Genomic DNA, 72,089 nt, shown 5'->3' with positions numbered 1-72,089 from the left:
TAATTTTTGGCTGTGTTGGGTCTTCGTTTCTGTGCGAGGGCTTTCTCTAGTTGCAGCAAGCGGGGGCCGCTCTTCATCGCGGTGCGCGGGCCTCTCACTATCACGGCTTCTCGTTGCGGAGCACAAGCTCCAGACGCGCAGGCTCAGTAGTTGTGGCTCACGGACCTAGTTGCTCCGCGGCATGTGGGATCTTCCCAAACCAGGGCTCGATCCTGTGTCCCCTGCATTGGCAGGCAGATTCTCAACCACTGCGCCATCAGGGAAGCCCAGGCCTTTGGTTTCTTGTTCAATATATTCTGACATTAAGATCATGAAAATAGACTCACATATTATTGCATAGTATATAAATTATTCTCATATGTAATTTTCCTTTCAAAGACTTATAATCTACCTATTCATCCTTCCTTCTCCCCTAATCCCTGGTAATCATGGATCCTTTTACAATATCCAGAGTTTTGTCTTTTTAAGAATATCATATAATTGGAATCATAATACATAGCCTTTTTAGATTGACTTTTTTCACTTAGTAATATGCATTAAGCTTCCTCCATATTTTTCATGCTTTGATAGTTCATTTCTTTTTAGTGTTGAGTAATAGCCCATTGTGGATGCACCACAATTTATTTCTCCATTCACCTACTGAAGATGTGGCATCTTGGTTGCTTCCAAGTTTTGGCAATTATGAATATGGCTGCTATAAATATCCATGTGCAGATTTTTGAGTGGATGTAAGTTTTCAGCTCTTTCAGGTAAATACCAAGGATGCATTTGGTGAATCATATAGTAGGAGTACATTTAGTTTTCTAAGAAACTTCCAAATTGTCTTTCAAAGTCGTTGTTACATTTTGCATTGCTACCAGCAAAGAATGAGCGTTTCTGTTGCTTCACATCCTGACCAACTTTTGATGTGTCACCGTTTTGGATGTTGGGTGTTCTAGTTATTATGTAATCTTACCTCACTATTGTTTTACTTTTCAATTTCCTAATGACATATGATGTTGAACACTTCTTCATATGCTTGTTTGCCAAATGTATATCTTCTTTGGTGAGCTGTTGATTCAGATCTTTTGCTCATTTTTTAATTGGGTAGTTCATTTTCATTGACCTTTAAGAATTCTTTATGTTTTTTAAATTAATTTTTATTGGAGTAGAGTTGATTTATAATGTTGTGTTAGTTTCTGCTGTACAGCAAATGAATCAGTTATACATACATACACATATATCCACTCCTTTTTAGATTCTTTTCCCATATAGGTCATTACAGAGTACTGAGTAGAGTTCCTTGTGCTATACAGTAGATTCTTATTAGTTATCTATTTTATATATAGTAGTGTGCATATGTCAATCCCAATCTCCCAATTTATACCTCTCCCCACCTTCCCCCCTTAGTAACCGTAAGTTTGATTTCTACATCTGTGACTTTCTGTTTTGTAAATAAGTTCACTTGTACCATTTTTTTTAGATTCTGCATATAAGCAATATCATATATTTGTCTTATGCAATCCCACTCCTGGGCATATATCCAGAGAAAACTCTAATTCGAAAATATACATGCACCCCAGTGTTCATTACAACACTATTTACAATAGCTAAGACATGGAAACAACCTAAATGTCCATCAACAGATGAATGGATAAAGAAGATGTAGTACATATATACAATGGAATACTACTCAGCCATAAAAAAGAATGAAATAATGCCATTTGCAGCAACATGGATGGACCTAGAGATTATCATACTAAATGAAGTCAGAAAGAGAAAGACAAATACCATACGATATCACTTATATGTGGAATCTCAAATATGACACAAATGAACTTATCTAAGAAACAGAAACAGACTCTCAGACATAGAGAACAGACTGTGGTTGCCAAAGGGGATGGGGGTTGAGAGAGGGATGGACTGGGAGTTTGGGATTAGCAGATGCAAAGTATTTTATACATAGACTGGATAAACAACAAGGTCATACTGTAGAGCACAGGGAACTATATTCAATATTCTTTGATAAACCATAATGGAAAAGAATATGAAAAAGACTGTATTTATATATATATATGTATAATGAATCACTTTGCTGTACAGTAGAAATTAAAACAACATTGTAAATCAACTATACTTCAATAAAATAAATTAGAAAAGAATCCTTTATATGTTTTAGATAAGTTTTTTTTTTATCAGGTATGTCTTTTGCAAATATTTTTTATCAATCTGTAGCATGTCTTCTCTTTCTCTCTACATTGCCTTTTGCATAATAGAAGTTTTTAATTTTAGTGAAATCTAGCTCATCAATTATTTCTCCCATGGATTGTGCCTCTGGTGTTGTATCTAACAAGTCATCACTATACACAGGTCACCTAGATTTTCTCCTATGTTATCTTCTAGGAATTTTATAGTTTTGCATTTTACATTTTGGTTTATGATCCATTTTACTAAGTTTTTGTGAAGGATGTAAGGTCTGTGTCTAGATTCATTTTTTTTGCACATGGATGTCCAGTTGTTCTAGGACCATGTGTTGAAAAGACTATCTTTTCTTCATTGTATTGCCTTTGCTCTTTTTTCAAAGTTCAGTTGACTTTATTTGTGTGAGTCTATGTCTAGACTCTGTATTCTGTTCCATTTATCTCTTTGACTAGTCTCTCACCAATATCACAGTCTTGATTAGTGTGGCTTTATAGTAATTCTAGAAGTCAGGTAGTGTCAATTCTTTGACTTTGTTCTTTTGCTTCAATATTATTTGGCTATTCTGGGCCTTCTGTCTCTCCACATAAACTTTAGAATTAGCTTGTCAATATCCATAAAATAACTTCCCTGGGATTTTAATGGAGATTTCATTAAATCTGTACATCAAGTCAGGAATAACTGACATCTTGACAATATTAGCTCTTGCTATTCCTGAACATAGATTAGCTCTTCATTAATTCCATCCTTTGCTTTATTTCATCAAAGTTTGTAATTTTCCTTATATAGATCTTGTAAATATTTTAATAGATTTATACCTTAGTGTTTTGGGTTTGGGGGGGGCGTAATGCGAACAGTGGTATTGCGTTTTTAATTTCAAATTCCACATGTTCATTACTGGATTCTGCACTTTTTACTTCTAGTATTTTCATATGTTTCTTCATTTTCAAAATACCCAATAATATAATTACTTTAAAGGTGTCTGAAAACTCCTTTATCTAAACCCTTTTTTGAATCTATTTTAATATGTGTTGATCTCCACATTTAATATGTGTTGACGCCTTTAGTCAAGTGTCCTTATTTTCTCTGATATCTGGCGATTTTTAAAGATTCTATATGCTGTATATGAAAAATCTGAGCAAGAATGACAGTAACTTTCTTCAGATACAATGTAATTTTGCCTCTCACAAGTTGTCGGAGGTAGAAGCAATCCAAGATCGCCTTAACCCAGTTTTGATTATGGAGATAATTTTAAGATGTGCATCATTTCTTATGAAAGCTGTACTCCTTCTGATTTACCATAACCCCAAAATTGTAGCACGCTCTTGTCCTAATCTAGACTCTATTTTGTTCACTAGCTTCCATTCAAGTTTCAGTTTTCACTCCTCAGTTTGTCAGCCTTTCAGCAACCTTTGCAAAATTACCAGATACTCCAAGGGGAAGAATGGTCCTAATTGCAACATAATTCTTCACTGCTTTGTCATCTCTTGAATTTGTTCATGTAGATTTATTTTTAAAGGCATTTGTTCATCTTTTATAGTTGTCCTTGTGGAGAAGATTGGTATGAATTACCTAGAAAACCATTACTGTCAGTAGAAACAGGTAATTTTTTCTTTATTTTTTTATCCATCAGCCTGTGATATCTCAAAGAAGAATTCTTTATATCATATTTCTCTTTATGTATTTTTATATTGTAATTTCTATACCATTCTCTTGAATGCTGTGAACACAAATGATAAGCTCTCTGCAAATGACTGAAAGAATAAAATATTTAAAACACACACAATTTCATTTGCTATTCCCACATGTTTTGAAAATAACATATGATGATTTTCACTTCTTTACAGAAGTGTATATCAGTTATAGGGAGGACACAAATATTGGCAAAAGTAGATGTTCTCCAATTGTTCCTTTTCCTCTAAAATAATATAACCAGATTTTTAAAAAATCAACTTTAGTAAATATGTTCTATGGTTTTTTCAAATGTTATTGGAAAAAGAACATTCTTTTCTGAAGGATAAAGGAAAACAGCATATTTTGGCTATGAATGATTATCTTTTATATATTTGTGTGGTTATGCCTTATTTCACTTATGTTTTAAACCTCAAGTCCCACACCAAAAATAAATGTAAAGCCATTTAATTTAACTTAAATCAAATTAATCAGTCTAAAATATTCTTAAGGAAATTGAGGTACAAGGAAAGTATATGAAAATTATATTAAAGCCACCAGAGTTTTAGGATTTAAATTCTAATAGGTTAGGCAGCAGGTTTTACTTGTGTTTGATAAATCACAACACATATCATTAGGAGAAGGTGAATAAAACACCTGGATTCATGAAAATACCTGTTTATGTGTTTGAAAGTGTACTTAGATAATATCCACATTTTTTAGCCTCCAGTACACTACAGTGGAACTAAACAAAAAAGATGAAATATCTCTTCATTCAGAAAAAAAAAATAAACAAAAACAGACTATAACTTACTTAAAACTTACTTATAACTCCATGAGTGCTGGCTGGATATCTGCTGTATCTATTTTCACACTATGACTTTTCAGCCAATTCAAAATTTATATGAGAATAATGTCTACTTATTAATAACTGATTGAATTTTGCAATTTTATTTCTGCTTATTGACTATAACGTATTCAAAAAAAGATTTAAGTGTTGAGTTTTAAGATACTGAAACATCTTCACACATGCCTGCTTAATTTGTAAGTTTCAAATTAAATAAGAAATAAGAGACATCAAGTTAAGTTGGTATATAAGATTTCACTTTAAAATATCTCATCTTTTTAAAAAAAGATACTGTGTTGGATCCAAATTTTAAAGAGATTACCCAACTGAATATACATCTCAATGTCCACTAAAAAACAAAAACTCAGACTGAAGAATGGAACTGAACTCTAGTCTGGCAGTAGTTGAGTAGTGGTGGGTTTGTTGTGGTATATGGCTCACCTCTGAAAAACAATAATTGATGTGAGGTTAAGCCTTCCCTCTCACAAAGTAAAAGAAAACATCTGTTCAACAGCTGGATGTCTGGGAATTATGGCTTTGTAAAGTAGGAAGAAAAAGACACAAGGACATAGTGTGGTAGATAGGAACTAAGTTACACCTATACCTGGCTACACAAATAAAGGGATAAGTTATCTAATATTGCTGAGGAGTAAGAATCATAAAGCATTATTATAAGATCAGTGTCTGGACTGGGTGTGAGGGAGAACTAAGGGAGGCAAATAATCTAACTACTAAACATAAAGAAAAAATAAGAGAAAATAAAATTTCAAGTCATATACATAAGCTCTAGACAAACAAACACACACATATCAGAGAATAGGATATTCCTATCTACAGCATTAGATATGATAGGATCACTTACATTTTTATGCAAATATCTGGTATTGCAATCAGTATCGCTGAGCAAGGCAAAAAAAGAAAAAAAATATGTCTGAATGCTCAGAGCAAAACTGATAGTAGAAGCAGACCATGGATGATCCAGATATTAGTTAAAAGGATTTAAAACAACTACAATTAATATGTTCAAGAAAATAGAGAAAAGATGGACAAAGATAATGGAATGGATAACATCAACCAAGAATTAGACTGGAAAAAGAATCAAGTTCATTCTAGAAATGAAAATAAATATATTAACTAAAATTAAGATTTTGATACATGAGTTTAACAGTAGATTCCCTATAGTACAAGATAGGAAAGTTGAACAGGAAGACAAACTAAAAGCAGAGTAGAAAAAGTAATTTAAAAAAATGTAGAACAGAGCATAAGAGACCTAGGAGATGCCAAGCAGTGAAGCAATCTCTAGGCAACAGTGACTACTTGGCTGCTAGGCTGGTTTGTCACACTTCCATAGATTCAGCCACTAAGGAAACAATAAGCCCATATGTATTTATACAGTTAATTACTTAAAGAGATAGCATACAAAATATCAGCATGTTATCTGCTCCTTATGTCCCTTGTTCCATTAAATGACTCTGAAGTGAGGGAGCCAGATGACAGATGGCACAAACAATGGGTTGCCCTGTAACAGAGAATACTTTCTAAGCTGCAGGTAAGTGGCTTTATAGTCCCCAGCTATAACCAAATGGGTACAAAATGTGAAAATCCAACTGGAACCATGAAGGTAGATGATTAGCTGCCTTGTGGCAGCCTCCTGAAAGATAGGGAGCCATCTAAAAATTAATAAGGTAGTTGAGAAGTGGCCTTGTGACAGCTCCTCACAAGACTGCCTGTCTTTCTGTATTCCAGGAGAGGATCACGTGGTGTTCTGTCAAGATAGGTCAGACTGTGGTTGAGCCTTCCTTCTGTAGCTAGTGTGGAACATGCAAAATTTCCAGAAAGCCATGATGCAGCTGTTCCTCCTCACAGCACACAAGGAAAAGTTCTTACATACATGCAAATGAAGAAATATGGTATATGTTATTAATTGAGAATTTCCCAAAACTATTGTAAGTCATCAATCAATGTCAGAAGAAACTCTATGAATTACAAACAGGAAAGGAAACATAGGAAAGCACAACTAAGCTTATTAGAGTTAAATTGATACAAACCAAGTATGAAGAGAAAATACTGATAGCAACCAGAGGAAGAGACATGTTTCCTTCAGAAAGCACCAATAAAACTGACAGCCAACATCATAAAACAATGCAAGTCAGAAGACAATTGAATGCCATAGTGTTAAAAGATAATAACTGCCAAGGCAGAATTCTATTCCAGATTTTTAAAAAAGTGATACAATTATTTAATAAAATAAATATACAAAGAATTTATGACTGCACATCTGCAATAAAATTTTTATTTGAAACCTAATGGGCATATTTTATGTAGTATAGTGTATAATACCACAAAGCAACATTGAAATAAAGGAAGGAACAAAAAGCAATTAAAAGGGTAAGTACATGGGCCATAATGTTGGGTATACATTACACTATACTTTATGTTGGCTATCATGTAATACATGTAGAATCAAAATGTAATAAGACAACAGGCCATCAAAGATTCTAGTATTTTCAAGAATGCAGCAAAGTATTTATACTATCGTAATATGTCAAAATTATATTACATGCATGTTAATCAACAAAATTATAGTAAAAATGTGAAATTAAGATAGTATTAAGATGTAATAACAAAAATGAGTAGGTAATTATACATCAGGACCTATAAAAGAGAAAATAAACGATCTGGCATAACCGAATTACAGGAAAAACATTCAATTATAAATGCTGGAAATAAAAGTAATAAATATTGAAATAAAAATGACTCAGTTGAGAGCATAAATCCTTTAGTGGACAGTGAAAAAGAGTTGTGAAATGGAAGATAGTTTCCAAAACACTGCACTGAGAAATAATGAGTAAGTGAAATAGATGAAAAAATGACTTGATAGAACATATAGCAGTTGCAAAATACTAAAATGAAGGAATTGGCAAAGAAATATTTGATTACTCAATATTTAAAAATTATTCAAAACTGAAATAATTATGCACATATATATGTAAACATATATATGTATACATATATTTGTATATATATGAATGTGTGTGTATGCCTGCTATGCTAAGAAGTATCAATAAATATGAACCTTCTGTGGACAGGTAATAATTGAAACTTTACCATATGAATTATAAAGTAAAACATAACCTTTACCAGAGAGAAAAGAGATTGATTAAAATGAATGAATAAAGTATCTTATAAACATAAATAAAAACTAGTAGAATAAAATAAATGATACTGAACATGAAGATAAAATAACGTACTCATATTATTTACCATAATAAAAGAAAACAAAATATTGCCATTTGTTGTTTTAAGATGCCAATGACTGTAATTTCACAGACATTAAATATATAAAAGTATGTTAGAATAAACTGAATACAATATTCAAAATGTATATATTATATATAATTCTATAGTATATATACTATATATATAGTATAAATTTTTATGAATAGTAGTATAAAAACATGCACATGAATGGTACCTGTCAACTCGAAATTTTTTCAAATTTCTTTTCTCCATCTACTACTCCTAATAGATGGAGAAAAGAAACTTGAAATATGTCAGACATACAGAGAGAAACATTCAAATTTACCTTTTGTTTTTGTTACATGAAAATAAAACAAAATATTAGTATTGGGCATTTCTTACCCCTGATCTTTTCTTTATGCTATAAATAGTTCATAAAAATATTTTAAAATAAATGATATTTCCATAGAATTTATTTTTTTCCTATGGATTGTAAAGTATATCATCAATTAGTAACATGAAATGGAAAGACTCTATATTAAATATGCACACTGAATGATATTCCAATTTCAGAAAGATTGAAATATGAAAAAATAAATACGCTTAGAATCTTAGAAACATAACAGTTCACTAATTTGACTGCATTTGCAACAGTCTCAATGAATAAGGTCTTTTTTGCTTAATAGGGATTAAAGAATAATGTATTGCCTTTCACATGAAGGTGTTTTCTATTGAGGAATATTTATTTGTTTCACTCTTATGTCAGTTGTCTCAGCAGAAATACTTCTATCTGATCTCCCAATAATAGCTTATATTTGCACAATGTAATCAACATCCTACTTCCTCATTTTGTAATATGAATCAAAAAGCTTTGCATTCTCAATTCAATTCTGGAATTTGCTTATCTTAGCAAAAAAAAATCAATCATTGAGCAACTCCTTGCAGTCACCTATGGTTTTACAGGTAAACATTAACGAAGAAAGAATTCCAGGAGTGTACCAACAGACAGGGCGAGTCCTTGACCTGTTAAACTTAGCTATGGGATTCCTCAGATAATGTATTCTACTGGTAGCAGCCCCAGGTAAATTCAAGAGACTAATTTGGTTCCTTTTCAAATTGCATTCAATCAATGACTCAGTCCATTTGGAAAATCAATATCCACAACTATCACCTTTGAAGAACCACATTATTCAGTAAAACCTAATTATCATAAATACTTGCTCTATTACAACAGCTCTCCACTATTGTGTTAAAATTATGAAATAAGATTGTCCTGACATTTTTAGTGAGTGAATCTGTAACAGCAACAGGAAATTAGCTTTCTGTACTATAATATGCTATTACTTTTTTGTATTGTGATTCTTTTTCTAGTTTGGAAATTTGTTCAAAATTAGTCTGGAACTGTACTAATCATCAACTCTGTTAACTTTCTGAATTCATAAAAAAATGATCGAAAAAGGACTGAAAATCTCCTCACTGGTCTTGAAAACTACTGAGAAACAGCTACAAATTAAAAAGTAATTTAAAGCAAAATTACATATGCAGCTATTTATAAGATAAGTACTTTCAAATCCAAATGGAATAAGTTAACATCGAAGAACTGAATAAACTAGAAAACAGAACATATATGAAATAAAAAAGAATCAATTACTATTGTAAATAATCCTCCAACTGTATTTTCAGCTGTGAACATTTCAACAGCCTGTGTGATACCCCTTATTTGAGTAACTATGCCCAGGGTGGATCAAAGGAACCCTAGGTTCTCTGAAGCACAGAGGAGTTATTGTCTGACAATGACTTTGCTTCAGTATAGTCAGTGTAGTATAGAGATTGATTCAGAATTTAGGAAACTGCCCTGGAGATTGCTAGTGATGTAACACACCCTGACTGGAGAGTTCAGTATATTTTACATAAGAAGCATAACAGAGAAATGAGATAGTAGCTGAAGACTGACACCTGGATCAAAGAGAATTTGCATTATTTCTGCTGCTTTTTAATTTGATATTTATATATCTTATATGACATATTAATATGCTCATGGAAATGATCCCAAAACACAGAAGAAATTGATGATTCTGGGGAGAAAAACTGTGTAGTAAAAGATTAACTTTGACCATAGAATGATTTGGCCCTTTGCCCCCACTTCCTGGAAGGGAACCTTTCAGCCCATGGAATGTCCTGTCCAATAGGAGTGTTTTTGCTTACCTGGAGATTTGGGGCCATACCAGGTAATTTATGTTAGCAATGCAATTTATGTGTGGGAGCTTGGGACACATGATACCAGCATGACCACTGTAGGGGCTGGAGAGTAGGATCAACCATGTGGCTGTTTAGCCATGTCTGTGTGACCAACTCCCAATACAAACTCTGAACACAAGACTCTGGTGAGATTCCCTCATTGGCAGTACTCTGTGTGTTATTATTACACATCATTACTGAGAGAAATAGCACTGTCCACAGAAGTCCACTGGGACAACTGGAAGCTTTGCAACTGATCTTTTCTGTACCCTGCTGTATGTACCTCTTCCCTTTGTTGATTTTCATCTGTATCCCTTCACTGTAATAAACCATAACCATGAGTATAACAACTTTTCTGAGTTCTAAGAATTGTTCTAGATTATTATTGAGTCTGAGGGCAGTCTTGAGGACCTCCAGAATGAGCAGTCCAGCTCCTGGTCAAAAATCCTTGTGTGATTTTTCAGGCTCAACCATAGGCAAGTACAAAGGCTTTACCTGGCAGGCCTCATAGCGGAAAACTGCTGTCTCTTCACCGGACTTGATGCATAGCCAATGCATTGTGCTCTCTGAAGGAGTTACAGTCAGGGACTCAAGACCCTCTGGCTGGCATCCTCTTTTGTATATTTGCATTCCCAGCCCAGGCACTTGCATTTGGAAGTTTCCTTATAGGGAAATCTTGAAGACACCTTTCCCTACTCTGACACAGTACCTAGTTCTTTTCTACTCCTAGCCCTCCCCCTTTTGCCTTCTGCTAGCGCCCCGGTTATTAAAATTCCAAGAGTCTTTATTTCAGGGCTCCCTCAGCATTGATATGACCACCACACCTGTGCTGATCCAACCCCTGATTGGTACTCCATTCCAAGGGTTAAATCGGAAAAGGAGGGAGTTGATGCTGGCTCTAGTTTTAGCCTTTTACTTATACTAGCAGAGTAAGTGATTAAGGCTTGATGATTACTTCCATTTTGGCACATTGCTTAAATTGGCTACTCTGACACCTGGCAGCTCTCTTCAGCTCTACTGAGCTCTTGACCCTAGTCAGTTCACAGAACTCTGAAGGCTACAGAGAGAGAACTGGGTTGGCTGAAACTAACCCAGTGGTGGGAGATTAGGACATCTTGGAGCTCACTGTGATTAAACACTATGAGGTGGCTGCTCTTTTCAGAAACTGGAGATAATATAGCTAATTCTGTGTTAGTTCTTACTTTCTAAATGTTATCACCCTTATTCTTTTTTCCCCCTATCTCATCTTCTAGGACTTCCAGTTCCATGTTAAGTGAAACATAGCAGAAACGTTTTAATAAGAATACTTCTAAAATTTCACCAATAAGTGTTGGCTATTACAGGTTTTTGATAGATTCTCCATATTGGACTAGGATGTTTCTTTTACTGCCAGCTTCCTGAGGGATTTTTTTAGAGGGAAATGTTTGAATTTTATCTAATGACCTTTTAGCCTTTATTAATAGATCCCATCATTTATATTCTTTACTTACAAAGTAAATTTATTAACACATTTTCTAATTTTGAATCCTGCTTTCATTCTGGAGTAACAATGCATTTTTCCTTCACTGCTAGATTTTCTTTGCTAATAATTTAGTATTTCTTTTGTACATTCATATTTAGTTTGTTCTGTAGTTTTATTTTTCTGTTATTTTTGCCATGATTTTGTGTCAGAATTAGACTAACCCCACAAAATTAATATGAAAGCTTTCCTATTGTTCCCATTCTCCAGCAGAATTTACATAACATTGAAAGTATCTGTTATTAATGGTTTGTTATGTCACCTGAAAATTCAAGACCTAACGACTATTTTAGGAATAAAAATTTAAATATGTAGTTTCGTTTGATATTGTCTTTGTATATTCTTTTGACTCAATTCATTGACAATATTATTTTAGGACATGATCCTTTACCTCTAGTTATTTTTCAAAATTGTTGTCATAAAACTGAGCATAATGGGCCCATCATTTTTTTCAGGCTAAATAAATTGAATTATTTCACATTTGTCCATTTTATACAAAAATGGATAAAACAATTAGGAAAAGAGAAAAGGAGACATCTTTAGTCCAACATCTTCTCCCACCATTTTCATCTTTGTTAACTGTGAGTTTAGTACAATAATCAAATATCTAGCTATTTGTGGAAACTTTGGAAAAAAAAGCTTCTTCCACGTAAAATGCATGTCAGGCCTTATTTTATGACTATTACTTCAGTGATACTACAGCCTTTAAAAAATTGAAATTACATAAAAGTTACAATCAAAGAAAATCATCAATAAATCTTAGATACAATACCCATGCTCAAAACATTTTAAATGTGGTGATTTTGGAAAGTTTCTGCATTCTCCCTTATCCACTATGTCATGAAGAACTATTGAACCATCTTTTGCTAAGTCTGCAATGCTTCTCTGTGGGTGGAGTAACAACATTCCAGCACTTTGTTAGTCATTCTGTTTTTCTGGTAGTTAATACAGTTAGCAGGTGGTGATAATTAAAATGCAGAAGTAAGCAGATGAATATCTCTACTGAGTCCAAGTCAAGAAGATAATGAAAGATTAAGAAAAGATTTCTTGTCACTATCTGAATTATCTCCACTTCAACTGAAGTCATTTTTATCTTTTGTGTCTTGAGCTATACTGACAAAAAAACCAACAAAATTTTAAGAATACATTAAAATTATTTCTTCTTCTTCTTAAATCTTCATATAAAAAATTTCCCTAAGGTAACCAATTCCAGTTTCTTTATTCTTCAAAGAAAAGGAAATATTGTATAAGCAAAAAAGACACACCTGGGATGCAGAAGACATAGTTTTTTGTTTTGTTGTTGTTGTTTTTATCCTGGTTCTTTATAAAAGCTGTGTATCTTAGGGTAAGTCACATAATTTTTCTGAGACTTACCTCCTTTAAAAATTGAGAACATTAACACAACTCACAACGTTGTGCCTAACTCACAATGTTGTAGGATCTAGTTAGGTAACTTCAACCCATTCATTTAACAGATGCTGTTCTGAGTGCCTACTGTACATTACTTTAGATTCTGGGTGAATAGGACACATTCCCTGCTATCATGGAAAATACTTTCAATTGGGAAGATATAGTAAATAAATGATAGCCTAGCTCCTACAGTTAGAAGCTTTATAAATCTGTAATATATATATTTTTAAAAAGGCTCAATTAAGGACTGAACTGAAAATAACTCATCCTTCTTATGTTGTAGAATGTATCTCTGCCTTTGATTTTGTGACTGGTAGAATTTTCTCTTCCCTTATTCATAAAATATGATAAGCATTTAAAACATAAACATATTTTGTCTCATAATGTCATACTAAATTTCACCAGTTGGCTATGTAGCATCAAATAAAGTGCACATAGAATGTACAACTACTTTTAATGGGTTATCTAACTCAGAAAAATTAATATACTTACCTTCCAAAAGTACTGAAGGTTTTTTTATAGTCAGATTAGAGGGTTAATTTAGGTCCAGAAGCAGAATTATCAGCTCTCATGAATGACATAGTAATGAGATGTATGCTGAGTGGTTTGGCAATGTGTAAATCTCACTTGTTTAGTCTTAAATCACTGAGTTGTCTGTACGTACACCCAATAATTAACAAGCTTATTTTTCCTGTGGAATATGTATGAATTATGGAAATAAAGACTAAAAACGAATAAAGAAAACAGCTGAAGATAACCATTTCACTCACCCCAAAATCGCTAAACTACTTACATATCAATAAAGGAAACTGACAAAGTATAGAGGCTATAAAGAGGGATAGAGAATGAGTGAAACACAATTCCCCAGTATTCTTCTTAAGGTGGGGTCAGAAGTGAACAAAATACGTAGGCTAGATCAGGGGTCAGCAAACAACTTTGTGAAAAAAAAAAGAGTGAATATTTTTAGGCTTTGAGGGTCATCCAAGCTCTGTTGCAACTACTCAACAGTACTAGCCTTTGTAGGGAGGATGTAGCCAAAAACTATAAGTAAAAGAATGAGTATGACTGTGTTCTAACACACCTTTATTTACAAAAAAAAAAAGCAGCAGACTCTTGGGTGATAGTCTGTTGAGCTCTGATCTTGGTGATATATAACTTGAAATACTGAAAATAATTTTTATATTGTGAATGTTAGTTTTTATATTTTTCAGCATTAGTTTTAACTCTGTTTAAATTAGGATCTACCAAATATAAGTTTTTGGCAATAATAGATTCCAGAAGGCAGTAATAGTTAACATATTTTAAATTATCTTAAATTATCAAAATTTGCATTTAGAGTTTTAAAATGTTAGGGAAGAGTATTTTTTTTTTTTTTTATTTTCCAGTTTTACAGAGATATAATCGACATCTAACATTGTATTATTTTAAGAGTATAACATAATAATTTTTTACATGTACAGATTGTGAAATGATTACCACAAGTTTAGTTAACATCTTTCACCTCACGTAGTTACAAATTTTTTCTTGTGATGAGAACTTCTAAGTTCTACTCTCTTAGCAACTTGCAAATATTCAACACAGTATTGTTAACACAGTCAGCCTGTTGTATATTACATCCCCAAAACTTATTTATCTTACACCTGGAAGTTTGTAGCTTTTTACCCATTTCTTCCATTCCCCATCCCCCATCCCCCAACTCTGGCAACCGTCAATCTGTTCTCTGTTTTTAAGAATTCAAGTTTATTTTAGATTCCACGTATAAAGGAGATGATACAGTGTTTGTATTTCTCTGACTTATTTCACTTAGCTTAATGCCTTCGAGGTCTATCCATGTTGTCAAAATGGCAGTATTTCCTTCTTTTCAATGGCTGAATAATGTTCTATTTTATATATATACCACATTTTTTATATTCATTCATCCATCCATAGACATTTAGGTTGTTTCTATGTTTTGGCTATTGTTAATAATGCTGCAGTGAACATGAGGGTACAGATGTCTCTTTGAGATTGATGTTGTTTCCTAAAGATATATGACCATAGTCTTAAATTGACTGTATATTATTAGGTAATATTTTACATGATATTTTTGAAAGGATTTTTATTTTGTCAATAATTTAACATATGGGGCGCAGTGGTTAAGAATCCGCCTGCCAATGCAGGGGACACGGGTTCAAGCCCTGATCCAGGAAGATCCCACATGCTGCAGAGCAGCTAAGCCCGGGCGCCACAACTACTGAGCCTGCGCTCTAGAGCCTGCGAGCCACAACTACTGAACCTGCGCGCCACAACTACTGAAGCCCACGTGCCTAGAGGCCGTGCTCTGCAACAAGAGAAGCCACTGCAATGAAAAGCCCATGCATTACAACGAAGAGTAGCCCCCGCTCACTGCAACTAGAGGAAGCCCGCACGCAGCAACAAAGACCCAACGCAGCCAAAAATAAATAAATAAATAAATAAAAATTTTAAAAAAATTATAATAATTTAACATATGAAACTTTCAGCTTTTTTTCTTCAAATACCTCAAAGCCTAAGACTTAAAGTCAGTTACATTTTTAAAATCATTTTTGGACTCCCATCACAGATTCAGATATATGACCATTCAACTTCAAGTCAGAGTATGTCAGTTGACAGAAGACTGACCATTCAAAAGGAGCACTGGCCTTCTGTTGTTTCTTGACATATATATATATACACACACACACACATATATGTTATATCTTGACATATATATATATATATGGATTAAACTAGCAAAAATATGGCAAAGAAGAATTTAAATGAGGTCAGGTTGACTTTTCTAAATACTCATTTGCAGGTTTAATTTAAAATTACAAAATTAAAAAAAGGAAAGATGATTTGGAATAAGATATAAAAATTTTTAATAAGATACTTTATACTTATAATTTTCCATTGTATTTAACTTCATATTTTATGTCATGAAGGGTGAACAGAACGAATTAGCAGGTAAGGAATTGGAAAGAATATCTTCAAGGAAGAAGTCAGAATATAAACAAAGGTAGCATATAGCTCAGTATGGAGTGAGCTGTGTGCAGTGTGTTAAGCTTCAAAATAGAGACATGGAGAGATGACAGATGAGATTTGCCATGGAAGGGCAAGGAACTTATCCTGAAGTCAAAATTTAAGGAAAGTGACACAATCTGATTTACATTATACAAAGATCCCCCAGGCAGGAAATGAAGTGTGAATTTTAATTGAACAAGTCTGGAGACAGGTAGACTAGAAAAGAAAACGGATTTAGAGGAAAGATAATGCAGATCTGAACTAGGATAACAGAGGAAGGAATGACTAAGAGAATACAGAATCAATGAATAATTAGGACACATAACTCACAAACCATGCATGGACAGTGGGAAGCTGGGATAAAGAAGGACATCCTGGATTCTAAAACTAGACCAAAAGAAACAAGAGCAAATCATTGTCAGTAAATGTATTCTGAATACAGTATTAGGGAATGCTATCTAAGTAATATGAGTATAATTACCTAGAACAATTGAAAAAAGTATTTGATATCAACCACACCAGTTAAGTTGGGTTATATGGTTACATTTATCACCATTTCAGGATAATTTTAGTAACTACCCAATATCCCTTACAATTTGATATCCCTGATTTCATTTTAACTATTTAACTAAAACATACAGACTGCTTTAAATTTCGGTATCATAAATAAGGCTATGATAAATTTTCATATATGCAAAGCTTTTAAATTGTTTCCATTATTTCTCTAGGAAAAAGGCACATTTGTAGCATTGCCATGACAGAAATATGAATGTGTTTAAAGCTATCACTTCATAATGGGAGATTGCTTTCTAGTTTCTATTGGCACTAACAATATATCACAGTGTCCATTTCTTTACACTATTTCTTATAACTGAAAAAAAATACAAGAATTTCTTGTTGAAAAGCTAATATGTCTATCAGTTTAAGGTATTATTTTGTATTTTATGATGAAAAATTTAAATATACTTATTTTAAAATTCTGATTATGTGAATTACTAGAGCATGTTCTTTAATATTTAATTGTTAGGCATTATTATTTTCTTGCTTGTAGGAATTCTTTTTTTTAAATTTAATTTTTTATAAATTTTAAAGTTTATTTTAGAAAATCTGAAAAATACAGAAAATTATTAAGTAAAATATAAAAAATCATCAATAATTCTACTACCCAGAGATAAACTGTTAAACTGTGGATGTATTTTCTTTCTATGCCTATAGTGTGCATATATATATGTAAAATAATTTTTAATAGAATTATGCTATGTTATACATAGTTTCAGGGCCTTATTTACCCACAAAACAATATGTTATATATTTTGCCGTGTCAGCAAATGTTCTTTTTTTGGGGGGGTGGATTTAAACTTATTTCTGGTTATTACTTTAAATTTTCTGACAACAGCTTTACATAGTTTACTGAAGTATATTTGATTTATAGTTTTATATTAGTTTCAGGCGTACAACACAGTTATTCAGTATTTTTATAGATTACACTCCATTTAAAATTATTACAAAATGATGGCTATATTTCCCTGTGCTATCCAATATATCCTTGTTGCTTGTAGGAATTTTTAAGTTAATAATATTTAACATGTTTGTCATATATATCATTGTCTTTTCTTTTTCGTATGGTATGTTTTTAATATACAGTGTTATTAATAACAATAACCTGGATATAAATTCTTGGAAGAAAGCAGATAGAAGGTACTGCTATAAACATTATCAGTTTGCTGACAGAATCTAGTTATAGATTTTGTCAGCATTCAGGGATGGAAGGACCCTTGAATAAAGTAAGCAGAAAAAGCTAATAGAATATTTAGACTTTGCATTTAGAAATAAAAAGCTCATGAACAAATCGAAGGAATAAAGGAGCAAATGCCTGTCAGAATGAAACACATAAAATGTTGTAGATGAATATGACAGGTAAAGAGAAGCAAAGCAGAATAGAGCCAACTCAAGGGAAAACATTTAAACAGGAAGAAGTATAGAGGACTTGTGAGTGAACTCAAAAGAGGTTATAATTAATAGTTGCTAATGAAATAAGGAATCCATGTAAATTTTTGACAGAGAAATTATTTGAAAAAGATATTTTATATAAATCTAAGTCTTCAGACACTAGGGGCAAGTAAACTGATCAAATAATCACATGTATCTGATATGTAGACAGTCATAATTTCCTTTTATATGCTCTAATACTGAAAAATACTGGTTTAGTTGTATATATAGGATCATCTAAGACTTTCAAATATGCCTTTGAAAGCAAAATAGCCTTTTGTGAAATGCTCTCTTCATACACTTTTTATTCATATTTTTAAGATATGTGGAAAAGAGATCTTAACAAATTAGTCAACTTACCTCTAGTTTTCACTCTTACAGACAGATGGGTGGGCAGGAACACATTGTTGATCTCAACTTGTTGGGTGAGTTAATCTAAATACATAATGACGAAAGGATGACATTCTGCTAGGCACAACTAACAAATCATTTTATTTATTTATTTATTATAACATCTTTATTGGAGTATAATTGTTTTACATCGTTGTGTTACTTTCTGCCGCACAACAAAGTGAATCAGCTATACGTATACTTATATCCCCATATCCCCTCCCTCTTGCATCTCCCTCCCACCCTCCCTCTCCCACCCCTCTAGGTCATTGCAAAGCACCGAGCTGATCTCCCTGTGCTATGCGGCTGCTTTGCACTATCTATTTTACATTTGGTAGTGTATATATGTCAATGCCAATCTCTCACTTCGTCCCAGCTTACCCCTCTCCCTCCCCGTGTCCACAAGTCCATTCTCTGTGTCTGCATCTTTATTCCTGTCCTGCCCCTACATTCTTCAGAACCATATTGTTTTTAGATTCCATATATATGTGTTAGCATACAGTATTAGTTTTCCTCTTTCTGAATTACTTCACTCTGTATGACAGATTCTAGGTTGATCCACCTCAGTACAAATAACTCAATTTCGTTTCTTTTTATGGCTGAGTAATATTCCATTGTATATATGTGCCACGTCTTCTTTACCCATTCATCTGTCAGTGGACACTTAGGTTGCTTCCATGTCCTGGTTATTGTAAATAGAGCTGCAATGAACATTGTGGTATATGACTTTTTTTTTAATGGTTTTCTCAGGGTATATGGCCAGTAGTGGGATTGCTGGGTCATATGGTAGTTCTATTTTTAGTTTTTTAAGGAACCTCCTTACTGTTCTCCATGGTGGCTGTATCAATTTACATTCCCACCAACAGTGTAGGAGGGTTCCCTTTTCTCCACACCCTCTCCACCATTTATTGTTTGTAGATTTTTTGATGATGGCCATTCTGACCAGTGTGAGGTGATACCTCATTGTAGTTTTGATTTGCATTTCTCTAATGATTAGTGATGTTGAGCATCCTTTCATGTGTTTGTTGGCAATCTGTATATCTCCTTTGGAGAAATGTCTATTTAGGTCTTCTGCCCATTTTTGATTTGGGTTGTTTGTTTTTTTGATATTGAGCTGCATGCATATTTTGGAGATTAATCCTTTGTCAGTTGCTTCATTGGCAAATATTTTCTCCCATTCTGAGGGCTGTCTTTTCGTCGTGTTCTGGCGGGTGAGCAGATAAGCCTCTCGGGCTGGTGAGTGCAGGTCGGCACCAATCCTCTGTGCGGGAATCTCTCTGCTCTGCCCTCCGCACCCCTGTTGCTGTGCTCTCCTCCGTGGCTCTGAAGCTTCCCCCACCCCCAGCCCGTTTCCCCCACTGAAGGGGCTTCCTAGTGTTTGGAAAATTTTCCTCCTTCACAGCTCCCTCCCCAAGGTGCAGGTCCCGTCCCTATTCTTTTGTCTTTTTTTTTCCTTTTTTCTTTTGCCCTACCCAGGTGTGTGGGGGAGTTTCTTGCCTTTTGGGAAGTCTGAGGTCTTCTGCCAGCGTTCAGCAGGTGTTCTGTAGGAGTTGTTCCACATGTAGATGTATTTTTGATGTATTTGTGGGGAGGAAGGTTATCTCCACGTCTTACTCCTCCACCATCTTGAAGGTCCTCCCGAATGAAGAGTTCTAAATTAACTTCTATCTACTGTATGTGTATTGCTTTCCATTCAAATTCTTTAATAGCTGTTCCTCAGAGAGTTTAATGGATGTATCCAAAGTCACACAGGAAGCCAGACTTGGAAGCCAGGTCAGCTTAGCTCAGGCCCCTTCTCACGGGTCCTCAGGTCTCCCACCCGAATGATGTCCTTTCTCAATGCTCTCCATAGATCAAAACATGCCTCCATTCATTTTTCTTCTTCATTCAGCAGTTTTCTCCCATAATGCTGACAGGAGGCGGAACTCAGGTGGTAATGCAAGCAATGGGGATCGGCACGATCAACTGGGCTTTATTCCAGTGATGCAAGAATAGTCCAACATCCACAAATCAATCATTCACACTGAGCCACAGCACTGGTAGTTGTATTAAGAAGTGCCAAGGAAGATGAACTTGGGTCTTGTAGCACTAAACCTAGTGCAATTATCCCTCAGTATCCACAGGAGATTGGTTCCAGTAACCCCCTGCAGATCCTAACAGATCATTTTAATGTCAACGAAGAACGCACAGAATACAATTATGCTTTCACAGTATGGTTAAAGAGCTAACAAGATGGATTGCCTGCTTTTGTAAAAGTGCACAAATAACTCTGACATAATAGCATTCACAGAAAACCCACAGAATTTTAATGTTAATGATATTTTAAAATTCATTATTAATATCAAAAAATATGGAAAATAATATGATACCCTTTTTTAGTATCAGAAATTAAAGGTGTTTAATTTTACAGAAAATATATAAAGTTAGAAGAAACATTTACCCGTGGAGAAAAAAAAGGAGGAAGGACTTTTCAATTATTCTTTAATATATACCAACAACATATTTGATTAAATTTTCTCATTAATATTAAATTAATATATTGTTACACATATAACTTCTACATATGCATAAATTATAAAAATCTCTTTACTGATAACATTTTTGCTTGAAATTTTGAATACGCATCTATTACATGGGTGAAAAAGATAGCATTTATATACATGCAGTTGTAAAATCTGATGAATTAAGAACAATGTAATGAAAGCACACAAAATCTAGTGAACTAAACAAAGGTATTTGATGATCACAAACACTAAATTTTACTTGCAGCTTTTTAAAATTGAAATATAATTACCATATTCTATTTGTTTCAGGTGTATGACAAAATGATTTGATATTTGTGTATATTGTGAAATTATCACCACAATAAATTTAGTTAACATCCATCATCACACATTGTAGCAAATTTTTTTTCTTATGATGAGAACTTTTAAGATTTATTCACTTAGAAACTTTCAAATATTCAATACAATATTGTTAACTATAGTCACCATGCTGTACCTTCAATCCCATGACTTATTTATTTTATAACGGGAAGTTTCTACATTTTTACTACCTTCACCCATTTCCCTCACCTCCGACCCCCTACCTCTGAGAACCACCAGTCTGTCCTCTGTATCTATGAGCTCAGCTGTTTTGCTGTTGCTGTTGTTAGATTCCACATACTGTAAGAGATCATGCAGTATTTGTTTTTCTCCGTCTGACATTTCACTTAGCATAATGCCCTCAAGATCCAAGTTCCAAGGTCAAGATCCATGTTGTCACAAATAGCAAGATTTCATTCTTTTTTGTGGATGAATAGTATTCCATTGTGTGTGTGTGTATCCCACATTTTCTTTATCCATTCATCTAACTGTGGACACTTAGTTTGTTTCCATGTCTTGGCTATTGTAAATAATGCTGCCATGAACATAGGGGTGCATATATCTTTTCGAGTTTGTGTTTTTGTTTTCTTTGGATAAATATCTAGAAGTGGAATCACTGGATCATATGTTAGCTCCATTTTGAATTTTTTGAGGAACGTGCATACTATTTTCCACAGTGGCTTCACCAACTTACATTTCCACCAAGAGTGCACAAGTGTTCCCTTTCCTCCACTTTCTCATCAATGCATGTTATTTCTTGACTTTTTGATAATAGCCATTCTAAATGGCTTGAGGTGATAGCTCACTGGGGTTTAGATCTGCATTTCCTTGACAATCAATGGTGTTGATCACTTTTTCATGTACCTGTTGACCACCTATATGTTTTCTCTGGAAAAATGTCTATTCAGATCCTCTGCCCATTTTTTAATCAAATTGCTTGTCTGTTTGTTTGTTTGCTATTGAGTTGTGTAAGTTATTTATATATTTTTGATATTAACCCCTTATCAGATATGTGATTTGCAAATATTTTCTCCCATTCCATAGGTTTCCTTTTCATTTTGTTAATGGTTTCCCTTGCTGTGTAGGAGCTTTTTAGTTTAATGTAGCCCCACTTGTTTATTTTTGCTATTATTGTTTTTGCTTTTTGTGTCAAATTCAAAAAATAATTCCTAAGACCCATGTCAAGAGTTTGCCACCTATGTTTTCTTCTAGGAGTTTAATGGTTTTAGGTCTTATTCAAGTCTTTAATCCATTAAACATTTGTAGCTTTTGATGACTCATAAAGTTTGCAAATCCAGCATTAAGATGGTTGACCACTTAAGCCACCGAACAGACCTGTAATTACTTTGCTTTTATCTACTAGAACATTTCAATTAAAGATTTCAAAATTTCTTGATTCAAATGAAGTCTATATTATACAGTTCATGTTACATACGGTAGTGTGTCTCATTTCTAATCTCTTCTTTCCTCTCCTCCACACTGCCATCCCATTTTCTTCTAAATATTTTCTCTGGCATTTTTTACAATATTTACTGTATATATATTTCCCATAAATATACCATTTGAGCTTTCTTAATGAAATAGGGCTTTATATTTCCTTTTTTATATTTAATACTGTGTAAATATTCTATGTTTGGAATAATTAAAAACTCCTCTATAAATCTGTAATTGTGAAAGTGTAAAAATTCTGAAATAAAATTTTATTAAGTGATTTTCCTCTAAAACCAATAACCTGTTACTCTGAAAAAGACAATCTTTTCCTCACTGACAGATTTAAATTTGTTGCTCAAGGGCAACACACCAAGAACGATGGTCATTTCATCACAGACATATTATGGTTTGTCTCCCTTTAAACTAGATGCCCAAACCAATAAGGTCCTTTCCTGGGTAGTGTTGCCATATTGTCAAACAGGTTCTGACTTGGTAAAAAACTAAAGTGAAAAAAATTTATTTTTGACTTGTTATGTAGCTCAAGATCAGAAGACGTTCGGCAGCTTTCCAATGCTGACATTAGAGCGAGCATTCCCTTGACTCAGCACATCATTTTCAAGAGTCTGTACACCTTTAAGACATTTTGGCTTGAAGAAAATAAGTAATATATTTTTTCCCCTGTTGCATAATATTTATTTCAACAATAAAGAAGAGTTTCCTTCAAACATTAGGAACAATCTGTATTTCATTTTAGTGCTTGTGTCTTATACTTACATTTCTTTTTGAGTTATTATTTGTGTGATTTTTCCTTTTAGTGTGTTTGGTTGTTATCACTTTCTCATATGTCTCATATGTTAACGAGGCTGAAACTAGTTACTCAGTTATTTTCTGCTTTTCAGAACAGTAATTTGAATAATTAAATAATTAAATTAAATAATTTAAGAATTAAATAATCAAAGTGGTGGTAGACTATCATATATGGACCTATATCTGTACATGGAATGCCTATCTATATCTGTATCAGCATATGGATATCTACACATGCATCTATATATGAGATCTTGCGTTCTCTCTCTCTCTATATATACATTTATATAAATTATTTTACATACATCACTGACAAAGAAATTATTACTTTTATAGCATTCAAGTCACATTTGGGGCATTTTTTAAAAAATCGTTTGTTGACAGAGCAATTCAAATAGAAGAAATAGAAATAACTGAACGTAATATGATATGACTATATTGCCATTATGTTGATTGTTCCACAGCACATAATAATGCTTTATTTGTACTATGCTGTAATTGGCACTTATACATTCCCTTCTCTGAGAGCCCATTAGAAATGCAATTATGCCAAAACATGATGATATATTTCAGCACATGGAATTGAACCTCTGCCTTTGGCAATAGTCCCATGAGGTAAACACAGCTCTGTGAGCAAAATATTTATCAAAGAAAAAAGAAAAAGTAAAAGCTCATTTTACTATTGTACTGTATAGTATTTGCTTCTCAGCTTAGCCCAGTTTAAAAAAAAAAAAAAAAGGGAACAGGCTGATACTTCTCCCTAGAAAGTAATCAGTCAGTGACTGATAAGATCATATTAGCAACAGGGGCAGGCTTATGCTATTAACCATCTTGTGATCTTATCTGCTCCGGATAATTATTTTGCAATGGAAAGCAAGCAGTAAGCAATACCATCAGCCATTATTCATGGTAGGCAGAGGTTGTGTATTCTGCACTCCTTATGATAAGCCATTCTCCTTGTGTTGTTTTAGTGTCAAAGACAATCCCGATGCGTGTCAAAGATAAGCCATGCATTTTGAAACTCTTCATAATACTGTTTCATTTACCTAAGCCACAACCAAAATGATTTACAAACATGAAAAACAGATATTGGAAACAAGATTTAGTGACTTTTAGTTTCTATAATCAGATGTTGATAAAAGTCAACATTATGTTTGTGAGAATATTCTAGAATTCTTATGTCTACCTTACAGTATCTTTACCATAATAATTCCTTAAACTTAAAATATGCCAAGAAACTTATACACTTACTTTATATATTTTAAGAAAAAGACAGAAGCTATTATCACTTTTTTTTTTTTTTTAAGTCTACGACTTTTTTTTTTTTTTTAATTTATGGCTATGTTGGGTCTTCGTTTCTGTGCGAGGGCTTTTCTCTAGTTGTGGCAAGCGGGGGCCACTCCTCATCGCGGCGCGCGGGCCTCTTTATCGCGGCCTCTCTTTTTGCGGAGCACAGGCTCCAGACGCGCAGGCTCAGTAATTGTGGCTCACGGGCCCAGTTGCTCCGCGGCATGCGGGATCCTCCCAGACCGGGGCACGAACCCGTGTCCCCTGCATTGGCAGGCAGACTCCCAACCACTGCGCCACCAGGGAAGCCCTATTATCACTTTTAATATGAAGATACCAAGAGGTGGAAAGGCTATATAGATTGCTGGAGGGAAACACAGCTAAACTAGAACACAGGTTTAAACACCACATGAAGAATAAATTCCACCTAACCAAACTGTATGTATAAACAGCTTGCATTGGAAATACACAACTTGGACATTTTCATGTTATGTGGCAATAAGTAAGGAGGAAATTGGGGAACACAGCATTTGAGAAAAAGAGTCAAAGAATGTTAGACTGTGTGAGAACTCTACAAAAGATTACTATGTTCTGTGAAAAGATTCTTAGCAGTGATATAAAAGATGATTTAATATGTTTTATGATAAATAGAGAAATTTTTTCCTCTTTCCCAAGAATAGAACCTGAAGCTTTGGCAGTAATGCTCTAAGATAGATGTAGAGAAGTCCTTTCTGACTATGGGTTGGATCTTCCTGTTGCAGACACTCAAGAGGAGGTGTGCAATGCTTCAAAGACTCTTTCATTTCTCTCTGGTTGGTATGGGTTACATTATTTAAAACACAGAATTACAAGTATAAAGAATTGGATTTCAAAAATTCCTTTTGGCCTGCTGGAAAACAGGTTGTAAAAACACCTTGTATTGATAGGAAAGGGAAATAAAAGTAAATTTAGACTTTAGGACTGGTCTTTTTATAGCTAATTTGTAATGAATTAATACACATGAAAAGAAAGTTGATATTGCAAAACAATGTAATTACTTTGGATTAAAACAATACATAATTCTAAGAGTAGTTTATAGACAATTCTGTTATACTCTGTATAATTCTTCCTTGAGATTCCCCTCTTTTCTTTCTTAAATAGAATCAGACTATTTGCATTAATTTTAATGGTTCAACTGCTTGATTTCTCCCTGCATGAGACTGCATGCTTCAGTACCTCATACCTGCTGATATAATAATTCATATACTCTCAAGAGGTGTCAAGAAGGGATTTAAAGTAGAAGCAGAAAAAAATATGAACTACAATTAATGATGATCCCCCACCACTTGCTGATGAATAGTAGAACAAGGTCATTCATTTCAACACAGAGGGTCTGCCTTTTCTCTTAATCTTTTCTGGTGCCTCTGGCTCTGGGGGTGTGATTACAAGCTCCTTTGGCACTGCTGGGCAGTACTGAGTAGAATAATACTAAACCCATCCATTAAGAAGTAATAAGGCCATACTATGAAATAATAACTTATTGCATTGTAGTAAACAATGGTACCCAAATATATTGAATATGTTGAAATAATTCATGCAGTATTCAAAAATATACAGTTTATAGAAAAATTTATACCGATTGATTAGGAACATGGCTACAAATATCAGAAAAGATGTACCAACTCACTCAAAGAACTAAAATTTTAGCATACTTTTAAATTTTCAAGGATTTAACAAAATACATTGCTCTTGTTTCTCCTCAATGAACATTTCCCCACCAAAATTATCCACCTAACAATGAACACAAATGTGTGAAGTGACTTTTTTCATAATTTTAGAACAAGAGGTTTCCTTGAATGTCATAGAACAGTTCTGCCTGCATGTCTTAGATGCTTTTTATTATTTATGGAAATATGTCATAAAACTGCCAATAACATCTCCTGAATTTGTTGTTCTATTCCGTTTCCCCAGGGGAAAGCGCATAGGTAACAGGATCCATCCTCAAATCGCCCTTATTGCTGTTTTTGTAAGTGATCTCAACAATAACAAAAAAATGACTGTAGAATATTCACTGTTTAACTTACATCCACTGGCCATTTTGTGGTATTTAAAAAATAAAAGACATGCACTAGTTGATACAATATTCCCTGTACTTATTTCCAGAGTATTTGAATTTTTGAAGTGGCTAGTTGTCAAATTTGTGAGCATTAAAATCACTTTAAAAATCAAAAAGCAATTAGTCACTATTTAAACTATAGAGAAATACTTCAACTGACCAAGGATTGGGCACTGTATCACCATGACAAATGGATGAGAGTGTCACTCCTCCCTCCAAGTGACATGTACACGTCAAGTAAGAATTCTAATGTCAGGATCAAAGAAAAGACCACTTCACTAGTGTCCCATTATGACGTGACACCCATACTGGGCTCAAACATGCCACAGACTATTATCAACCTATCAAACTGACTTTGAATTATTAAACAGATGTTGAGACTATGCAAATGAAAGGATAATCATATGCCTTTGATTAGTTGATATAAACAGATAACATGAAATAGTATATTTTAAAAATCTATACCTTTCTTTTCATTTTAAATCTCTAGAAACCCCCATTTTGACAGTTTTCTCATTCTCAATTATTTGGTAAGTTAAGTAGTTAGCATATATTCCAAAATGTCACACTGGTGAAATCTTTGGGACTTTAAACAAAAATGTCTACTTGCCAGCTTTCTCATTAAGTGGACTCAATGTGGGATTAAGGATGTTATTTTTCATTTTTGATATAAGCACAATTCAACTGGCTACATGATTGCAATTCACATTATTCTTTCCTTTATCGCATGTAAATGTATTCATTATACATTTTTGTGGAGTGAAAAAGAAAAAAAAGGATAGAATGACATATCATTGTCAGTATAATAAAATGGATCTTCTTAGCCAATTAATATTTTCTTTTGTCTCACATCTCAAATATAATTTTAGTTGGCATCTATGTCTGAGCATATATACATCTCACTACCGAATCGTGACAAGGATCGCCACTGAACTAACTCAGAAACTCATCGTAAGTCCTTATCAAGTCAATTTCTATGTGGTCACTTTTTATAGTTGTAATTTGTTGAAATCTCACGGGCCTTTCACATTTCCAAAGCTGGTAGATGACAATTAAACTTAGTTTCAAGCTCAAGTGTAGGAATTAGTTTTAAATCACTAAATCAGCCCTTACATTCACTATGGAATCTACTGTATGAGTTCCATAGGTTCAACACACTCATCGATCTACTGGAGGGAGGTTGTAGTAGCTTCAGGCACCTTCATTGCCCTGTCCAATGTCAGTACAGCCCTCTGATCATATCTGTTTGTGAAACAGAATTGTAACAATCCTGCTGTACACACTAAGAGACTTGGCAATTGTTAATACCTCAGTAAGGATTTCTTTATTTCTATTTTATCTGCCCTTTCTCTCCATAAATGCATCATTCAAAATACCAAAACTTTTCTAAAATATTTCTTAATATTTATTTTGATTTGATAATTACTTTCCACATTAAAATTAATTGATACAAAGTGTATTATTGTGATCAATTTTACTCCCTACTTCCCTACATTCATTCATTCAATCATTCAACAAAAAGTTTAAAAGTTATTTACTGCATAGTAGGTGAGGCATACTCATAGATAATTGGGAGGTATCAGTGACCAAAAGAAAAATAAATATATAACAGTTATTTAATTTTTATTCTTTTTCATGATTTATTCCCATTACAAATAAACTATATATGGAAATACCTTCTTACATGTAACAGCCATTTGTATTTCATTTATTATAAAATATGTTTTGCCCATCTTTCTGTTGAGTTGTGGTCTTTGTTTTTTCATTTGGTACTACTGCTTTATTTAATCAGAATTTATTTATTTAATGCTACCTGTTGTACACATTGCAATTTTTTCCAGTTTGTGTTTTTGAAATTGATTTTCTTTCCAGTAATATTACTGCTATTCAGATAACTTTAGAGTAGCCATCGGTACCAATTTTTATGTGTGGGGTTTGGGGTTTTGTCTCTTGCTAAACACAACCATCCACACGCTGGTATTTTTTCAAATAATTTGGTGATTTCATTTTTATGTTTAAGTCTCTGATGCAACCAGAATTTTTGATGATGTAAAAATCTGAAGTTAAGATAATTCTATATATTCACCAGGTTTTTAACCGTTTTTTCTAGCAATGTTACTTTGCAATTTTCTCCCGAATGCTTTGAAATTCTACCTATATTTAGTGCTATAATTCTGTTATGTATTTAGATAAATTTCTAACTATTCTTTTTTCCCCACTTTCCTGTCTGTCTACATATATGCATAGTAGAAAACAATTTTAATTATAGTAGCATTACAATGTAGCTTAATAATGCAGGAAAAAAAGTCTCCACTGTCTCCCAATTTTTCTTTTACTGAAATTTGCTAGAAATTCTTGTATATTACATGATAAAATCAACTTTGTTTATAATTTACACACAATAAAATGCACATCTTTTACATGCAGAGTTTGATGAATTTCGGCTAAGTGATACAGTCATGTAACCACCATAAAAATCAAGTTAGATTATCCCCAGTGTTCCCTGGTGTCCCTTCCTAGTCACCTTAACAGGGCGTTGAACAACCACTAATCTGTGTTGTCATTAAAAATTTTATTTGACTCTTCCAAAGTGTCATATAAATAACATTATACAGAGTACCTTCCAGCACCTGCGGGCTGGAGGGAACGCTGCTCGCAGCTCTCTGTCAGCACGTCTTCGTCTGTCCTTACCGGCCTTATCCTGCACCCGGTCGCCGAGAGCAACCTTCCTACGCGACCCCGCGTCTGAGGCACGGCCGCAGGCTAGAGGCCGCCCTCGCGGTTCCTGTCTGGCCCTCTCCCCCAGCGCCCGCGGAGCCCGCCGCCCGGGGCCTCATTGGGACGATGCTGGAGTCCATTCGCGTGACGGAAAAGCTTCACTGGCCTGAGCAAGAACTGGCTAAGAAGTCTATTCTAAATGCAGAAGAGTCCTTGATCATTGACAGCAAAAGAAGCATGGCACATTTATCTCCTGGAATACTACAGGACATTTTCACAACTGGAACCAGTAGTTACAATGTCCTACTACAGAGCAAAGAGGAGAAAGCATCATTCACAAAAACAGTCTTCCTCCACCTACTCCAAAAGATGTAGAACACCCAGCAAATCGCATAGCTCTTCACGTAGCTGTGCCTGTGATGTGCAGTGGTACTTGGTACTGCGTAGAAAGGCAGCCTGCTGTTTTTGTCACTAGTTCAGTGTCAAGTCCTGTAAAGTTCACACATGGTATCTCTGTTACAGGAAACAGCATAGTACTGCCACCTACACCCAAAAATGAAAGAAAGGTCAAGCGATGCCATTTCTCTACTCTTCCAAAGCCAAAGCCGCAGTCTCAGCTGTCTAGAAGTTTTGAAAAAGGAGATGAATTTTCTGGAAGGAAATTTTGTATACTGACTGCTATAAAGCCCACCAACTTGGAGAAAGAAAAAGTGAGACTCTTTAAGTCTGACTCCACCTACAATCCTCAGTTTGAACATGCTAATCCTTCTCTGCTAAGTGTGTTAGCCAAGCACAACAGAGCAACTGACCGGTTTCTTACGCAGGTAAAATGCTACTTCAGTAGTGGTATTTCATTTTATGTAATGAAAACAATTATTTGCCATCTTATAGAAAGCCAAAAAGAGTTGTTTTAAAATATTCCAATTATTTATAGTTAACTCCCATCCAGAACATGTAAATATGTGACAAGAAATCTCCAGGTGAGTGTCACGGCTCATACGTAAACTACTTTGCACTAATCAAAATCTACAAAGAATCTATTATATAGACGTTGTGTCAGGAAGCAACTATATTAGGAAAAAGCTTCAGATTCTGGTTCCAAGCTTTCATTTGGGAGTTACAAACTTATGGCCCATTCGTCAGCCCACAGACAAGTGTTTGTGTTTTCTTTTTGATTTTGAATGCCTTAGATGGAGCATGCAGTATCTCTGGTTCTCCCTGTTATATTACATTCTCAGCTTGCTTAGGCCCCTAAAGGCATTTTGGGGACTAGGCTTGATACTTGCCAAAGAACTTTTTAATGCTTTACTGAAATTGTTAATAATCATCAAATACTTAAGTACTCATTTAAAGAATAATGGAATTTTAAAAATCATCTTCAAGGTTAGCAAATCATGATGTGGATGGTATAAGCAACACCTTCCAAATTGCTCAATTTAGATACTTAGCACATAGTTTTGTGTGTTAAGGTCTTAATAAACTTCAAAATCCACTTTATTTGAGGAGAAATTGGCTGATGTTTACCTTCAGGGCACAGAGTTGAGATCATAAAAGCAGACTACATTTGGTTAAATTAACTTGGTACAGGTTCTTATAATGCATTAGGTTCAACATGGCTTTGCCAGTGATTGAAAATCTGTCTGTAGGCTAGGTAAAGCTGCATGATTCCATTTGACTGTGGCGAATGCCCTATTTCAGCATTTTGCTGCAGTGCAAGTTCTTTGGACTTGCGGCCAGCAAATTTATTGTTTGTTATAAATTACATGGAATCTGACCAGTCCTTTAAAGCCATTATGTAAAGCTTATTTTAAGATTAAAATAATTTTAATCTTGCTATTTATTTTCCTTTGTTAGAAGAAACCTTTTCTACTGCTTCTGTTGTTTGAAGGTACCCACCCCCCCCCCTTTCTTTAATTGGAGTGTAGTTGATTTACAATGATGTGTTCGTTTCAGGAGTACAGCAAGGTGAATCAGTTATACACATACACACTCTTTTTTAGATTCTTTTCCCATATAGGTCATTACGGAGTAATGAGTAGAGGTCCCTGTGCTATGCGGTAGGTCCTTATTAGTTATCTATTTTATATATGGTAGTGTGTATTACATTCCCTTTTTATTGAAATATGCTGAGATTGTGCTAGCACTAATAAAAATGTCAGCTATTTAAAAAAGTAATAATATTATACAGTTTTCCCTAATTTGTTTCTGACCACTCACGCTCAGCATCATGCTACGGAGATTCATCCATCCATGTTGTTGTGTGTATCTATAATTTTTTTTTTTTTTGCTAATTAGTATTCCATTGTACGAATATAACATAATTTATATAAGCTTTCACCTGTTGATAGAAAAAGTCTGGGTTGTATTTACATGCATGTTTAACTTTCTAATAAACTATCAAGCAGTTCTCCAGAATTGTACAATTTTGCATTCCCACCACCAGTGGATGAGTTTTCCCATAGCTCCATATTGATGCTAACAACTGGTATTCTCAGTCTTTTTAGTATCAGCCATTCTGATGGATATGTCATGGTACTTTATTATGGTTACAAATCGCATTTACCTGATGACTAGTAATGTTGAAAAATTTGATGTAATTAGCCTTTTTTATATTTTTTACGTTAGATGTCATCTCAAATATTTTGCCTATTTTGATTTGGTAATAATAAACACTCTTCTCTTATTCCTGCTTTTAACAAGAATATTAATACTGGGTAACATCATGTGATACTTATGTTATAATGTTACAATATTAGCTTACCAATCTATCTAATATTGTTAAGGAAAATGGCAGTTAACTTTTATTGTGTTAGTTCAATATCAAGGAGGTTTTATTTTTGATTAATCATATAGTTGTTTATAATCTTCAATTTTGTATTGTCAAGGGAGCTGTAATAGAGCAAAATAATAGTGGATCTGACAGGTTTATGTATCATATTCAGGTAGTGTGCCCAGGGTTAGTATGGGGTCTCTCAATTCATTAAGACCCATGTCTCTTTCATTTTGTTCTACTGTATTCAACTTGTAGATTGTTTAAAATGTTCCATAATGTTTGTTCTTGATCATGTCACCAGGTCTGTATCTATACTATCATCTTTTTCAAATTATTATGTTTCTTCTATTTGTGATTATTTTCCTGGTATCCTCTTGTATTTTAATTCTTCTGATCCATGAACACAGCATATCTTTCCATTTATTGTGTGTCTTCTTCAGTTTCTTTCATCAATGTCACGTAATTTTCAGTGTAAAGATCTTTTACATCCTTGTTTAAATTTATTCCTAAATATTTTATTACTTTTGATACAATTGTAAATGGAATTGTTTTTCTTTGTTTCTTTTTCAGATAGTTCATTGTTAATACATAGAAATACAACTGATTTTTGCATATGGATTTTGTATCCTTCAACTTTACTGAATTCATTAATTGGCTCTAACAATTTTTTGGTGGAGTCTTTAGCATTTTCTATATATAAGATCATATCATCTGCAGAGAAAATTTTACTTCTTCCGTTCCAATTTGGATGCCTTTTATTTCTTTTTCTTGCTTATTTGTTCTGCCTATGGCTTCTAGTACTATATTGAATAAAATTGGTGAGAGCAAGCCCCCTTGCCTTGTTCTTGATCTTAGCGGGAAATCTTTCAAACTTTCACCATTGAGTATGATGTCAACTGTGGATTTGTCATATATGGCATTAATTATGTTGAGGTAGGTTCCTTCTATAACCCATTTATCGAGAGTTTTTATCTTGAAGGGATGTTAAATGTTGTCAAAAGCTTCTTTCTGCAACTATTGAGATTTTTATTTTTCATTCTATCAATGTGGTTATCAAATTTATTGATTTGCATGTGTTGAACCATGCTTGCATCCAAGGGATGAACCCCACTTGATCATGGTGTGTGATCCTTTTAATGTACTGTTGAATTCAAGTTGCTAGTATATTATTGGAAAGTTTTGCGTCTATATTCATCAGGGATATTGGGCTGTAGTTTTCTTTTCTTGTAGTGTCCTTATCTTGCTTTGGTATTTGAGTAATAACGCTGGCCTCATAAAATGAGTTTGGGAGTACTCCCTCCTCTTCAATTTTTTAGAAGAGTTTGAGAAGGATTAGCCTTAATTCGGCTTTAAATGTTTGATAGAATTCACCAGTGAAGCCATCTGGTCTTGAACTTTTCTGTGTTGGGATTGAATCAGTAAGGAAACTGATGCAATCTCCTCACTTGCTTCTGGTCTGTTCAGTTTTTCTATTTCTTCATTTCTTCATGATTCAATTTTGGTAGGTTGTATGTTTCTAGAAATCTATCCACTTCTTCTAGGTTATTCTATTTGCTGGTGTATAATTTTCATGGTTGTCTCATGATGCTTTGTATTTTGGTGATGCCAGTTGTAATTTCTCCACTTTCATTTCTGATTTTATTTGAGTCTTCTTTTTTCTTAATCTAGCCAAAAGTTTATCTATTTTGTTTACCTTTTTTTAAAAAAACAGCTTTTAGTTTCATTGATCTTTTCTATTGTTTTTCTGCTATTTATTTGTGCTCTAATCTTTGTTATTTCCTTCCTTTTGCTAATTTTGGGCTTAATTTGTTATTTTTTCTCTAGTTCCTTGAGTTGTAATGCTAAGTTGTTTATTTGTGATCTTTCTTTTTTCTTGTTAGGCATTTATCACTATAACTTACCTCTTAGAACTGCTTTTGCTACATCCCATAATTCTTGTATGTTGTGTTTCCATTCTCATTTGTTTCAAGATGTTTTTTGATTTCCCTTTTGATTTCTTCTTTTACCCCTTGCTTGTTAAGGAGTGTGTTGCTTGATTTCCATATCTGGTCTGCAGGAACTAGTCTAGAGAATAGGTAGTGGGGGCCACCTTGGTGCTGTTCTAGCCAGGAAACTGGTTTGGCAGATGCCTGCCAGGAGGCCAGATTTACAGGGTCTGGTTTGGAGCCCTGGGCCACGGGAGCTGCCTGGGACCAGGGGAGCCAGATTGTGCAGGGATGGGCCAGGAGGCATGAGTTACAGGAGTCTAATGGGAGCTTCCCAACTAAAGCTGTAGGAGTTGGCCTTGTGCTAGAGCTGGCCAACATTGGGGTCTGCAGTGAATTCAGCTGCTCATTTCACTCTTCTTTTCCCATGGTGTGTCTCTCAGTGCTGGGCTCCCTGAGTTTAAGCGTGGGCTGAATGATGGTGATAACATGGATCTATCTCTTTTATACTCTTCGATGCCTATTTCTGTGCTTTATCTGGGTGCTATAAATCCTCACCTGGAATCCCTAGCTCTTTGTGAAAGTATTTTTTTGCATGGATAGTTCAAATCGATGTTTTGGGGAGGGGGCAGTGCTAGAAATTCCTATACCACCATCTTGCTGATGTCACTGCATACATTCTTGTTTCTCAGTTGACTAAAACTATTTGTGCAGCAGTTTTTCTTAAAATGAGAAGATTCTCTAAAAGTTTCATCATGTTTGAAAATATTTTCCTTTTGTTATTATATTTAAACATGGTTTCACTCAGTTTAAAATTCTTTGGTCACTCTTTCTTTCCCCAAAGACCTTATAGTCATCGTTCATTTTCTTCTAGCTCTGAATTCCCAATTTTAATATCTGAATTCAGACAACTTTTTTTTTTTTTTTTTTAAGTTAGGAGATAACTTTTACTCCCTGTACTTTCAAAGGATTTATTCTTCATCTTACAAACATGGCACAGTTTTTATTGGTATCCAGCATTTCTTATTTGGAATAGTATATGATACATTGTGTTATATACATTTTTAATTGAAGTATAGTTGATATACAGCGTTGTGCTAGTTTCAGATGTACAGCAAAGTGATTTAGTTTTACATATTTATGTATGTTACATTCTGAAGTCTTCATATATTTTTGGAATATTTTGTCATATTTTTTAGTATTTCTGTAACCAGCTTATTTGTCTCTCTTCCTCAAAGATATCAATTATGGATATATTGCGGATACAGATATATGGAGTATACCTGACTATCATGCACATCTAAGAAATGTCTCTGTAAACAACTTAACTTTTTGCTTATTCCCCTCTATTCTGCTCACTTACACTTGAGCTCATGTTTATTTTCATTAACTGTATTGAGCTAAATCATTCTCTTTTTTGAGGCCTTAAAAGAAATCTTTATTTCTGCAATACTTTTATAGTCTCTTCCTCTTTTTTTCTGAACTTTTCTAGCTTATATTCTATACTTTTAGAATTCTAAACTTTTTTCCTAAGAACTTTAAATTATGTATTTTATTGACATATAATTTTTCAAAGAAATCTCTGTACATGAATTTAATGTAATGTATGAGAAAAATTTTGTGTGTATAGTCTTCTTTGTGCTGTCTTATTGGTCATCTATTATCCCTATAGAATTTTTTATACCTGATATGATAGGTCCACTTCTATTATTACTCATTTTAAATGGAAATAATTATTCCTGAACCAACCAAGTATCTTTAGGGCTATGCTCCAACCTGTGAGAAAATTTTCCTGACTCACGGTAAATGCATGAACGATGGAAGGGTAGCAGTGCTATTTGTGTGTGTGTGTGTGTGTGTGTGTGTGTGTGTGTGTTTGTGACAGAGAGAGAGAGAGATCACTGAAATTATTAGATCCAAGCAGTTGCATGGATGGTTATATAGTTGAAAGCTTAGGAGAGAGATGTGGGGAAAGTCACTCCACCCAAAAAAGATCAAGTTGCCCCTGAAAATTCAAACTGTATATTCAGTATAGAAAAAATAATATAGTTAATTATTATAGTATGACAAAGTCCTAGTTTTTAAATTGAAGAGCTATATATCATGACAGAATAACTTCAGAATCAATCCATCAGTAGGATTTAAGCTTTCTATTTGTTTAATTATGATTTATTTACCTAAATGTTTATGTTATTTGGAATATTTTTTAATAATCCAATTTAGCATTGACAGATAGAATTTAGATTTTAAATCTTCTTACATTTAAATTATTAATTAAGTTAAATTTTTAAAATTTATACTTAATATCCATCCATGTATAATCAAGATTTGTTTTTTATACAGTTATTTCGATATTTTGTTACAATTGATAAGGATATAATTTCATTATCTCCCATGACTGTCCTGATGTATGAGCCAAAAGTTTCTTTCTGACAAATCCATAATAGTTGTTATACTTTTACTAATGAATAGTTTGGTAAAGGAATACGTATAAATGCATAAGAAGTTAAAGCCTTTATTGTACGTTGGATTTATAAAACAAACACCTTGTATTATATAGCTTAAAAATACAAAGAGCTCTGCTCCTCCCAGTGTCCGCCAGTCGCTCTTTCCAGCTCTCCCCACAGGTCCCCGTGTCACCGCCGCCTCCGCCGCCCCGCGCCGCTTGGAGCCCCGCGCCTGACCATGCCCAACATCATGCTCTGCAGCGGCAGCTCGCACCAGGACCTGTCCCAGCGCATGGTTGACCGGCTGGGCCTGGAGCCGGGCAAGCTGGTCACTAAGAAGTTCAGCAACCAGGAGACCAGCGTCGAGACTGGCGAAAGTGTGAGGGGGAAGATGTGTACATCATCCAGAGTGGCTGCGGAGAAGTCAACGGCAACCTGATGGAACTCCTCATCATGATCAACGCCTGCAAGGTCGCGTCATCCTCCAGGGTGACCGCCGTGATCCCGTGCTTCCCGTACGCCCGCCAAGACAAAAAGGACAAGAGTCATGCTCCGATTTCAGCGAAACTTGTGGCCAATATGCTCTCAGTCGCTGGGGCGGATCACATCATCACCCTGGACCTGCATGCCTCTCCGATCCAGGGGTTCTTTGATATCCCCGTGGATAACTTGTACGTGGAGCCCGCGGCCCTGCATTGGATTCGGGAGAACATCACCGAGTGGAGAAACTGCATCACTGTTTCACCTGACGCTGGGGGCGCCAAAAGGGTCACGTCAATCGCACACAGGTTGAATGTGGAATTTGCCTTGATTCACAAGGAGAGGAAGAAGGCAAAGGAAGTGGACCAGATGGTGCTGGTGGGCGATGTGAAGGACCACGTGGCCATCCTTGTGGATGACATGGCCGACACATGTGGCACCATCTGCCATGCTGTGGACAAGCTACTCTCAGCCGGAGCCACCAAAGTTTATGCTATCCTTACCCATGGGATCTTCTCTGGGCCAGCTATTTCCAGAATAAATAATGCCGCCTTTGACGCTGTTGTTGTGATAAACACTGTCCCCAGAGGACAAAATGAAACACTGCTTAATGTCAAGATTCAGGTTATTGACATTTCGATGATCTTGGCAGAGGCGATTCAAAGGACCCACAGCGGTGAATCTGCATCTTACCTGTTCAGCCACGTCCCACTGTAAATCCAGGATGTGAGGTGTGGAAGCAAGACTGCTCTGGCTTCTGACTTGCGTGCATTTGTCTGATTTTCTAGCTTTAGGACTAAGCAGTTATATTGATGCAAAAGCATCAGATCTTTGTATACTCCGAGGTCCACTGTTTTCTCCCTCTTAAAACTCTCGACCATTTATTTTCAGTTTGGTGGGGAGGGCAGTGGTTATTTGATCTTTAAGTGAACACTCTTAAATGAGAAATGTTTTTGTTACCTTGATTTGTTCTGATACGTGACCTTTTTTTCCTTTGTTCTATCAGTGCTTTGAGGCCACAACTTTCAAGCTTATAATTCCATTGTGGAAGTTCATAGTTTATGTATTTCAGGGTTACCAAAGGTCACCTCAGATTAAAGCCTCTGTGTAAATATAAAATGATAATGCCTATGGACATTTGGGTGAAACCCTGTAGAGAATTAGCCTTTTACTTCTGAGTGAACCTTAGAGAATTTATAATACCCTGAATTTTGAGTATTTGTTTTAGTGATCAGGTTTCCAATAAACCATTTTGGTTATCATGCTTAATTTGGACCAAATTTTATGTCGCTGAAGATGGCCACTGACACGTTTATTTCTGGTAAACATTAGACATATCAGAGGCAATGCAGTTCAGTAGTTTTTTATTGCCACTTCTAAAAAACATAACTGTCATTTATCTGAAATACCTTGTTCTAAAATTCCAAAATTATGTTCAGCAATAGAGCTGATTGAGAAATTGTTTTGAGAAAGTCTGCAAGTTCACTGTCACACTCACGCTCTGTCCATCCCAGATGCACCTCATGTTCTGCCATCTTGTCTTTCTTAATGTCCTGTTTTTAGCTCTAGCTTTTACTTTGCCTTTTTTCCAAGAGTTTCATGTTGTGGATTTCCATCACAACAAAGACTTCTTTCCCTAAATCCCCTCATATTTACTAGTCTGATCTCTGTTTTGCTTTTGACATGATAAAAAGGTGAATTTTTTGTGGGTGCCTCCAAATACATATTTAAATATTATCTCCTTAGTGTTGATTTCATGGTCTTTTGCCTTTTGTAATCACAAGTAGCAAGCCTCCTAGGCAACGGATTATTTTAACTAAAGCTGTTAAATGAAAAATGTGGGTGAGAAAGGCCTACAAAAAAAGGACAAATAAATAAACATTAGTTGCTCCATGAAGTTAATGTTCAAATGGTGGCCCCAGGAGTGATGGTGGAGGGAAGATAGCTTTATCCACAGGTGGCTTTTGACGACTTCTGAGTGAGGTGCCCCCATCCCTGGTGGTAGGTGGCAAGCATCGACTCTGAATTTTCCTAAGTGCACGTTGGTGGATAACCAACTGAGTGCTTCCTCCCCCAAAGAAGAAAATGTCCCTGCACAGACAAAGCCCAGGAATAATAAATAACAATCTCCTCCTTCTGCTGAATCTCAAAACTTGAAGAGAAGAAAGTCTCTGATCTAAATTCTGTGGGTGGAAAAATGAAATCTATTTCAGTTGTTAACAAACCTGAATAGCAATCTTTAAGGTGTCAAACTTCACTACAGCAGAGGTTGAATCAAAGTTTAAAAGTATCATTTTAGTCACTGCAGAGACTAGCATTCTTCTGTACCTTAAGAGGGCTTTTGAGAAAACATCACAGTGTAGCCTGGTTAAGGTCAGCTATGCAATACGATGGACTCTATCTAGACAAGAGTTGATTTGAGATAGGTAAAGAGCCTGTTTAGATGTATGTAATTTTTATTTTTGACAAACGAGTGTTATCTGTATTTCTTGAAATTTCTATGCATAGAGAAATGAAAATGTAGTTATGAACGCACACAGGTAGACAGCTTGGCATCCCAGTGTAGACGTGTTGACAATGACTAAAACCAGTTGGTTTAAAGGTAGTCATTTCATCTAAGATTTAAGAGTCTAACACATAGAGCTAGTTTTAAAATAATGATCTTCAGATAAAGATATAAAAATCGATATTGTCATTCTCTGAATTAAGAACTGATTGTTTCTATGGTTATTTATCTCCACTTTTGTATTTTAAAGTACTTCTGGTACATCTATCAACTAAATAGAGTAGACTTAGCCCTGCGCAGTGGCAATGTAGACCTTAACTATTTGATGGTCCAGTTCAAAAAAGATGAAGACGGCCTTGAGAGCAGCTTAATCCCAGAACTTGAGTCCCTTGCTGCTTATGCGGAAACATTTTAGTGAAACCACCAAATATATTGGTCCTGTCTGACTCTGCTGCATGGCGGTTGATTTGGCGTACATCTAGCCAAAATAGGGAGTCAGAGAAATATGAATATACCAAAGTTGCTCAGTTTCCAACTTAAATTACATTAACCAACTTAAAGAGATTTGTATTATAACATTCCCTTGGTAGATATGATGTCAAATAGATTCAGGAACTACATCATTTGCAGTGCTTGTATTGCTTTATAATATAGGATTCGAAGATCTTCCAACACTGTACTAAAAACATTCCAATAAAATCATGTTCCTTCTTTCAAAAAAAAAAAAATACAAAGACAGATATCTAAATAATTAGTCAAGTTTGAACTTGTCATGGACACAATAACATACCCACTGGTCACTGTTAGCTTACTACAACCTACTTCATGGTGACTTTTTTTTTTTTTTTTACTGAATTTATTTTTAACTGAATTTTCATTTTTACTCTAAGAAAAAAAAAAGCTATATAAAAAGATCCACTGACCCTTAAAAAAACATGATAATTGTCAAGTCTTGTAGGTTTTTCTTAGGAACACAGTTATTTTCTAGTTATAGATCTCAACATTTACTTTTTAAAATCTATAAAAATGGCATCAAATGATTTCCTGATAATTTCATTATAATAATAAACTTCAGAATTGATGCCTGGAGTATAAATTTAATTTTTGCTCAAAGTTAGTCTGGTAAGTTTATTTTTTTGTCTAGGAAGCTTACAGAGATTAATTTTATTGGTTCCCTCTCCCACACCCCCAGATACATAATGATGGAAACTACAATATTATTTTGAACACATGTACTTAAATAACCATTTAAAACTCAACATAGAACTAAATGGATACAAAGTATTTTCAGATTTGAGTGTGGACTTGTGTTATTTCTCTTCAAAGATCTAAATGCTTTCAGAAGTTTAAACTATCAGGTTTCCCTGCCCTAAAACTCAATGATAAAATTTCCAAAAAACTGAGCAGTCAGGAATCAATATTTTACTTTGGTCACTACAATTTCATAATGTATTAAACATTTGGATTCCATTTTACTAGAAAATGATCACAAATGTATTAACCAATATATTTTTGTGAATTTCAGCTCAAGAGTTATGTTTTAAAAATTCAAATATATGTGTTGTAGACAGGCCAAAATGTAATGTATCATGTGCTATCTTCAACTTCTATTTTGGCACTCAGTAATCTTGACAGTATGGTAGAAAAGAAACAGAGATAACACTCTTGTTTAGAGTGTGACAATATTGATTATGGATTTTTTTCTTTAATCACTTTATTATCATGAAAATAATATTGAACATATGACATATAGGAAGACCTTTGTCATCCCACCTCCTTAACATTGATTCAACAGTTAACACTATGAATAAGAGTTGGAATGATGGTCTGAATTTTGTAAATGATGTTGACAAATATATTGGGCCTTAACAAAATATAACAAGTTCTATATTTCATATTTACATAATGCCTTTTTAATTTTGAGCTCTGAGCATTTTAAAAGCATATTTTCCATATTATTTTTCTCTGATAAATCAATTATTTTATTCACTAATAAATTTTTTTTTTACACAGAGAGAAAGTATATTCTGGAAAAGTAACTGAACTCCTAACTTCTGGGCAAAATAATCACGTGATATAAATGTTAAAGATGTAAAAATCATAGGCAGTATATAGTATAAATACATTGAAACATCTTATAGAGGTTTTAAATTAAAGGTGAATACTTGACATTCTGTACTAGAAAAGAGTATTAAGATATAAATGATTAATGTAAATACACTTTATTTATATAACCATTTCATAAATTTGAAAGAAATAAAATTTAAATCAAAGATATTGCACAGAAAGTGATTAAATTAAATTTTTACAAAATTAGGGTAAATAGTGTATTGGTTAAATATGAAAGTATAAACAGGATCTAAAGGATACCTCTTCAATCAGGAAATTAAAACTTCCAGGTTTGATGAATAATGTTTGCAATATAAAATTATATGAAATGTGAAAGCAGAAATTAGGAAACTTATGAAAATCATTACACATGAAGCAACCTTGAAATTCTATTCCTTCTATATTCCTATCTTATTCTGACTTCCTTAATGAAAGCTCATAAAATTCTCATATTGGATAATAAATGGGATCGGCAGAGAGAAAAATGGATATAATGACAAAGAAAAGATTTATTAGAGCAAGCTGAGACTTATCTCTTTTGAATTCAGTTCAGTTAAACTAGTATACGCTGGGCTTGTGCTATGTGTTATTTACTTTTCCAGGTGCTAAGTAGTCAAAATAAAAATATTGATCCTATCCTCATGTTCAAGAACATTAGAGGTGAGATTCAGACAATATTGACTGAACAGACAAAAAGAGAAATTTGTAAATGGTTAAGCTTCTTGAATTTTGACAAGAATTGCTTCCAAACGGTTAAATGTGCCTTAAATCCGTATACATTTGATGTGACTAACAGTCATGATATCTAATTACAACGTATCCACTACCACCCCTTTCTACTGTGACAGTGAGAGTCAATCTTTTTCCTTACACTCTAAAAAAATATTAAAAACTAGCATGCATGAAAAGTTTTCAGACACAGAACAGAGACAAAAATTTCAGAATATTATTATTTTGTTCACTTGCCTATCAGACCATATGTAAATTATATCTTGGAAGAGAGTGGCCATGACTCTATAGGACCAGGCTCTGGAAATAACAGAGGCAGGTTATTCACCCAGACTCTTTCCAGGTAACAGTAGAATTACGGCATGGAAAATATCCAGAAGTCCATGTGGCTATCAAGATAATTCTTCAAGATTTCCAGAGGAAGACTGTACAGTGGCTTGTTACGTTACTCGAATAATATACATGGAATGATCTCAGAAAAAGGCCTAGAACATGGTAAATAATGAATAAATATTACTTATTATTAATAATTATTATTAATTAAATACAATTAAAATTAATATTAATAATAATTTCTATTATTAAATTCCCAGGTTGTATTAATTTTTTTCACTCCAACATTTTATTTTGTACTGTCAGCCAGAGGAGTTCATTTTGAATTTATATAATCAGGGTTACTTCTTCTGGAACTGCAACCAGAACTTTCTACTGTATTATAAAATAACATGAAATTAATGCATCTTAAGTTAAATTTTCCAACAGCTGTCTTAAAGAATAATTCACATACAATAAGTTACACGTATTTAGAGTGTACAGTTTAAGTTCTGAAATACGGAAACACCCGTGAAACCCTCACTATAAAAAGACACTGAACATATTCATTTTCCCCCAAAGTTTCCTCATGCGCCTTCGTATTTCTTTCCTTCCTCTTTATTCCTACCCCTTCCCCATCTCCAGGCATATTCTGATCTGCTTTTCATATCTATTTAGATTATTTTGCACATTCTGAAATTTTATCAAAATGAAATTATATAGTATCCATTCTTTTATGAGGGCTGTGGCTTCCTTAACTCAGTAAAATTAGTTTGAGATTTCATCCATCTTGTAGCATGTATTCATTTTTATTCTTGAGTAATATTCCAAAGTATTGATATACCAGTTTGTTCATGCATTGAACTAGTGATGAACATTTGAATTGCTTCCAGATCTGAGTTATTATAAGTAAGGCTTCTATTAATATTCATGCAAAAGTATTGACATATGCTTACATATCTCATAGGTATATACTGAGGAGTAGAATGGCTAGACATATGGTAGGTAGGTGTATTATTAAATTTAACAAAACTGTCAAACTATTTTTCTAGCTGATTGTCTCAGTGAATGAAAATTCTAGTTTCTTCTTATCTTCACTAACCTTTTGTATGTTTGGACTTTTTAATTGCCATTTTAAGTGATGTGTAGGTTATTTAACTTGCTTTTTTAGAATAATCAGTATATTTGACTATTTTTCATGTGCTTATGTATCATATGTTTATATTTTTTGGTGAGTGTTTGTTCAAATCACTTGCCCATTCTAAATTGGCTTTCTTAAAATTGCATTTGAAAGGTCTTTACATATTCTGGATACAAGTAATTTATCGTATGTATTGTATGTATGTATGTATGTATGTATGTATGTATGTAATATTTCTCGTCTCACAGAGTTGATCCGAGCCTTATATTAAGTATACATGTAAATTCTTAGATAGTGCCTGACACAGAATGAGATCTCTAGAAATTATAATCATTATTTATAGTTAACTATAACTGATTATTGCTATTATTATTCTATTATTTTAAACTAATTTGAAAACATAAGAAAGATATTACATGGAAACTACCCCAGGCACTCTGATCTTAAAGATGTAAAATATAAGGTTTAAAAGGCTAAGCAAGGTACCCACTCTCCCAAAAGAATTTAAAGATTATCTTAGAACTAAGACAAGGTTTCTAGACTAAAACTTGATCTGTTCCACCACACTTTCTAACTTCAACGTACACTAACGAGTTTTCTAACCTTTATTAAGAGTGATCTTAATGAAAGACTACATTGATGCTGAAGATTTACCCTTGTTTTGTATTTCCATTTAAACAAACCAGATGCGAATAAGTAAATCCACAGCCCCACAAAATTATACATTTACTTTTAGTACACATGAATCTAAATATAATGAATATTTATCTGAATATCTAAATCTAAATATAATGCAATAATATTAAGTTTAACTTGAATAATCTTGACATAAAAAATGTATAGATTTATGTATTACATGTTTAAAATTATACTTTGTGTATATATATGTATACTTTGTATATATATGTATATATATGTATACTTTGTGTGTATGTATGTGTATGGTGTGAGTATTAGTAGAGTATGGAATGACACATAGTACACTATATAATCCCTTAAAAATGTTGGACATTACATCAGCTAATAGCAAAAATATTTATTAGTACTTATTTATAAGAAATTTTATTTGCAGGTCTGCAAACTTTTCTTATAGAAGTTTACCTTCTCAATCTTAATTTACAGATAAATAGCTTTTATCTTCCCACAAAGCACTTAGTCACTGCTTTGTTGCATAATTTTAAAAATAGTGTATTTTTAAAATTATGAAAAAAAAGAAAAAAATGAGTCATATATTTTTTTCTATTATATAATTAAAACTATGCACTTAGGTTTCTCTTAGTTTGTTGCTATATATCTGGTGTATCTATTTTATTAGAACTTCAATTAATTTAGAAGGAAATTGACATGCTGAAAAATTTAAAAAGGATAAAATAAATATTTTAAAAATCATCATGCCCCTGATCGGGGTCAGACTTAATTTCCCCTTACCTTTCCTACATTATTCTTCTTAGAGAAGGAGTTAAGAAGTTTAGAGGGTGATTACATATCTTGAGATATGTGCTCCAAAAATAATGAAGGCGTTAACAAAAGATTCCACAAATGCAGTTTAGATATCACCATTCACAAAAGGACGTTTTACCTTATTTTTGGAAATAGGAAGAATTCCTAGGTCACTTGGCAGAGACCTAGTCCATATTCATTGCATTTCCTATGTCACATGACTGTAAGAACGGACATACTATGAGGGTTTACTAAATGGTAGAACTACAGATGCTTGGCTTTACTGGTGTTACTACCAAAACTAATAGAAGGCAAACTTATATGATTAATGGTAAAGATTACTATCAGTCCTTACCTAAGAAAAATATTTGCTGGCAGTTTTTATTTTAGCTCTTTTAATCCAACTGAATCAATATTCCCATAATATTTTGTTAGCCTAGTTCTATTCAATAAAAATGATGAAAGCTTGTCATGAAACTAAAGTATTATTCTATTAATGGTTTTATTTTCAACAGACAGTTTCATGAAAGTGCAAGTTCAATTTTCCATTCACAGGGAATTGTAACTGGTTTCTTGCCATTCTCTAAACATTTATGGAATTCCATTCTATTTTACTACAAAAGGAATTTCATTATAGATAATTTCACAAAAATAAAATACCATCTTAATTTAGGAATAATTAAATATATCTTCTTCTCAGACAAATAAGTATGCTAAATTCCTCACCATTGTGGAGAAACTTTCTAGCCATTGAGCCTGCTGCCTCTTCATATAAAGAATGCCTGTTATTTAATGTCATCACACCAAAATTTGCTGCAATGAGAAACTATATAAAATATTAACCTGGACTTTAGTTTTGCAGATCCATAAATACTTGAAACATTGAGACCCTATTTCCTAAGACCTGTAGGTGGTGAACTACTATGTATACAAAGTAACTTTCTTTAAATTTTTTAAATTGAAAAAAATTATACAAGCAAACAGTATAAAAAAAGTCAAAGACTTTACATTTGCTAATCTTTCCTTTCTCATTTTTTTCCTCAGATGGTCCCTCAAAGATAAGCCTTTTTCGTCAAAAAGCTGTTGTGTTTTTCTTGGCCAATAAATGAGTTGGTCAGTGCAAAAGGAAAAAGTAGGAAGGTTAAAGCAGAAGAAAGTTAATTGCACAGTTACACCATCTGCTTTACCTTGTGTCAGCCAGTGCCCCTCTGAGTAACGTAAGCATGTGGGCAACATCCCTAAAGGGGAAGGCTGCGTGGTGCAGAATAGTTTGCTTAGCTTAAATCTCCTTTCACAGTAGAATTTGCAAAGCAATATAATAAGGTGGTTAGGAGCATACATTTGACAGCAGACTGAAATATGTTCAAATTCAGGTTCTGCCACCTTGTAGATGTAAGAACTTGGCAATCTCCTTAACCTCTCACACCCTGAATCTTCAACTTAAAAATGAGACTAATATTCTACCTCAAATTCTTTATGAGAATCAAAATTATGTATGAAAATACACGATGTATAATGTTCCTCACATACTAAGCACGTAAAATACTGCTTGCGTGTGCTGAAACAATGACTAGATATAATCTTAACTTGGAATTATAGCAAATGCATCCACTCTATGGTCATAAAGAAGACACAAACTTGAGTGAAGGATATACACTTATTATAGAAATGGTTTTCTTGTTCCTTACTGCAAGAGTGTTTTTTCAAACACCTTACGTATCTTCAACACTTTGGCAGTGCGTATTCAGAGAGGAGAAATTTACATATCAAGGTGTGGGTACCCGAGTGAATACCAGAGATAAAACTTGAGCAGATGTGGTCATTAAGGATGTAATTAAAACATTACTCTGAAACTTGAATTCCACCTGTAACTATTGCGTAGACTTACTATGAGCTCTGGGTTCAAAAAAAGACACATCACTGTTAATTTTCCAATACTTGAATTTCTGAATTGTCTTTTGGGACCATTTTGACTGACTTTTGGTTAACTAAGAATCCCAAGGGTTTAAGGGGTGCAAAGCTGAGTGGAGAGCAAGTTATGGGCAGTGGGCCTGGAGAAGAGATTTCACTGCTATAAGCAAATAGGCAAGGGCTGGGGGAGCCACTGCTGTGAGCACAATCCAGGGCTGGCTTTGCTTCTCAGACTCATTCAGGGTCCCTTTGATAATGGCTTTCACTGTCCAGGCTGTCCACATTTGGACAGTGCCTTACACAACCTTGCACACCCTGTCTGGTTCTTGGTGGGAGACCAGTCACACTCCTTCACACAAAGATGTCAGGCATTTAAACTCTTAGTGTTGCAGCTCTTATTACGTATGTGGCTTTTATGCAGAATACCTTCCTGCCTCAGAAGTTCCTCCCAATAATATTTAGTCAGTTATTTACTTTTTTAAAAAATAAATAGTAATGTAGCATTGTTTGCAGCATAAAGAATATATGATATTTCTGCTGGCAGCATAAATAATACATAATTTATCTTTTCAATATTTGGCTTGGCCACAGATTATGTGCCATTTCTTATATTGTTATTCATTTAGCATTCTTTGCTCAAAAACTATGTCATTCTATGTTCAAAACCTGTATCGTTTTTATAAATATGTATCTGAAAATTATGTAAACTTAAAAAATAATAATATGAAAGTATCTTTAAAAATAGTAGGTTATTCTATTTAATATTTTGGATACATTTGGTCTCTACTCACTATTATACTTTACATATCTTATTTGCTAAGCTTTCTTGTGACCTTTTGCTTCTTTTTCCTTTACTTTTCAGAACTGATTGAAATTTCATGATATTTTCTACTACTAATATAAAGGATTTATATACTACTTGTATTCTTTCAGAAATTAATTTTATATTTCAAATGACATTTAAATATTTCTTTCTTACAAAATTGAGAATATTTATAACTCCCACCAAATAAGAAGCCAGATATAACCATTCCTCAAGTTTAATTAACACTCCACATATATCAATTATGCTCATATTTTTCAAGAATGCTTCTTGTTTTCCTATTATGCTGTTTTTTTGGTGACTGATCTTAATTGATATTTCAACAGTACCTCAAACTCTCTGCAGACTCTCCTGAGGAAATAATCCGAGGTTTTTATTTTTTTTCTTTCTATTTAATCTCTGCTTCTCCTCAAGTCAGTTATTTTATTCACATGGTTCACTCTTTCTGTTCTCTCTTGTTTCTGTTCTCTCTTTCTGTTCTCTCTTTCTGTTTCTGTTCACTCTTGTTTTTTTCAAATGATTGATGATTTTTAATTAGTCACATAGACATTAATAAATCACTGGCTTTCTTGATTGCAAGCAAATTATTTCTATTCAGTTTTGAAAGTCTGTTCCACACCTATCTCTCCATTCTATACTACCTGGCTGTGGCTGTGTGGTTAAGTGGGCAGGGGGGATTTAAACAGATCCTCCAATAGAATGTTCTTAAAGAAAATAGCCAGAGCCATGTGAATAAAAAAGTAAGAGAGATTTAATCTAGGTTTGTAAACTATAATACATTTTATTTTTAGACTTTCTCTCTTCCTTTGTATGTTTTCTACCATAATTTTTGATAAGGTTCAAAGCAGCCTTTTCCTGTTTTTCTCTCGTGTAGACGTACAGTAAGAAGATGTGGAGGAGCATCACCACTTTATTTATAGAGCGCTTCATGAGGTTACACCGGGGACTACAGAGTGACAGGATGAAGACTGTGAAAGAATCCTGGGTCCAGACTTTCCACATCCATCCAATTAATTACTCTAACTTTGGCCCCTTCCTTTCTCCTATTCTCAGCCCTGGCCATCTACAAATATCGTACTTCCTTGGGGGTCTTTTGAGAAGAAGAGCCCTCTCTGCCACATTCATCCTTCCCTGTGCCACTACGGTTTGCAGACTTCACCAGGATGAATTCTAGCTCAGTCTAGCGTGCCATTAAAAGACAGGCTGTTGACAATGTGCTTTCCTACTTCCATTGCCATTATGGGTTTCTCGCTCTTCCTTTCGTTCATTCAGCTAAACTGCATTTTGGGAGGGAAGGAAGGTGAAAGCTTATGTTTAGCATACAATTTTGAAGCAGAAGTTAGAAATGGTCTCTTGAATGGCCAGTCTGTTTGGATTATATGCCCTGATGAAAAAAAGCTTTGCATAACTTAAATAGTATGAATTGGCCATAGATGTATAATCAATACACTCAATCATTTAGCTATTTTCATAGTCCAATAAACACTTTAATTTTTAAGGAACATTAAATGCTTAAAGTTCATTGAAATGAAATGGGGCTGTACTATCTTATAATAAACTATAGTTATCTCTATTTACTCAAATCAGTTGTACTCATAAAATGAATAGCTGGACTTACCTGGAAGCCTATTAATTTCTAGAAGAATATCACCAAAAAGGAACTGTCCACTTTAGAAAGCAGGCATTTTCCAGAATTTCTTTTCTTTGGCGTTTCTTTTATTTGTCTTATGTTCTTTGTGAGAGCCCTTTAATTTATTTATGTAAGAAAGCAATACCCTGGTTAGTACTTATTAAAGAATCTTGTTATTTCCTTTCAACTATTTGTCTTGTGATGTTTGATTTTCTTCTCTGTGTATCCCAGAGAAGGAGAAATAAAGCTGCTTGGCTAAGAACCACTGTTCAGAGATGCAGGATTTTTAGCTACTAATTAGGACTCAGTTATTTCTAGTTAATTTTCCTTATGTAATAGAACTGAAAATCTGCATCAGCAGGATTCCAAAGAGTAAACAATGAATCACAGGGAGTTTTTAGAGGGTGTTAATGGACTGAATGTGTCCCCCCCAAATTCTGCCTTCAAAGGATAATTAAGTTTAGATGAAGTCATGAGGATGAGCCCCTGGTGATGAGATTAGTGCCCCTGAAAGAAGAGACACCAGAAAGCTTACTCTCTCTCCACCCACCCAACCACACCTAGGAAAAGCCATGCGAAGACACAGTAAGCAGGCAGCCATCTGCAAGCCAGGAAGAGGGTCTCCCCAGAACCTGACCATGCTAGCACCCTTATCTCAGACTTCCAGTCTCCAGAATTATGAGAAAATAAGTGTCTATTGTTTAAGCCACCCAGTCTATGGTATTTTGTTATGGCAGCCCAGGCTGACTAAGACAGAAGGGTAAATCTACTGCCACCCTCTTGATTCCTGCAATCAAATTCTCATCACTGGGGATCCAGCAACTCATCCAGCAAGATAGTACATCAAACTTGAAGCATGTTATTCTGAGATGCTATCATTGCTGGACCTTTAACAGGATAACCCATGTGTGTTTGTTTTCATTTGTTTGCTTAGATATGATGGCTCCTGAATCACAACACCCTCTATGCTTTATTCACTTATGTAAAAACCCATTATTATCATACAGAATTTGAGCCCAAAGCAACTCTAATTATAAAGATTGTATAATAGTTTCGCTTAATATTCTTGTTTCTCATTCTTATTATACAAAACGTATGTAATACAGCATGCCTTCCCATGAAAGAAAGAAAGAAAGAGTGAGAGAAGAAAAGAAAGAAAAGGAATGAAGGAAGGAAAGAAGGAGGAGGGAGGGGGGGAAATGATTTAAAAAAATAAAACACTGTATGGCTTCTTTACTGGTTCTATTTTATGTTCTCAAACTTGTTGCTAATTCTTTCACACGTTATAAATTTACTTAAAAATATTGAAGAAATTCGAGCACATGTATTGGGCGAACCCATGCCAAGATACAAAAACAATACACAAATCATGGTGTACAAATTGCAGCCCAAGAGGAATCAAATTAGTGGACTATTTTTTAAATATCACAACCATTTTGGCTGCTTTTACATTGAACATTTCTATAGTATTTTAGTAAAGAATATTAGTATCTTATGCATTCACTCACCTGGAAATGAGTGAATCAAGTCGATTTTGAGTCTACTTCTTTACTATTTGGCTATATAAATATAACAATAAAGAACAAATTACTTTTGTTCCCACCTGGCTTCCTATTAGTAATTAAATGTAAATTTTCCAAATACGTCTAGTGCATTGACGGATGGTTACTTGCTTTATGGGCTGCATTTAAGTTGCTAAGGTGCAATCCATAACACAACATAAATCAGTCAGCATGAGGGTAGACATGAATGTCGATTCTGGTGGTGAAAATTCTCAGGAGATGGTTTTTAGAAAGCCACAGATTAAGACTAAGTCTATATAGAAACATCATTGAGCATTTATTGATCTTCGGCTAAATACGTATACTAATAATGGTAAACAACTTTTCACTGTTGCCAGTGGACCGAAGTTACATGTTTTAGGTCTAAAATCTTAACCATTCCTAATACACAAATAGATAACTATATATTTTGACAGAATAGAAGTCATTGTTGCTGCATATAAAATCACTGATGTCTTTGTACAATCTCAGTGGCCTAAAAAGAGGACCTGAAAAACATAATTGCTTTGTAAGGATATAGACAGTGGCAAAGAGAAAACAAGAGGGAAGTACTGTTTTGGTTGGTTCACAATGGATGAAATCAGAAGTATGAGTTGATAAGATTTCTTTTTATCTAGCTCATTTGCCGAAAGAGATAAGAAATCTACAGAAACATTGATAGTAACATATGAAAAATCACATAGAAATGTTGTTACCACTTCTATCACTGTTTTGGCTGCTGTTGCTACAGCTGCTACTAAAAGTAGAAATTTTAATATGGGAAAAAGTATGAACAAAGAGGAGAAATATGCTAAATGAACAAATAAAGCTTAATTTACTCTTCATGAGAGGGCATTTTATATTGTGGCATCACCTTAATTTACTTTACATAAAAGAAATGAGTGTTGAATGCATAGTATTTTAAATGATGATAGTGGTACAATGACAGTGAGCGCTTAGGGAGTGTGTCTGCCCTTTCTTCTCTTCAGCCTATTCTCAGTAGAGCTGTTGGCGTGAGCCTCTTAAAATGTGCACCAGATGGTGTCTTTCATCGAAGGCTTCTAGTAGCTGCCCATGGCCCTCAGCGGAACCATGCTCCTGAGAGTGACCTGTAAGGTCAACATTCTCTAATCCCTTGGTGGCTCTGTCCTCATCCCCTGCTCTCTCATTTGCAGTCCATATTCCAGGCACTTGGTCTCTTTGTTGGTTATTGAGTATCCTATTCTCTCTCCTCTCTTTGGGTTTTTACATCTCATCAAACCACACCTCATCATTAAAGTATTCCCTGAGCACCCCACATAAAATAGTCAATTACCTACAAAACACACACAACAGTTCTGGAGACAGCTGTGCCCATTTCCCTTACCTTGCTTTATTTTTGTTCATTGTACTTCTTGTCACTGGGTTTATCATGCATTTAATTGTTTATTTGCTTATTTTTATCCCCATGCCTCCCCAGGAAATGAAAGCTCCGCAAGGGCACAGAATTTGACTCTATTGTTTACTACTGTATGTCCTGTTCCTAGAAGATAGGGTCTCAATAAATACTGTTAAAAGCCTAACACTACAAAGCACCAATATTTCCCAAACTTATCTAATTTAATCTTCATATTATTATGAACTACATTTTACAGAGAAGAAAGCCCAAGTTTAGTTAAATTACGTAAATTCCCAAAGATCTCCACCTTGCAATTGGTCGATCCGGGCTTCTACACACTTAGTTTGATTTATTGCTTACTATAGTGGTTTCTCTACTCTCTGCATTGCGAGTCATTTGGTAATTCAAAGGATGATCTAATGACCAGCCTAATAATGCAAAATGAAATAATATTCACCATATATCTTCTGCCTTAGTCACCAATCCCAGGGCCAGAAAAAATGAAGCAACAATAAGGACTGAAGCTATTTATAGTTCAAGCCTCAAACAGTGCCATTTAGTTTTGGTTTTCTCTTTTATGTGAAGAGAGTATATTGTCCTACATTTAATTCAGGGAATTACAGGCAGCATTGCTATAAGGTAAAACCAATAAATATTATGTTTTTCTCAGCACTCTCATCCCTAACTTTCTATGCCTTCTGCTGTTTTCAAACTGTGCCTAGTTCAATAGTTCAGAAAAGTTGTGAGATTCTCCCCACCAATTACCCAACACACAGTATGTCAATTCCCACAAATTTTTTACACTAGATACTGCCAGATAAATGGATGATCTACTTTTTTCATGCCTTCCCTTACCTTTCCTAGCCATGAAGGTGAGGTATGTCCAATATGCCTTAAAAATATCCCATTTAAATGGTGGCCTAGTGATTCCAACTGCCGTATCTTACATCAAGTCTTACACTTTCTTTTTGAAAATTAAATGTGGTCATGGATGTTGAACAGCACAGTTTAAGCAATTATTACAACAGGCTATTACTTCTTTGTTATTTAAAGAATGGAAATATTAAGACATCTAATCAACACTCAGCATCAAGTGTAAGACAAAAATGTAAGAAGAGATATATTTACAAGGATTTAGATATCCACAGCTCCCCACAACTATCAATTCTCAACTTCATATCAATTGCCATTTTCCCTAATGTGGTAATGATTACAAACATGTTGGAACAAACTAATATCCAGATCCTGCAAATTTACTCAAACTGTTTATCTTTCTTGACAATAAAATATTTGAGAAATAACTCTACCAAATTTAATCATAAACATTTCTGAACTAAAATGGAATAGTACCATATAGCTTATATGAGAAGAGATTTTACAGTTTATGTAGAGTTTGTGTGATACAGCAACTTAGGTAAGTGCCTGCATTAAAACCTAGTCAATAATGACTCTTTATTAGCTAAGTATAATTAGGTCATCTTTCTTTTAACTTTATGTTTTTAAGAACATACAAAGCATCTTGTGTGAAATGAGAGAAAAGATGTATCTAACTGTTCTAAAAATTGGGAAAAAAGAAGACATATCATAGCACATTGTGTTTATTTCCCCCCCCCCCTTTTTGGCAATTGGTGAATCCACTGGTTCATTGTATAGTCACAAATATACAAATGTACTTGGAATGGTTAATTTTATGTGTCAACTTGTCTAGGCCATGGTGAACAGATATTTGGGCAAATATTATTCTTGATGTTTCTGTGAGGGTGTTTTTGGATGAGATTTACACTTAAATCAATGGACTTTGAGTAAAGCAGAATGCCCTCAATAATGTGGGGGGGGGGCTCATCCAATCAGTTGAATACCTGAATAGAACAAAAGACTATCCTTCCCTCACCCCACCCCCAGCAAAAGGAAATCTGCAGCAGATGGCTTTTGGACTTTAACTGCAGTTCTCTAGCCTGTCAGCCCACCCTGCAGGTTTCAGACTTGCCATATTCCATAATCCCACAAGGCGATTCCATTACAAATATATAAAAGCAACTTAGGTAAGTGGTTGCATTACAACATAGACAATAACGGCCCTTTATTATCTAAGTCAAGTTGAGCTAATCTTTCTTTACACTTTACATTGTTTTGAGAACACACACAGCACACACGCGCACACACACACACACACACACACACACACACACACATTCTATTGGTCTGTTTCTCTGGAGAACCCGGACTAATACATTATTTATCCAGAGAAGAGATGAAAGAAGTGGATAAAGGGTATGGGAAAATATCTAGGCTATTCATTTAACACAAACCATTATAAAATATTATAGTAAATTTCTATAATCCTAATATATTGCAAAAAACATCAGTACAGAGCTTTAATGAATTTTCAACCCCTCTTTTCTGTAACAAAGTACAGAGATAATGATTATTATTGGAATTTTGCCATAGAATCATTTAGCTCCCCTCTTACATAAATATTGATATGTGTAACAATATAGTATGATACCATATGACACCAAATCAGCCTTAAAGTGTATTTGTTCTTCCGTGATTTTTATTATATATTTTTTTCAGATCATTAAATATTTTTTATGGGAATCTACCATCTTATAAAACTAAATATTTCCTAAGAGTCCTCATGGAACTGATAGGTTAACAAATTAAAAATAAGTGTTATTTGAGGCAATGGGAAATGTAGGCTATGTGTATGAAGCTACAGTGTACACATGATAAATTAAGAGCAGTAAGTATTAAGTAGAAATAGATTTCCAAACTTTCTAATATTTATACGTTCAGTCTCTTTTCATCCAAATAAAAACATAAATTAATATCTGAATGGCTTAATATTAATCCATAAGGTTGACCTATGAAAGTTAAGAATTTGAAAATATATAACTATTTATGACAAAAGAATCTTTATTTAACTTTTTTAAAATTTTAGCTAAACTATAAATCAGGGGTTTGATGTGCATGTTTATTTTCCTTTATATTATTAATGTACAAATTGATATTAACAAATAAAAATCACTGTTTTTGTAAAAGTATTCTATATGTGTCTAGTCTAGTGTAATGTGCTACAACCTTACACACTATTATTGTTGCTGAGTGCATTTTTTTATTTGGCCATCATGCACTAATAGAAATCCTTGCAGTAAATAGAAATCCTCTTATAAAAGCTTTCTGCTTTACTGGAGTCAGACTGTCTGGTACTTAGTACCCCATTCATGACCCATGGAGACATTCAACAACAAAAAAAGAATACTGAGGGTGACAATTCACGACAAAATACATCGTGAAAAACAATGACTAAACTAAGTGATGTTATATACAAAGGTATTTAATGAGAAACAGAGATCTCCAGCCACTGTGTGCCATCCAACTATTCCACCATATCTCAGGGAGAGAGTTTTTACAAATGTTTACTTAGAATGCTTGGCAAAAAACCAGAATACAGATGTGAACATGACAGAGGGCTTATGCTGTTTCGGAGTAAAGTACAGGATTGCCTTCAAATTTGCTGACGAGACAATTCATAAGGGAAAAAAAAAGAATGGCAATAAATTAAACTTGGGCCAAAATATATTTTGGGTTACAAAGAGAGGTACTTTTAATTTAATTCTGCCTTAGTGAAAAGACCAAACCATCCCCAATTTAATGTGTATTCTTTTTCATCCAAACCATTCTTTTCAAATACAGAAACCAAGTCATTGTTTTTAATGATCATTACTTTAAGTTCCAAGGAGAAGAGAGAAATGGGTTGCGAAATTGGAAATTCCAAATGTAGAAAAGAGATAAACCACAAACACCTGAACACTCAAAGGATAAAATCTTTACTGGCTACAATTTTCTTACTTAGAACAGCAGACAATAGACAAGTCCTGGAACATCTTGCTTAGAAAATCTGTGATAGACATAGAGAACACCACCTCTATTCCTGCATATCTTTGTGACAGATATGTGTAAGAAAGTAAAGTCCTGAGGTCTAACCATTAATCTCTCACGGTGTAAACATCATTTTACCTTCTGTCTATTTTTTAACACCTTTAATAAAACCTATGCTTTCACCAAATCAGAACAACACTTTTTGATTATGTGAAGAATAAAAATTGACTCCCGTAAATATATTTGAATATATTTCTTAATAATAATAAATAATCATATAAAAGGTAAAAGATTCAAAGATGCATTGCTTAAATTTTCTGTAGAGGGAAGATAACTTTATACTATTTCATATTTAAGTTATCTTCAAAGTTGTTTAAGAAAATAGTCTCACTTAATATTTCGTTCTTGCTTCAAGGGAAAAAAGATTTACATAAAGAAAGAACATGAGAGAATGAATAAGTGTAAAATACAATTTTATTTTTTTATTCTTAATTGATCAAAAGATAAGTTTTTGCTTAAAGAAATAGTAATGTGTTGGAGTTTTTAACATGTATTAGTGAAATGAATAATATCAAAATCATAAGGACTAAGGCAGAAGAATTGTGAATACTGTTATAAAGTACTTGCACTAATTGTGAAACAGTATAGCATTATTTGAAGATTAATGTATATTAGCAAAAATGTATATTGTAGACTCTAGAACACCCACCTAAATGTTCAAAAAGAAGGATATCGAAGGGTAAGCTGGGACAAAGTGAGAGAGTGGCATGGACATATATACACTACCAAACATAAAATAGATAGCCAGTGGGAAGCAGCCGCATAGCACAGGGAGATCAGCTCAGTGCTTTGTGACCACCTAGAGGGGTGGGATAGGGAGGGTGGGAAGAAGGGAGATGCAAGAGGAAAGAGATATGGGGACATATGTATATGTATAACTGATTCACTTTGTTATAAAGCAGAAACTAATGCACGATTGTAAAGCAATTATACTCCAATAAAGATGTTAAAAAAAAAGGATATTGATATGCTAAGAAAGAAGATAAAACAGAACCATATAAAAGGCCCAATTTAAGTAACAGATGCCAGAAACATAGAAAAATGCAGGAAAAAACAGTAACAAACATTTTAGATGTTTATTTAACTATATCGATAATCTCTAAATATGAATGTTATAAATATACTAATTAAAGACAGAGGTTGTCAGAGTGGATTAAAAAAGGCCCAATCATATCTTATTTATAAAAATTCCACTTTAATTGTAAAATCTCACATTAGTTACAAGTAAAGGAATGGCAAAATATTTACCATGCTAACAGTAATAAATGAAAACTGGAGTTGCTATGTTAATTTCAGGTGAAACAAATTTGAGAACAAGAAAAATGATGGAAGATTAAGAGGGGTGTTGCATAATGATAAATGGGTCAATCTGTCAATTCTCCCAAAAGATATAACAATCTTAAATGTGCATCTATATAACTATACAGAATTAAAATATGTGAGACAAAAACTGATAGAATGATGAAAGGAGAAATAGACAAACCCACCACTATAGTTGGACACTTCAGCTTTTCTCTTTCAATAATTCATAGATCAAGCGGGCAGAAAATCAAGAAAGATATAGCTGACCTAAACAGCACTATCAATAAAAATAATCTAATTGACATTTATAGAATACTCCACCCCCAAACAGAAGAATACACATTTTTCTCAAGCTCAATTGCAATATTCACTAAGAAAACATTCTGGGCTATAAATATACCTTAAAATATTAAAATAATAGAAACCAAAGTATGTTCTCATCACATGGAGTTAAATTAGAAATCAATAATAGAAAGACAGTTGGAAATCCCAAATATTTGGAGATTAAATAACATATTTCTAAATAGTATATGGGTCAAAGAAGAATTCTCAGTTAAAACTTTTAAAAAATATTTGAACTTATGAAACATAAAATAAAAGGTCAAACTCTATAGGAAATTAGTTCGAAGGCTTTAGAAGTACATATATTAGAAAAATAGAAAGATCTGAAATCAATAATTAAAGCATTCACCTTAGGAAATTTTGGAAAGAAGACCATTTTAAGTTAAAGAAAAGAAATAATTTAAAAACAGCAGAAATCAATGAATTTGAAATCAGGAAATCGATGAGGAAATGAATGAAAGTAAAATCTGAACCTCTACTTTTGCAATCCAGTAAAATAAGTAAGGAAGTCACAAATAAATATCAAAAATGAAAGAAGTTCATTACTACTGATCTCATGGACATTAAAGAGTGATAAAGGAATACTATTAACAACGTGTGTTCACAAATACGCTAAATTTGATGAAATGAACTAGTTCCCTGAAAGACCCAATCACCTAAAACTCATACAAGGAGAAATAGATAATCCCAGTAGACTTATACCTGTTCATGAAATTGAACCAATAATTAATAGCCTTACAAAAAAGAAAGCCTCAAACTCATATGCTTTCACTGGTAAATTCTACCAAATACTTAAGGAAGAAGTGATACTAATTCCTCACAATCTTTTCCAAAAAATAAAAGCAAAGCGACCCCTTACTAACTCATTTTGCAACACCAGCATTACTCTCATAACACCAAAATAAGATAAAGACATTACAAGAAAGGCTAATAGAAAACCAGCACCTCTCATGAAAACAAGTGCAAAAATCCTCCAGACAATACTGAAACTGAGTTCAACACTAGATTAAAAGAATTATACACCATGACCAGGTGGAATTTATTCCACTTATACAAGGCTGTATATCAACACTATAGCAACAATGAACAATCAATATAACCCATTGAGTTAATAATATAAAAAATAAATATCACCCATTGATGATTTTACAAGACTCAGAAAACTAGAAGTAGAAGAGAATTTCCTCCACTTGAAATAAAACTTCTACAACCCTACAGCTAACATCAAACATATGGTGAGAAACCAGATGCTTTATCCCTAATATCAGAAACAATACAAGGATGTCATCTCTCTCACCACTCTACATTTTACTGGAAGACCTAGTTAGTCTATCAGTACAAGAAAAGTAAACAAAATATATAGAGATTGGAAATGGGTTGGAAGACTTGAAATTATTATATATGAATTTTTCCCAACTTGATCTATAGATTCAGCACCATCTCAATCAGAATCACAGCACTCTTTTATTTGTGGATATTGACAAGCTGACTGTAAAGGCAAAGAACCCAAAATAGCCAACAAGATACTAAAGAAGAATAAAATTAGAGGGCTTGCATTACCAATTTCAGGACTTTGTATATAGGATGGCATGGCATTGGGGAAACAATTGAAACATTGGTCATTGGAACAGAAAAAAGAGCTCATAAATAAACAACACAAATATAGGCAGCTGATCTTTGACAAAGGAGCACAGGCAATTCAATAAAGAAAGGACAGTCTTTTCAACAAATACTACCAGATGAACTGGACATCAATATTCAAAACACAGAATAAACTTACAAACAAACATTATGCCTCTCACAAATAGTATCTCAAAATTAATCATAGATCTAAGTTTAAAATGCAAAAATGCAAAACTCTTAGTAGAAAACATAGGAGAAAGTCTAGATGACCTTGAGTTTGATAATGAGTTTTTAGATACAACACCAAAAGTACAACCCATATGGAAGAAGAAACTGGTAAGTTGAATTTCATTAAAATTACAAACTTATGCTCTGTGAAATAGACTGTCATCAGAATCGAAAGTAAAGCCACAGACTTGGAGAAGGTATTTTCCAAAGATATTTTTGAAACGTCTTGGATCCAAAATATGTAAAAGAACTTCTATAACTCAGCAATAAGAAAACAAGCAACCCAATTTAAAAAATGGGCAAAAGAGCAGTCAGAGACCTCACCAAAGAATATATACAGATGGAAAATAGAATATGAAAAGATGCTCCACATCATATGTTACTAAGGAATTGTGTGTGAATTAAAACCATAATGAAATACCACTACACAACTATTACAATAACTGAAGTTAAAGAAAATACTGGTATTACAAATTTCTGGCCAGGATGCAGAGGAACAGGAACTCTAATTCATTGCTGGAGGAAATGTAAAATGCAAGACTTTGGAAGACAATTTGGCTGCTTCTTATAAAGCTAAATGTAATCTTGTCACATGATCTTGCAATCAAGATTCTAGATTCTTACCCAACTGATCTGAAATGTTACGTCTACACAAAAAGCTACACATGAATATTTATAGCAGCTTTATTCATAATCTCTAAAAAGGAAGCCACCAATAGCTCCATAAATAGATACGTGGATAAACAAGTTGCGGCACAACAATATAATGTAATATTATTAATAAAAGATGAGTTATTAAGCCACAAAAAAACCCATGAATCAACTGTAAATGCATATTGCTAAGTGAAAGAAGCCAATCTGAAAAGGCTACATATTACATGATTCCAGTTAAATAAAAATTTGGAAAAGTCAAAACTACAGAGACAGTAAAAAGATTGATAGTTCCCAGAGTTTTGTGGTTGTCAGAGTATGTTTGAATAGGTGAAACAGCGGGGATGTTTTAGAGTGGTGACTCTATCCTGTATGTTATTGTATCTGTGGGCACATGATGTTATCCATCTGTCAAAATAAATAGAACCTTATAGTACAAAGAGTAAACCTTAATGTATGCAAATTTAAAAAATAATTAGGTAGGCTGAGGGATCCCAGGAAGGAATGTAAAATAGGGCAAAACAATCTAACTGTATTGAAAATGTCTGAAATGGTCTCACTGAAGAGAACAAGGGAAAATGTGTTGACCAAAGGCACTTTGGAAATGAATGACATAAGTGAATTTAAAAACAAAAGAAACTTCAATCAGCACCATACTCTAGCGGATAATGGCGTGTCCCATGAGGTAATGGATTAAGAATTCTGATATTGCTATACATGTATGCCTGTATTGGTATTGAAAAGTAAGTAAATGGACGACTGATGGGGAAAGTCACATTTCTCACTATAGCAGTGAGAGACTACAGAGAAGCAAAAGGGGGAAACCAGAATAATCCATGCAGTAATCAAACAGAGTTGAAGACCACAGTATGAACTCGTATTTAACTTAAGTTCAGATGTATACAGATGGAGATATTTATGGATTTCTGTGTATACATAGGTTAGTATTCACACATATATTTCCTTGTTCTGTTAGTTGAGAGGGCCTAGAAATCATGACACCCTCATAGCAACAAGCACACCCAGCACCCAGACCCTGGCTTCTGATTCCACTCTTTAATAAAAAGAACCAGGGCTCCTGTGAGAAATGACTAATTCTAGGACCAGGGCAGGAGATACACAAATGAGCCTGGAGTAGCTTATAGTTGACAGAAAGTAAGGAAATGCTCAAAAGAGAGAGACAGAGAGAGAGAGTGAAAGAAACCACACACAGTGATGGAGCTGTGTAAAAGTAATATAGAATTTAACAGAGAATTCCACAGAAAGCGCTCCCAACAGCCAAAGCAGGAAAAAATTTGATCAAATAAATCATTAAAGTAGAACTGGATTATAACCCAAGCATAAAATAAACATCCACGATTCCACCTTGATACAAATAAAAGATTAAATAAATAAATAATGGAAGGGTAGAGATAAATCTCTCATGCAACAGAATTCCAAATACATATGTAGATACTGTGCCCTTAGCATGGGAGCACATACCTCTCTACTCCATACGTGTGGACTGCATATAGTGACTTCTTTAGAAAGAGTACATTATGGAAAGGGGGAAAGAATAAAGAGTAATTTTACTGTGGAGAAACCTGACAAACTATTTCAGCCAGGTTACCAAGGTTAACATCAATAGTGATAAGTCTTGGTGATAGCATGTGACCTTGATATGAGGTAAAGAAAATGGCACTTTTCCTCTGTGACTTTCCTCCCCCAAATTCACAACCCCAGTGTAATCATGAGAAAAACATCAGACAAATCCCAATTGAAGAGCATTAGATAAAATTCCTATTCTCAATAAATGTCAAGGTCATTAAAAAACCAGGAATGTCTGAGAAACTATCACAGATAAGAGAAGCCTTCATAGACCTGACAACTAAATGTCATGCTGTATCCTGGATGGGACATGCTGTAACAGAAAAGGACATTAGATAAAAACTAAGGAACTAAGACTAAAGTATAGACTTCAGCCGATGATAATGAATCAATTGATTCTTTACTGCGACAAATGTACCATACCAATATAAGATATTAACAATAGGGAAAATTTGGTGCAAGGTATATATGACAACTGACTGCAATATCTTGCAATGTTTCTATAAATCTCAAAAATAAACATTCTAAAAATTCCAAAAATTAAAGTTCATTTAAAATTATGATGGTGTACTTTTACTAAGGTTACTTATCTATTTATTTTTACTTGGCTTCATAGAGTTAATGAATAGTATCTGCTCTCAAATATCTTATTCTTTAAGGATCTGACATTCAATCATTGTCAGAATTCCATATGAGATATTTACTATTTGAGGAAAATTCATTAAAATATCAGTTTGTCATGCTTCATGTAGATTATTTATTATTTATCCAAAAATATATCTATTAAGGAACTACTACATACCCACTTTATAGTCATTATTACTGATACTGTGTGTACAAAGCTATTATGCTCTCTTCACAGAGCATCTAGTCCCTGGATCTCGTTAAATTTCCAGTAACACAGTTGAAGTTAATCACCTGAACTACATTATTTTGGATTTATCTTGAAACATTTCAAAAGCATTATTATTTTACCATCTTAATAAAATATTTATTAACAACTAAAACTCATGCTCATTAATATTTCTTGTCAAATAGAATTCTTTTTAACAAAACAAATATATTCTTTTAATGCACTATATAAGCGCATACAGCTTCATCTTTTTAATCAATCAAAATTGAGGAATTAATACTATTTACTTGTTTGTCTCAACTATCGGGATGTTCAGAGGAGATATTCTTCTCAGGCAATTATACTTAATGTATACCTCATATTTAATCAGACTTCTTTTACTTGTCTCATTTTTATTTGCATTACTTCAATTATTTTATTTTATTGACTCAAAAACTCATTTTTGTTAAAACTTTTAATCAAAACTTTGTTGTAAAAACAGGATAAAATCATTATGTGAAAAGTAATGTCTGTATGTTTCATATGGGGAAGTGTACATCTTCCTTACATGTTGGGAGTTACCCTTGTAACTCTGTATTAAAATATATCTTAAAACAAACAAACAAAAAAACAAAAAATAAAATATATCTCTCCTCAGACTGTTACATTTGAATTATATGTCATAACAAGAACTCAGAGGACAAAATTTGATTACCTCTGAATTAAGCTATATTGAGAAGAATATCCTTTTGACAACACATTGTTTCTGTGTTATATACAAATAGAATTTTGTTCTCCTATGAAATGTAGTAATGAGTTTTGTTTGGGGAATGACTAATTTGGAGGTATTCATTGACATTAAAGAACCACAGCAAATTTATATCAAAAGCCACTAAATTGTACAAGTAAATATTAGTCCATTTAATTTCTAGCCATTTGCAATTAACTTTTCCACGGTGTCGTTTGACAATTTTGTTAGATGAAACTGTTTCCCCTCCTGTTCTGTATATCTAGGAATCTATCTTAGCACTGTGCAAACACAGGATTCAGTACAAAGAGAGGTCCCACAGAAATCACATGGCCTAGTTCAACCAGGTGTGGGTGTCGGGAGGAGGCTAAATAATACAAGACACTTAAAGGGTGGCAATTTTGGAAATAATGATTTGGGTTTGGCTGATTGATGAATTCAGTATACAGTCTGTATAGTTCAATTAAAGGTGGCTAAATTTAGCATTTTTAATTTTGCATGAAAACATAAATTAATAGGCCTTTAATATTCTGGGTAGAACTACAAAAAACAATCAACAGAAGATGCAAGGAGAGAAGGGTTTTGAAAACCATGTCTCTTTTCAAAAGCAAGAGAGTAGTTTCCCCTTACTCAGGGACTTTATGGAAATGGAACCTGGGTGGGTCCAGGGCACAACAGTGTTTGCAGAAGACACTGGATTCCCATTCATCCAACAGACTCTGAAGTGAGGTGATCAATAATAGTTCTCTCCATTTTGTTGTGTAGACAGGCCAAAATCTGAGATAGTTCTGAGACTTGAGAGAAGAGTTTAACAGGAAAATGCAATTTGAGTTCCACCTGTATTGCTGTCATCTTGCCAATGTGGATTATAGGAAATGAAATAGTTTGAGTCTTCAAAAACTATGAACTTCAAAAGATCAGTAAGAGTAAGATTTTTACAGTGAAAGCATAGAGTTATCATTTACAAGGTAGATGAAAGAAATTTCCTTAGTGAAAGTAAAACTAAGTTAGCTAAAAGTTAATCAATATATTTTAATGAAAATTTGAAAAAGGAAAAGAGCTCACAAACATCCAGCTTCCTCTGTAAACCAAAGCGTTTCTTAATGAAAAATGTCCTGCACAGTTGAAATCTGCTAGCTTTGTGCCTCACTACCTACCACCTCACACACCAGAAACCTAGTCCTCTTGATTTCAACTACTGCTGATGCCCCTGTAGGTGCAGTGCTACCTCACTGCATACCCTAAGCCTTGGGATAACTTCCAGAGATGGAGATATGCAGTTCCCTTGTCTGGGCAAGGCATTTTGTTTTTTGATCTTGATCATTCTCTGCGCAATCTGGTTAGTTTTACCTTTGGCATTGCCTAGAAAAAAATCTTAAAATGGTCTTCCCATAACTTTATCCTACACTGTACCAAATTAATACACGTTTGTTTACTAAGTCTCCTAAATTCTGGCATTCTCACTCCTTTCCATTATTTTGACTGCTGAAGACTTAAGTTAAACAAGGGTAATGCACACATACCTACACACATGGACAATGATGTTTAAAGTTTATCAGCAGGCTTCTCTGAATAGCCCTATTAAACCACTCCCTCAGTAACAACTACCACAGTCCTACACGAGCACTTTGATTTCCAATAAATATAGTTCAATACATATATTAAGGTAAATTCACTTTCTTTGAGAGTTATTGATAATTTCCACTTCCTTCATAGTATCATCATGATATATGCCCTGCAACTGACATTGTCTGATTGATTACAACAGTTCCTAAAAATGTATTAAAGGGTATGTAATAAATACCTCTTCTAATTCATGTTATTAGATAGGGAGAAAAATATTTTCATAATTAAAAAAAAAGGCATTGAGTCAAATACCAGTCTCTTACTTATTGTGTGACCTTCAGTATATCACTTAACTTACACATGGGAAAATAATGCATACCTCAGCATACATATTTTTAAAAATATGTATTTTTTTAGCACAATTTTTCTTTGAATTTTTATACAGCAGATTCTTATCAGTTATTCATTTTATACGTATTAGTGTATATATGTCAATCCTAATCTCCCAATTCATCACACCACCACCCCCCAGCCACTTTTCCCCCTTAGTGTCCAAACGTTTGTTCTCTACATCTGTGTCTCAATTTCTGCCCTGCAAACCAGTTCATCTGTACCATTTTTCTAGGTTCCACATACATGCGTTTATATATGACATTTGTTTTTCTCTTTCTGACTTACTTCACTCTGTATGACAGTCTCTAAATCCATCCACGTCTCTACAAATAACTCAATTTCATTTCTTTTTATGCCTGAGTAATATTCCATTGTATATATGTACCACATCTTCTTTATCCATTCATCTGTCGATAGACACTTGCGTTGCTTCCATGTCCTGGCTATTGTAAATAGAGCTGCAGTGAACATTGTGGTACCTGACTCTTTCTGAATTATGGGTTTCTCAGGGTATATGCCCAGTAGTGGGATTGCTGGGTCATATGGTAGGTTCTATTTTTAGTTTTTTAAGGAACCTCCATACTGTCCTCCATAGTGGCTGTATCAATTTACATTCCCACCAACAGTGCAAGAGGGTTCCCTTTTCTCCACATCCTCTCCAGCATTTGTTGTTTGTAGATTTTCTGATGATGCCCTTTCTAACTGGTGTGAGGTGATACCTCACTGTAGTTTTGATTTGCAGTTCTCTAATAAGTTGTGATGTTGAGCAACTTTTCATGTGCTTCTTGGCCATCTGTATGTCTTCTTTGGAGAAATGTCTATTTAGGTCTTCTGTCCATTTTTGGATTGGGTTGTTTTTTTTTTTTTTTTAATATTGAGCTGCATGAGCTGTTTATATATTTTGGAGATTAATCCTTTGTCCATTGATTCGTTTGCAAATATTTTCTCCCATTCTGAGGGTTGTCTTTTCATCTTGTTTGTAGTTTCCTTTGTTGTGCAAAAGCTTTTAAGTTTCATTAGGTCCCATTCGTTTATTTATAAAGTGTGCAGGACACTGCTTGGGATGTAGTAAGAGTTTAAGAAACAGTTGCAGTAACTCAAAAAACTGCATATTCATCTGTAAATTGTTTTTTGATGACATGAAAAAATACCACCTAATGAAATCAGTTTCCAAGGGAGAGTATCCAAAGGCAGCTGTGTTAGTAAAAGCAAATTCCTTTATCAATGTCATGAGAAACACTGGATTGTTAGCTTAAATAACCACTCTGACCTTAAAAAAATGCCAACAATTGTTTACGAAGTATAGATAAAATAAAACTGAAATGTGAGAACAGGACCAGAGGCTGAATCTTTTACTCTCCCTTATTTCCTTTTTCAATTGCACCAATCATATCTGCTAGAAGGGAAAAAAAAGTTGCACTCTAGCCTAGATTCAAGTTACTGGAAAAGTACATGCCTGGAGTAGTAGAAATAGTAAACCACATTAGCTAACCACATTTTTCAAAGGAATAAAAACAGATGAATGATGTGAAATTGGTTTCCCATATAAAACTGGAAGAAGCAGATATACTGTACCCATTTAAAGAGGTGTATTTATGGCCTTCATGCTCTGCTGTAGCTGCACAGTGTTAAGGTGTTAACTTCTACTCTCATCTGAAAGATAACAGGTGGCAGATCTGGAAGATTTTAAGCTGCCAATCAGAGAGCTGCATTGTGTGAATTAAATAAGCACAGTTATTAAAGCTAGGCCTTGACATCCAGGAGAGCCTGTGGTTGTTTAGATGGCAAGTGAGTTCTGTCTGCCCCAGAATGATGCATCAGCCTGAATATATCTGTTACAGTCAGAAGCCAGTGAAAGGGAAACAATATTCCAGATTGCCAAATGAAGTTGTTACTATTATTTGGCCAAAGGAATTCTATTGACTGATGAAAGTCTGCATTTGTCACTTAGAAAGGGTACTGTAAGTACCATAAGAGAAGATATAAATATCATTACACATGTGAGCCACTCATTTAAAAGGCTTTCTAGTTAGAATGCTGTGATTGTACTGTAGCTAGAATTGAATATATCCAATTCCCTGAGAATGAATAATAATCATAGTATGAGATATGATAATATAGTCTCAAATATTTTGTCTGGTTAAAAGTGTTTGCCACCAAAATGGGATAGATAATCTATGCCAATTGAAAAATTTCCACTTGTCTAAATTAATTTATACATTTGTCTGTTGGGCACTATATCTTGTGATAGATTTCTAAATGATATGCTGTTTCAAAATCTTAATGTGGTCTTCATTTCTAGCTGTTGCTCAGTAGTACTGGTTTGAATCATAGTATTCTACTAAAAATAAATCATAAGTTGTGATACGACTGTGGTTATTCATGTGAAATCACCAAAGCTCATTCTAAGAAGTATAGACAGCTATGTATCTGTCTTATCAAAGACACGGAAGGAAACTGAGGAAGGGAAAAAGAAAGTTAAGAGTTTGCTTTTCTGTGACCCTTCCTTATTTCTTAGTTAGAAGAGGGTTAGATTATCATAATCACTTTTTTTCATTATTCAAAGTACCCTCCATCAGAAAGAAATAAAGAAGCCATGGGGCATACCAATGCATCAATTTTGATGAATGCTGATAGGTAAATTTAGCTAACAACTTTATGCCACACTACTCAATGTCTTTGAGAATTGTGGAACTAAATGTTTCATAGGGTTGAATTATACTATTAAAATATGCTACCTCTATGCTTATTTCTGTCCCTCTGCAAACCAGGTTTATTCCATCATGTAGGCAATATGTAATGTGAAAGGTTTTATCAATGTTTAAATAGAAATATTTTCAACAATTTTGTTTACTCTTTTAAAGCTAGTAGTACATGGGTGAAAATTAATTCATTTATACAGATAATTAATTAAATCCAAAGAAAGCTTTTGACTGAAAAATTCAAATTATTTAAGTTAAAACATGTTTGTTTCCCAAGCTAACTCAGTAATTTTACATGAAGATACAAATCAGAATCTAAATCCTCCCGTAATAATATACTAATAAACTTATACCTTACACTTCTAACCTCATTATGTCTTTCAATCTAAACTATGTCCAGTTTCAGTTACAATTTTACACAAATTTGTGACATCTAAATCTAAAACATTAAAGTTTTGGAAACAATTTATAAAACTACATTTTACTTGTTCATACATTTTAAAACATGTAACAACAGATCATATATAGTAAGGCCATACTTTTACGACTATGAATCAGGCATTAAAATTAGTTTAAGTTGTGTATACAAATACATTCACATAGCATTCGTTTGAATGAATTAAATATATGGTGAATTTTAAAATTTTTACATGTTCTAAACAAAACAGTTTTAATATATATTCAGTAATGCAACTGGAAAATGTGGTAATTAAGGCTTCATAAAATACTTCAAATTATAATGAGAATATTTATATGCAATGCTTGAATATTTTATTCTTTTTAATTATACAACCTTGATATTCTTTGCAATGGAAACTGATTATCATCTAAGTATATGCATATTTTCAAATTATGTAGGAAAATATGTCTGCATAGCAGAACCGTGCAAATGTTATTGACAGACATTAAATATATATCAAGAAGTTATGAAATGACACAACCTCTTGAGACACAGTGCCAACCATATCATTTAGCTTTGGGAAATACTTGCTAAACTTCAGTAATCAATTGAAAACATTATTTGAGAAAAGGAACAAAGTAGTTCAACAAGGTTTATGCAGAAGATTTTTCAAAATTTTATAATTTTTAGCATATGTCTACAGTAAAGAAATGTTTAAAGTAAATCAAATGCTGTTCAATAAACAACTACTCATTTATGTGTTTTTGGTACATTTATTTAACTAGATTTATAAATATACATTTCTGTTATTCCTAATTTTTTGCATTTACTAGTAATCCCATGGTGAAAATACACTTTTGTGGTATGTATGGCATCCTTCAATCAAAAGACATGGCCATTAAAATTAGGATAGATATTGGCAAGTTGCCTTTCAGGATGACTGTATCAATTTCCACTCCCATTAACAGTATAAGAAAATCCCTGAATTCCTAAACTTTGAAAACTCTAAGATGATATTTCATTATTCTTTTACTTTGCAGTTTTAAAAATATAATTTTTATGGTTAGGGTTAATTTTAATTAATTTTTCTCTGAAATTAACTTTCTTTCCATCATATAATTTTTAATTTTCTTGATTTCTTATGATATTTTTAAGCAAAGATTAGCAGTTTATGGACAAAATTTTGATCTCATTTTTTATGGTATCTAACTATGCATCATGTTTGAAAGGCTCCTTAACTCTAAACTTATAGAAGGAGTACCAATATTTTTGATTTTATGTTTTAGAAAAACTTGATCCATAAGAAATATACTTTAGATGCCGAAGGTTCTTAAGATATCAATAAATTTAAAGAAAAAGTTCCTATATATTTTTAAAATTTGTCGAAGTTTTCAGGTTGAAACAATTTTTTTAATCCAAAACTTAGCCTGACTTTATTCTTTCCTTCCTCCTTTCCAGCACGTATCTAATAATCAATAATCATATGCCAGGGTATATGATCTTGGCAGTTTTTGCCTCTTACTTGAACAATATCTTAACCATTATGATTTCTTCCTGAACCCCCTCCACAAGTCTTACTCTCTGAATAATTAGGAAAAGGTCAGCAATTGTTAGCAAATTTGCTAAACAATAAGGATTCCCCAAGACATGAGATGTGCAGTGTGCCTTGTCCCTAAAACATTTTCTTTCACTATCCCTCATGTCAAAGCTCAGCCTGTAACTTTTTCAATCATGTAGACAAGTATTATAAAGGTATGCAATAACTGTTTCTAAAGAATGACATGTAAGTTTAAAAAATCTTGATTTCAAAGTTAGTTTTTTTTTTTTTTTAACATCTTTATTGGAGTATAATTGCTTTACAATGTTGTGTTAGTTTCTGCTTTATAACAAAGTGAATCAGTTATACATATACATATATCCCCATATCTCTTCCCTCTTGCGTCTCCCTCCCTCCCACCCTCCCTATCCCACCCCTCTAGGTGGTCACAAAGCACCGAGCTGATCTCCCTGTGCTATGTGGCTGCTTCCCACTAGCTATCTATTTTACATTTGGTAGTGTACATATGTCCATGCCACTCTCTCACTTTGTCCCAGCTTACCCTTCCCCCTCCCCGTATCATCAAGTCCATTCTCTAGTACGTCTGCATCTTTATTCCCGTCTTGCCCCTAGGTTCTTCATGACCATTTTTTTGTTTGTTTTTTAGATTCCATATATATGTGTTAGTTTTATAAGACTTAGAGAGCCACAAGCATGCAATCCAAATTCAATTCATTAAGAAGTTTTTCTCGTGTCTCAGATCTGGTTCTATTTTTTGGGTACATGTTCAGCTGGGAGGGAAAGAAAAAATTCCCCTACTTTCATTTTAACTTTTAATACCACCCTAAACTTCATCAAAATCAACTATTATAAGGTTGGTTCCTAAAAAAACACAGGCTTTACTTATCCAATAACTTATTAATTAGATTAATTGTATACCTGCTATTAAAGATTGATATGTATTAAATACCGAAGAAGCTAGGAACATAATGCAATGTTCCTTTGTGTTAATTCTGTTCATTAGCTCCAGCCTAATTTTAAATGAATGCCTGTAAATGAGTGTGATCTTAAAAAGTTCTGTGATATTTTAGAATTAACAGAACTATTCTATGTCAAACAGGAAATAAAGGCTTTTTCTTACTATTTCTAAATTATGCACAATGTCTATTCTTAACGATTTCAAAAATTTTCTAATTATAAACTCAAATGTAGGTTCAAACGTCATTCGATTATTAGATTGAAATTTGTAAATGATTATATTCTTAAACAGTGTATCTGAAAGTGCAAAAATAGATTATTTGAGCTGTCTCTGTGCTTACAGCTAGTCTATAATTCCCAGTGGCCTGGAAATACTCATTTTAACAGGCTCACCAGTAATTCTTAAAG

At 33.8% G+C, this 72,089-nt stretch overlaps 1 protein-coding gene and 1 pseudogene across 1 annotated transcript; both read left to right on the top strand.

The window, feature by feature from the left end:
• Positions 1–29,831: 29,831 nt before the first annotated feature.
• LOC132366292 (putative tyrosine carboxypeptidase MATCAP2) lies at positions 29,832–30,619 on the top strand (annotated as a pseudogene).
• Positions 30,620–37,047: 6,428 nt separating this feature from the next.
• Positions 37,048–38,120, top strand: LOC132366670 (ribose-phosphate pyrophosphokinase 2-like). Its single transcript, XM_059924271.1, is given in 2 exon segments — positions 37,048–37,230; positions 37,233–38,120. Coding segments are annotated over 2 exon segments (957 nt in total). The 5' UTR covers positions 37,048–37,088; the 3' UTR covers positions 38,048–38,120.
• Positions 38,121–72,089: the final 33,969 nt, after the last annotated feature.

This window comes from Balaenoptera ricei, chromosome 5, assembly GCF_028023285.1.
Source record: "Balaenoptera ricei isolate mBalRic1 chromosome 5, mBalRic1.hap2, whole genome shotgun sequence".
Classification (NCBI taxonomy): domain Eukaryota; kingdom Metazoa; phylum Chordata; class Mammalia; order Artiodactyla; family Balaenopteridae; genus Balaenoptera; species Balaenoptera ricei.
The sequence above is the reverse complement of the archived record's forward strand: the minus strand, read 5'-3'. Positions and strand labels throughout refer to the sequence as shown.